We start from the raw sequence: 68,489 nt of genomic DNA, 5'->3' as shown, positions 1-68,489 counted from the left end.
CAGTATTTATGGGACTTCCCTGGTGCCGCAGTGGTTAAGAATCTGCCTGCCAATGCAGGAGACACGGGTTCGAGCCCTGGTCCAGGAAGATCCCACATGCCGTGGAGCAACTAAGCCCGTGCGCCACAACTACTGAGCCTGCGCTCTAGAGCCCATGAGCCACAACTGCTGAGCCCATGCACTGCAACTACTGAAGCCCACGTGCCTAGAGCCCAGGCTCCTCAACAAGAGAAGCCACCGCAATAAGAAGCCCGCGCACCGCTGCAACTAGAAAAAGTCCCCGCACGCAGCAACGAAGACCCAACGCATCCAAAAATGAATAAATAAATAAATTTTTTTTAAAAAAGTGTTTTGTGTTGTTTAAATAAGTAGAACATACTATAGAAGAATAACTTTATAACATCCAGGACCGAGGAGGAGTTTCCTAGATTCTTTTCCACATTTAGTTTCTCAATCCAGCTGGAGTTAATTTTTGCATATGGTGTAAATTAGGAATCTAATTGTTTTATTTTTCCAAATGGACAATTAATGCTCCCTTTTTTTTTTGCATCCAATCAATAGATCTTTATTGAGTACCTGCTCGATGTCAGACATTTGTTGAAGGAATAGCTAGGTTTCTCCTTGTGATTTATTTTGAAAATTGTACAATCAGGTACTTTTATTATTTTTAAATTTATTTTATTGAAGTAGAGTTGATTTATAATGTTGTGTTAATTTCTTCTGTACAACAAAGTGATTCAGTTATACACGTATATACATTCTTTTTCATATTCTTTTCCATTGTGGTTTATCCCAGGATATTGGGACAGTTAATGGTCTTAATTTCATTCATGAAAGTGCTTCTTTTCTCCACTGGTATGTGATGCTCTGATAATCAAAAATAAACACATAAGTAATTGCCACCTGTAAGGCGCTGAGGGCACAGGCTTAATGAGAACAGATAAGGTACCAAGATCCCTTCTAAGACTGGTGTCCATTCCCATCACCTTCCCAAACACAACCCCAAACCTTTCACTCAAGTAGGAGTTCCCTTTTTGTTCCTCCACAGCGCCCTCTGCTGCCTCCTGTCAGATCCCACGTCGCAGAATGCCTAGATAATGATGGACATTTCCCACATCTGTCCCCTACCCTAATTCACAAGCAGCTCCAGGGCTGCTTCTTCTCTGTCCCCAGAACGCAACATAGGCCCAGGAAAGTGATTGCTAAGTGTCTTAAGTGAATAAGTCAGCCAGCATTTGTGGTTTTCTATTTGGCCAAAAAAAAATTTCCAGAAAAACTCATGACTGTTGTGGAATATTCAAAAAATACAGAACAGCACACAGAACAAGCATTACCCGTCAGTTATACACCAGAGAGAACCACTGGACTTTGCCTCCTTTTATCCACTTTTTTTTTCAATTTTCTTATTGTGGTAAAATACACATAACATAAAAGGTACCATCATAACCGTTTATAAGTGGTTTAACTGGTATATACATAACTGGTTTAACTGGTATAACTGGTTTATACATAACCAGTTCAGTAGAATTAAGGACATTTACATTGTTGTACAACCATCACCACCATCCATCTCTAGAACTATTTTCATCCTGCAAAACTGAAACTCTGTACATTAAACAACCAACCCCCAACCCCCTCCCTCCATCCCCTGTCGATCACCGTTCTACCTTCTATTTCTATGAATTTGACTATTCTAGGAACCTCACCTAAGTGGAATCATCCAACACTCGTTATTTTCTGGTTTTCTTTTATAGTAGCCATCCTAATGAGTGTGAGGTGGTTTTTATCCAGCATTAAAGGCTGTTTTAAAATATCAAAATCCTGGGTAAGAGTCCTCCCCTCCTGAACTCATCCTGCAGCCTTTTGATGGGCTCCAAGTGGTGGGATGGTTGGGGGGTGGGCTAGGGGTTGGTCTCTGCCTCTCCTCCAGGTTACTCCTGTAGCGGGATCCCCACCAGGCACAGGGAGGTGGGCACATTGGGAGTTCGTGTCTCCCGTGTTTCAGAGAGTTGCTAGAATCCAGGAGATGGACCAGGTTCCTTTTGTGAACATCATTACTTCATGCCGCTCAGACCTTTCTCCGAGATCCCGTTTCAGTTCAGTTCAAGTGGGAAAGGGGGAGGGGAATTCCATGCAGACTCAGGCCGGCTGGGTCTTTCACTGCTCACATGGTTGAGGAGTGAAGGAAGCTGGGCCTCGAGGCTTTGGGCTGACGGATGCTGGGCAGGGGTGGGGGCGTTTGCAAGTAGGGTGATGGAAACGTAATCAAGTGTCCGATTTATATATTTAGCATGAATGATAACGAGGATAGTTAGCATTTGTTAAGCGATTTCCAGGTCTGCACTAGGTCCGTGACATGTTTTACTCCCATCAATTGCTCAGAATCGCCTGACACAACAGAAAGGATTATTGTCCAGGTCGGAGGAAGAAATGAGAGCCCAGATGGGAGATGTCACCTTCACAAGGTCACGCAGCAGCTGTTGCAGGTGATGGGACCTCTTACAGATTGTGGTACACGGAAAAATGCTCCCCCCACAAAAGATGTCCACTTCCAAAGTCCCAGAGCTTGTAAATATGTTCCACTACGTGCAAGAGGCTATTAAAGTTGCAGGTAGAATCAAGGTTGCTACTCAGCTGATCCTGAGGTGGGGAGGTGAGCCTAGATTAACCAAGGTGGGTTCCAGGTAATCACGAGGATACTTATTAAAAGAAGGAGGCAGGAGAGTCAGGGGGAGACTTGAAGATGAAGGACGGGGCCACGAGCCAAGGAATACAGGCGTCTCTAGAGGCTGGAAAAGGCACGGGAACAGATTCTCCGCAGGAGCCTCCAGAAGGAATGAAGGCCTGCCCAGTGAGACCCATGTTAGACTTCTTGCCTCAAGAGCTGTAAGTTAATACATTTGTGTTTTTCTGAGCCACAAAGGCTGTGGTCATTTGTTAAAACAACTGTAGGAAATTACTACAGCCCTGAGAGCTGAAAGCAGAGCTGGCATTTGCACTGATCTTTGATCTTTACGTCCTGTATTAGTCTGCTAGGACCGCTGCAGACTGGGTGGCTTAAACAAAAGAAATCTGTTGTCTTATAGTCCTGGAGCCTGAAATCAAGGTGTCGGCAAGATTGTTTTCTCCTGAGGCTTCTCTCCTTGGCTTGCAGACAGCCAGCTGTCTTCTACCTGTGTCTTCATGTGGTCTTCCCTCTGTGCCCGCACACGGAGAAAGATAGGTATCTGGTGTCTCTTCCTCCTCTTGTAAGGATACAAGTCCTGTTGGATCAGGGCCCCATCCTTATGACGTTGGTTAACTGTAGTCATCTCCTATTTCTGCTTTGATTTTTAGTGGAACTCATCCTGCTTTCATATTCACTGATATTCGGACACAATGACGTTGCTGCATGAAAACCTTTATGAGCGTGTTTTCTTCTCTAGGAACAAGGAAGTATATGGTCGGTAAGTTGTGTTTTTTTAATAAATTTATTTATTTTTTATTTTTGGCTGCGTTGGGTCTTTGCTGCACGCGGGCTTTCCCTAGTTGCGGCGAGGTGGGGCTACTCTTCGTTGCGGTGCATGGGCTTCTGATTGCGGTGGCTTCTCTTGTTGCAGAGCACGGGCTATAGGTGCTCAGGCTTCAATAGTTGCAGCACGCGGGCTCAGTAGCTGTGGCTCACGGGCGCTAGAGCGCAGGCTCAGTAGTTGTGGCGCACGGGCTTAGTTGCTCCGCGGCATGTGGGATCTTCCCGGACCAGGGCTTGAACCCGTGTCCCCTGCGTTGGCAGGCAGATTCTTAACCACTGCGGCACCAGGGAAGCCCGGTAAGTTTTTTCTAAAGCACGTTACTGCCTTGGGAGATGGCATTATTGTCGGTTCCTTTGATTATTCGTATTTTGTTGATTGTATTGGGATGTTCAAGTTTCTTGTGCTAGCCTCATCGATTTGCACTGCTGTTGATTTGCATTGTTGCTGTTGAGGCTAGGGCGGGCCACCCCAAAATATGCCACCATAGACATGTTGTTTATTTTGTGTTGAAGTTGCTTGAGGAGCAGCTGATGTGAGAAGGACACTCTGACCTGTGTCTCCCTGAAAGTGTCTCTTATACGAGAGGTACCCTTCCTGCATCTGGAGGTAGAAGGACACCCTTATCCTCAGAGACAGGGAATTTGGAGCCGAAAAGCCTGTAGAAACAAACCTTGCTGCTTTACTAATTTACTAGCCAAGCCCCAACTCTTTAGATTCTTCACCAACTAAGCATCCAAAGCCTAAGTTTCTTTGTACTGTCAATTCCTCACCAATTTATTCTTTGTCTAAAAAGTGTAAAAGCTGCTGGCTTTAGCCACTTTCTTAGGTCCTATTTCTACGAGTCCTCTGTGCGGACTAATTAAAATTTGTTTTTCTCCTGTTAATCTGCCTTGTGTCTACTTTATTATTAGTCCAGACACAATAAGTCAACAGGGGTACAGGGGAAATTTCCCCCTCCCCGACATAGTTCGGTGTAATTTTAAATTTTATTTCTTTATTAACAGATTTATTGAGGTGTAATTGATATATATTTTTAGAAACCTGCACATGTTTAATGTATATTATTTGATGAGTTTCGACCCAGGTAGTAATGGTTTTAAAGCTCCTTCAAGTTCATGCATTTTCTGTCCGTTCTGCTCTTCAAAATACCAGCTCATTCCAGGCATTTTCATCTCCCAGTACACATGGGGAGGTGGAGGCTCCCCAAGGAGAAAGGATGTGGGGAGGGGTTGGGGAGAGCTGGGGGTCGGGGAGGGCGGTCACCTGGCCCTGGTCCTGGAGGCTGAGGGGCAGAGACCGCCCACCCGGGGCTGCAAAGAATTAACTTGTATCTTGGGCTCCCTCTTGTGGCCGCAGTGGAGAAATCCCCCTCCAGGTTGAAGGAAAAATGTTTGTTTATTTAGGCTGCGTTGGGTCTTCGTTGCTGCGCGCGGGCTTTCTCTAGTTGCGGTGAGCGGGGGCTACTCTTCGTTGCGGTGTGGGGGCTTCTCCTTGCGGTGGCTTCTCTTGTTGCGGAGCACGGGCTCTAGGCGCGCGGGCTTCAGTAGTTGTGGCGCACGGGCTCAGTAGTTGTGGCACGTGGGCTCTAGAGCGGAGGCTTAGTAGTTGTGGCGCACGGGCTTAGCTGCTCCGTGGCATGTGGGATCTTCCCGTACCAGGGATCGAACCCGTGTCCCCTGCATTGGCAGGCGGATTCTCAACCACAGCGCCACCAGGGAAGCCCCTGGGGTGCATTTAAAAGTCAGTTGCAGGGACTTCCCTGGTGGCGCCGTGGTTAAGAATCTGTCTGCCAATGCAGGGCACACGGGTTCGATCCCTGGTACGGGAGGATCCCACATGCCACGGAGCAGCTAAGCCCATGCGCCACAACTACTGAACCTGCGCTCTAGAGCCCGCGAGCCACGACTACTGAGCCTGCACTCTAGAGCCCGTGCTCCGCAACAAGAGAAGCCACCGCAATGAGAAGCCCGTGCACCACAACGAAGAGTAGCCCCCGCTCGCCGCAACTAGAGAAAGCCCACACGCAGCAACGAAGACCCAACTCAGCCAAAAAAAAAATAAAATAAATAAAACAAATAAAATAAATAAATAAAGTCAATTGCAGACTTCAGTATGCTTCCCCCTGAATATTTCAGCAAGTGCATCATTACCTAGAGTTCAAACTTCATGTTCCTTCTTTTTTGTTGTGTGTTAAAATGTGCATTCAGTGGGAGCTAGGGAGATGCAAGAGGGAAGAGATATGGGGATATATGTATATGTATAGCTGATTCACTTTGTTATAAAGCAGAAACTAACACACCACTGTAAAGCAATTATACTTCAATAAAGATGTTTAAAAAAATGTGCATTCAGTGAAATGAAATGGACACATTTAAATGTACTAGGAGCTGTGTTTTGACAGTTAGATACCCAAACCACTATCAAGATATAAAATACAGTCATTGTTCCTGAAAAATGGTGGGTGCAGGGGCTGGGGGTGATGGGGAATTGGTGTTTAGTAGGAACAGAGTCTCAGTTTTAGAAGTTGAAAAAGTTCTGTGGAAGGTGGCGATGGTTGTACAACACTGTGAATGTGTTTGGTGCCACTGAACTGCACACTTACAAATGGCTAAAATGGAAATTTAATGTTATGTACATTTTACCACATTTTAAAAATGAAAAATTAAAATTGAATAAAAACAACCTTAAGTGGGGATCATTAACTTCATTTTGCAGCTGAGAAAACTGAGGCCAGATCAGGGGTGTGAGTTCCATGGGACTGCAGACCTACACAGTGAGGGATTTGGGATTTGAACCCACATGTGTGTCCCTCTGAGTTCATCCATTTTCCTTCTCCAGGCAGTTTTCCATCCTCTTGTGCAAACATTCCCAGCAGTTGTAATAAAAATAGCAGAAGTAGTGGCGGTTGTAACAGTAAAAGGAAAAATGATAACCAAGATGAGTTCCATCCACTCACCGGATTCTTACTCAGCCGTAAAGCGAAGAAGAGCCGATACATTCCACGCTGTGGATGAACCTCGAAATGTGACTCTGAGTGAAAGAGCCACACATAGAAGGTCACCCACTGTATGATTCCATTTCTAGGAAATGTCCAGAACAGGCAAATCCAAAGAGACAGAAAGCAGATGTTCTGGAACTAGATAGAGTGATGCTTGCACTGCTTTGTGAATGTGCTAAATGTCATTGAATTGCATGCTTTAAAATCATTACTTTTTAAATTACTTTTTATTTTTTTCAAAACTTTTTATTGACGTTTAGTTGACTTACAATGTTTTATTAGTTTCAGGTGTACAGCAAAGTGACATTATATATATATATCCATATATATACTTTTTCAGATTATTTTCCATTATGGTTTATTACAGGATATAAAATATAGTTTCCTGTGCTATACAGTAGGTCCTTGTTGATCTATTTGATATATAGTAGTGTATTTCTGTTCATCTCAAACTCCTAATTTATCCCTCCCCCTCCCCTTTCCCCTTTGGTAACCAGAAGTTTGTTTTCTATGCCTGTGAGTCTGTTTCTGTTTTGTAAATAAGTTCATTTGTACTATTTCTTAGATTCCACATATAAGTGATAAAATATTTGTCTTCCTCTGGCTTACTTCACTTAGTATGATAATCTCTAGGTCCATCCATGTTGCTGCCAATGGCATTATTTCGTTCTTTTCTATGGCCGAGGAGTATTCCATTGCGCGCGTGCGTGTGTGCGTGCGCGTGCGTGTGCGTGTGCGTGTACGTACCACGTCTTCTTTATCCATTCATCTGTCAAAGGATGCCTAGGTTGCTTCCATGTCTTGGCTATTATAAATAGTGCTGCAATGAACATTGGGATGCATGTTATCTTTTCAAATTCGAGTTTTCATCTTTTCTGGATATATGCCCAAGAGTGGGATTGCTGGATCATATGGTAATTCTATTTTTAGCTTTTTAAGGAATTCTCCATACTGTTCTCCATAGTGGCTGCACCAACTTACATTCCCACCAACAGCGTAGGAGGGTTCCCTTTTCTCCACACCCTCTCCAGCATTTTTAAATCGTTAATTTGATGTGAATTTCCTCTCGATTAAGAAAATAACAGCTATTGAGCATTTGCTGTGCGCCACACACCACGTAAGCCCTTGGACAGGTATTAATTTATGAATTGGCAGCACCATATGGGGTAAGGATGTCTTGCTCCATTTTTTTTGGAGAGGGATATTCCAAGCCACGGGGTCACAAAGCCGGCAAACGGCAGATCTGTGATATGTCCATCTGGCACCAGAGCACTTCCTTTTAAAAATCATCCTTCGGGGCAAAGAGAAGGACCATGTTGTGGGGATCGAGGTTCCTATCCCTTCCTCCACCAAGTCAGCTCTGCTTTCACTTCTCTCTGCTTCGGCTTCTGAGCACGGTTTCCTGTTAAGCATGAATTGAGTTGCACTCCCTGCCCCCCTATCCCCCCAAGAGACTGTGAGTGAAAAAGTGAGAGCAAAAGAAAGAAAAAAGAGGAAAGAGAGAAAAAAGAAGTTCGAAAATCCCTGAACGCTCCTTTTCCTGCCAGCATGGCTCAGAGGGGATTCCAGGAGCCTGTAGCTTACGCTGCCTTTTTCTTAGCTGGTGGCCAATCGCTGTGTGGCTGTCATGGCTATAAATAAAATGGTTTAATTTTTGTCACACCTGCTAGAGCTAAACACACGTCCAGCATCTGGGCCCACGTACCATTTCCTGCCAAACTCCATTCACAGCCACAATGCCATGCCCAGGTTTGCTTAAACCAGCACCCCCTCGCCCCCACCAGTGGCTTCTGCTGCCTGAAAATAAGCTCTAAAATCCCTCTTAGACTTCAGACCCTGCACAAGCTGGCCCTGCCCACCTCCCTGGCCTCATCCTCTAGAACACCCCCTCCCTTGCTCACACCAGCCCCCCCAACACACACACACACGAATTGGTTTTCTCTCTGTTCCTCCAATGCTAAGCTTGTCCCTGCCTCAGGGCCTTTGCACAGGCTGTTATTTCCGCCTGAAACTCTCTCCCCACAGCTTCTTCTCATCCTTCAGGTACCCTCTTCTATCACTACCTCCAGAATACCTCCCCATCATACCAAATAAAGTAGGTCTCTTGTTGTACCCACTCATAGCTGCTTGTCCTTTTCTGTCACATCTCTGTTCACAATGTGTCATCATATAGATTGTGCTGTACATTGGGGTCCCCAGAGCCACCACCAGAGACTGAAAGTGCATCCAAGGAAAACAGCCTGCATGACAAGAAGGGCACCTCACCTCTCTGGTATTCCTCCCCCCAAATCCACAATCTCAGTCCCATCCCCCCAAAAAAAATCAGACAAAATCAGACTTGGGGAGGTTGGACAAAATCCCTGACCAGGGCTCCTCAAAACTGTCAAGGTCATAAAAATCCAGGAAAGAGAGAAGAACTGTCACAGACAGGAGGAGACTCAATGTCATGTGGGATCCTGGATTGGAGAAACATCAGTGGAAAAACGGGAAATTAGAATACAGTGAGTAGTTTATTTAATTCTAACGTGTGAATGTGGATCTCTTAGTTTTGACCAATGTACCCTGCTTATATAAGATGTTAACATCAGGGAACTTAAGTGAAGGGTATAGGTACCATCTTTGTACCATCTTTACAACTCTTCTGTAAATCTAAAGTTATTTCAAAATAACAGTGTAGGGAGCCCTCTGGCGGTCCAGTGGTTAGGACTCCGCACTTTCACTGCCGAGGGTGCGGGTTCAATCCCTGATGGGGGAGCTAAGATCCTGCAAGCTGCTCAGTGCGGCCAAAAAAAAAAAAAAACAACCCAAAAAACCCCTGCAGTGTAAAATTAAAAAGTAGAAAATAGAAACAAAAACAGACAAGCATCAGCAACTCTACTTCTGAGTATATACCCTGTTAAAAACAAAACAGGCTCAAAATGAAGTTACTTAGGCTAAACCCCGTGTCACCCAATAAGACTTCATTACAGGGACTTCCCTGGGGGCGCAGTGGTTAAGAATCCGCCTGCCAATGCAGGGGACACGGGTTCGATCCCTGGTCGGGGAAGATCCCACATACCACGGAGCAAGTAATCCCGTGCGCCACAACTGCTGGAGCCCGCGCACCTAGACCCTGTGCTCTGCAACAGGAGAAGCCACCGCAATGAGAAGCCCGTGCACCGCAACGAAGACCCAATGCAGCCAAAAATAAATAAGTAAATACATTTATTTAAAAAAAAAAAAAGACTTCATTACAGTTTCTGCTCTCCCAGGAATGGAATCTTAAACCAGTCAATCAGGAATCACCTTATCAGCCCTGATTAGGTAACCTGCCTGATAGACCCTGCCATCCCCTAAAGGAAAGCAACCTGGTGGTAACCAACCCACTTTTTTGCCCAGTGTAACTTCCTCACTGCTGCTCCCTTCTGCCTATAAATGACTCGCATTTTGTACAGCTTCTCAGAGCTCCTTTCTCTCTGCTTACACTGGCTGCTGCCCGACTCATGAATTGTTGCATAAGCCAATAAGATCTTTAAATTTTACTCAGTTGAACTTTGTTTTTCAACAGCCCAAAAGAATTGAAGGCAGAGTCTCAAACAGAATTTGTCTACCCATGTTTATAGCAGCATTATTCACAATAGCCGAGAGGTGTAGGCAACATAAATGCCCATCAAAGGATGAATAGATAAGCAAAATGAGGTATATACATACAATGGAATACTACTCAGCCTGAAAAAGGAAGGAAATTGACACACGCTACAACATGGATGAACCTTTGAGGACACCATACTTAGTGAAATGAGCCAGACACAAAAAGACGAATACCGTATGATTTCACTTGTATTCAGTATCTAGAGTAACCAAATTCACAGACACAGGGAGTAGAATGGTGCTTACCAGGGGCTGGGGTTGGGGAATGGGGAGTTATTGAGTTATCATTTAATGGGTATAGAGTTTCAGTTCTAGAAGATGAAATAGTTCTGGAGATGGATGGTGGTGATGGTTGCACAACACTGCAAATGTACCTAACACTACTGAACTGTACACTTAATGAGAGCTGAGATGGTAAGTTGTATGTTGCGTCTTTTACCGTAATTTTACATTTTTTAACTAAAAATGTTTTTAAAAACAAGCAAAAACCCAACCTACTTGTAAAGTTACGGAGAGCTGGAGAGTTGTTTTTTGTGAAGGTGCACAAACCTTCTCGGGACTTCCCGGCGGTCCAGTGGTTAAGACTCTGCGCTTCCACTGCAGGGGGCCTGGGTTCGCTCCCTGGTCGGGGAACTAAGATCCCGCATGCCTCGCGGTTTGGCCAAAAATAAATAAATAATTTTAAAAATTAAAAAAAAAAAAAAGAACCTTCTCAAAGGAGAGCATAAAAGGATGTTAAAAGTGGGAATAAGAAAAGCCTGGGAGGTGTTGAAAACATCCGTTACCTTGATTGTGGTGATGGTATCACAGTGTTTGCATTTGTCCAAAGTCATCAAATAGTATACATTAAATATGTGCAGTTCTGTGTATATCACTTATACCTCAATAAAGCTGGGTTTTTTTTTTTAAAGGGAATTTCCCCCATCTCTGCCCTTTGATTGAGGTCCCAGTGGGAAAGTGCGTAGGTGATAAATGTCTGCCTGTTCTAAAGAGAAGCTTCAGACATGCAGAGGTCCAGAGTGGCACAATTACCCCATCACCCATCTTGAGGTAAGGGACTCATGAGAGGGTGGGGTCCTTGCAGACATACTTTGCAGAATAGAGTGGGCATTCCCTTCTTGTAGGGTGCTGTGGACTGAATATGCTCCCACCCCCCAACCCCCAAATCACATGTTGAAGCCCCAACTCCCAATATACCATTGTATTAGGAGGTGGGGACTTTGGGAGGTGATTAAGTCATGAGGGTGGGGCCCTCATGGTGGGGATTAGTGACCTGGCAGGAAGAGGAAAGCACACCAGAGTGCCCCCCACCCTGTGTCTGTGTCTCTGACTCTCTGTCTCCCTCGCTGTCTCCCATGTGAGGACACAGCCAAAAGGGCGGTCAACTGCAAGCCAGGAAGAGACAGTGCCCCCTGCCCTTGGAACCTGTGAGTATGGCAAACCATCTTGCTGAGACAGTAGCCTCCCGATCCTTTGGCCTCACCGTGCTTGAATAATAATGAAGTCTGTTATTTTAAGACATCTCAGAACCTCCATGGGACAGAGCTGGAGCATGGTGGAACAGGACAGGATCCCCTGAATTTGGGGCCACGGGGCTGGGGTGTGGGGAGGTGAAGCTGAGCAGCTGGGGGGAACCTCTGCCACTGGCACACCCAGCACTCACAGCAGAATCAGGTTTGCCTGGCACTGAGAACACCCCAGAGGACTGCCGGAGGGGGAGAAGGCCCCGGGGGGTGGGGCGCGTATCCTGAAGAAGAGCAGGGGCCAGGAGGGTCACGGTAGGACAAGGGCTGAGCGAGTGCAGCACAGAGGTGGGGGTGACTTCAGGTGGTACCGTGATAGGTAAACTCCCACTGCAGAGTCTGGCGTGATCCAAGCTACTTTCCCCTCATGTCAAGCTCTGCTGCAGGCGTTCCTGGACGGGCGGACCCTGCATCCCACGCAGGACCCTGCTGCGGTGGGGGGGGGGGGGGCGGTGGGAGAGACAGGCCACGCCTGGAAATAAGGGATGCCCGTCATCTCTGTAAATACTGCAACGGCCAGAAGCAATCATGCCCACCAGGGAGATAAGTGCCAGTACCTGGTGGGAAAGGACACGCAGAATGGATGTAATGCTCACCGCCACGTCAGGATGGTCCGCCGCAGGATGCAAACAATCTTACGTAACATCCGCTTCAGTCAATATCACTGCGCAACCGCAAAACACCCACTCTCGCCATAGATGATGACTTGTTTCTTTGCCTGGTACCCCTTTATCCTCGCTTTCATGCGCCCTCCTGTAGAAAAGATTTCTTTCTTTTTTTTTTTTTTTTTTTTTTTTTTAATCTGTAGAGAAGATTTGCATTCTTTTTTTTAAAAATTATTATTATTATTTTTAAAATTGTATTTATTTATTTATTTATGGCTGTGTTGGGTCTTCGTTTCTGTGCGAGGGCCTTCTCCAGTTGTGGCAAGTGGGGGCCACTCCTCATCGCGGTGCGCGGGCCTCTCACTGTCGCGGCCTCTCTCGTTGCGGAGCACAGGCTCCAGACGCGCAGGCTCAGTAACTGTGGCTCACGGGCCCAGTTTGCTCCGCGGCATGTGGGATCTTCCCAGACCAGGGCTCGAACCCGTGTCCCCTGCACTGGCAGGCAGATTCTCAACCACTGCGCCACCAGGGAAGCCCTTCTTTTTTTCTTAATGTCAATTTTTAAAAATTGAAGTATAGTTGATTTACAATATTGTGTTTCAGGTGTACAGCAAAGTGATTCAGTTATATATATTTATGGAGATTATTTTCCATTATAGGTTATTATAAGATAATGACTATAGTTCCCTGCGCTATACAGTAAATCCTTGTTGCTTATCTATTTTATGTATAGTAGTTTGTATCTGTTAATCCCGTAGTCCTAACTTAGCCCTCCCTGCCCCTCTCTTTCTACGTTGGTCACCATAAGTTTGTTTTCTATGTCTGTGAGTCTGTCTCTGTCTTGTATATAGATTCATTTGTATTATTTTTTAGATTCCACATATAAGCGATATCATGTAATATTTCTCTGTCCGACTACTTCACTTAGTATGATAATCTCTAGGTCCATCCATGTTGCTGCAAATGGCATTATTTCATTATTTGTTTATGGCTGAGTAATATTCTGTTATATGTATATACCACATCTTCTTAAACCAATCCTCTGTTGATGGGCACTTGGGTTGCATCCACATCTTGGCTATTGTAAATAGTGCTGCTATGAACACTGGAGTGCAGGTATATTTTCAACTTAGGGTTGTCATCTTTTCTGGATATATGCCCAGGAGTGGGATTGCCGGATCATATGGCAACTCTATTTTTAGTTTTTTAAGGAACCTCCATACTGTTCTCCATAGTGGCTGCACCAATTTACATTCCCACTAACAGTGCAGGAGGGTTCCCTTCTCTCCACACCCTCTCCAGCATTTATTGTTTGTAGACTTTTTGATGATGGCCGTTCTAACTGGTGTGAGGTGAAACCTCGTTGTAGTTTTGATTTGCATTCTCTAATAATTAGCGATGTTGAGCATCTTTTCATGCACCTGTTGGCCATTCGTATGTCTTCTTTGGAGAAATGTCTATTTAGTTCTTTTGCCCATTTTTTGATTGGTTTTTTTTTTATATTGAGTTGTATGAGCTGTTTGTAGGTAAGACTTCTTGAGACACCCAACCACAGAGTTGCCCCTACCCCCTGACAGCACCCAAATCCAGAGTAAGCTCTCTTCCTTTGACCCTGCTCAAAATGACCCAATGAACCTAAAGCCAATTATAGCATCTTTCTAACACCCTCTGTGTCACTTTCTCAGGCTGCCATGACAAAGCACCACAGACTGGGGGGTGTCAACAACAGTAATTTATTTTCTTGCAGTCCTGGAGGCTGGAAGTCCGAGATCAAGGTGTCGGCAGGTTTGGTTTCTTCTGAAACTTCTCTCCTTGGCCTGTAGATGATTGCTTTCTTGCTGTGTCCTCACGTGGTTGTCCTTCTGTCATGTCTGTCATGTCTGATCTCCTCTTCTTATGAGGGCAGCAGTCATATTTGATTGGGACTCCCCCTAATAACCTGATGTTAACTTAATAACCTTGTCAAAGGCCCCATCTCCAAACATAGTCACATCTGAGCCACGGGGGATGGGAATGTCAACATATGAATTTAGGGGGACCCAATGCAGCCCGTAGCACCCCGTTGCTTGGTCTGTGTTACCTCTCACCCCAGGATGTGTGTTCTCTTTCACTGTGATGAGTACTAAACCCAGCTTGTTCAACTGCAGGTATGTTCCTGGCGGTCTTGGGTATCACAGTAATTTGCTGCTGAAGAAGGGAAGCAGGAATTCTTGGTGGACTTGAGGGAAGGAGGAAGGGGGGGCGGCTTCCCAAGGATTCCCATGAGACAAAGAGCCATCAGACTGGCACAGCTTGGGAAGGAGAAGAAAGAAAGGAGTGTCTATCTCAGAGACTGGCCAAAGAGAGCAAGGTGAGCGGGCAAGCCAACCATGGGTCACCCCCTCCCTTGGTCTGTGGGGTCTTAGGTCAAGCCTCCGCCTGGAAACGGGGAGTGACTGCGCTGGATGCCAGATGGATGTTTTGATATTAAGTTAGGCTGGACTGTTGACCCCCTGAAATTGGGACAGTTGGAAAACCCCCAGATGGCAAGGAAATCTAGAAGATCTGTTCCTGATATAGCCACGGAGGAGGGAAAGGGGGCTCAGACAGATGGAGTGTGAAGGCAGGGTGAGAAAGAATGAAGCTGTCTCCTGTTCGCACCCGTGAGCCTAGACTTTTTTTTTTTTTTTTACTCTTTATCATTTAAAAAAAATGGATTGCTTTTTTCTAAATAAAATTTTTATTTTAGAATAGTTTCACATTTACAGAAAAGTTGCAAGGATGGTACAGAGAGTTCCTGTACACCCTTGGCCCCATTTCCCCTGCTGCTAACATCTTAGATTGCTCTGGTGCCTTCGTCACAACTAATGAACCTAGATTGATGCCCTGTTGTTAACTACAGCCCATATTTTATTTGGAGCTCCTTGGTTTTTACCTGTGTCCTTCTTCTGTTCCAGGACCCCATCCGGGAGACCACAGGACATTTAAGCTCCTGAGGCTAGCCTTGGCTCTGACGGTTTCTCAGCCTTTCCTTGTTTTGGATGAACCTGGCAGCGTTGAAGAGGACTGGTCAGGTATTTTGTAGAATGTGCCTACCTTGGGGTTTGACTGATATTTTTCTCATGATTAGACTGAGGTCCTGGGTTTAGGGGAAGCAAACCACAGAAGTAAAATATCATTTTCCTCACATCACATCAAGGGTACAGACTAGCAACATGACTTTGATGCTGACCTTGAACTCCTGGCTGAGGCAGGGCTTGTCGGGTTTCTTGACTACAAAGTTACTCTTTTTCCCTCGTTTTTGTGCTGTTCCCTTTAGAAGGATGTCATTGTGCTCAGCCCACACTTAGGGAGTAGGGAGTTATGCTCTACCCTTGAGGGTAGAGTAGCTACATAAATTATCTGGAATCCTTCTGCATGGGAAATTTGTCTCTTCTCTTCCATCTCTTACTTTATTCACTCAATTATTCATATCATTCTGGACTCATGGTCATTTCTTTTTTTTTTAACATCTTTATTGGAGTATAATTGCTTTACAATGTTGTATTAGTTTCTGCTGTATAACAAAGTGAATCAGCTATACGTATACATATAACCCCATATCCCCTCCCTCTTGCGTCTCCCTCCCACCCTCCCTATCCCACCCCCTAGGTGGTCACAAAGCACCGAGCTGATCTCCCTGTGCTATGCAGCTGCTTCCCACTAGCTATCTATTTTACATTTGGTGGTGTATATATGTCCAGGCCACTCTCTCACTTTGTCCCAGCTTACCCTTCCCACTCCCTGTGTCCTCAAGTCCATTCTCTACGTCTGTGTCTTTACTCCTGTCCTGCCCCTAGGTTCTTCAGAACCATTTTTTTTTTTTTTAGATTCCATATATATGTGTTAGCATGCGGTATTTGTTTTTCTCTTTCTGACTGACTTCACTCTGTATGACAGACTCTAGGTCCATCCACCTCACTACAAATAACTCAATTTCATTCCTTTTTATGGCTGAGTAATATTCCATTGTATATATGTGCCACATCTCTTTATCCATTCATCTGTCAGTGGACACTTACGTTGCTTCCATGTCCTGGCTATTGTAAATAGTGCTGCAATGAACATTGTGGTACAGGTCTCTTTTTGAATTATGGTTTTCTCAGGGTATATGCCCAGTAGTGGTATTGCTGGGTCATATGGTAGTTCTATTTTTAGTTTTTTAAGGAACTTCCGTACTGTTCTCCGTAGTGGCTGTATCAATTTACATTCCCACCCATTTATTTCTTATTTGGGTTATAATCCAATACTACTTTATCGTGTTGCTCTAATTATAGGCCTGTCTCTTTTTTTTCTCAACATTTTAGTATGAAAAGTTTCAAACAGACAAAAAAGTTGATAGAATGTTACAGTGAAAAAAAACAAATAATTTAATTATAAAATGGTCAAAGGACCTGAACAGACAAGTTTCCAAAGAAGATTTCAGATGGCAAACAGGTACATGAAAAGGTATATATGTATGTTGTGTGTGTATAGATATAGATATATAGATATAGCTATATATATATATACACACATATACATATATAATCATTAGTGTACACCTTAAACCTACACAGTGTTATATATCAATTATATCTCAATAAAGATGGAAAAAATAAAGAATATTACAGTGAATACCTAGACACCCACCACCTAGATGCTACCATTAATATTTTGCTTTATTACATATCTATCCCCCTGTCAACCCACCTTATTTCTTTTTTGATCCATTTCAAAGAAAACTGCAGACACCACTGAATTCCCCCCCCCATACTTAAGCATGCATATCATTAAATAGAGTTCTTTTTTCCCCCGAGGCAAAATTTGCAGTGAAATGCAAAATTTGCACAAATCTTAAGTGTACCACAAGTGCCACCCAAAACCTTATCAAGATACAGAACAATGCCATCACTCCTGAAAGTCCCCTTGGCCCCCTTCCCAGTCAGCCCTGTCCCCACCCTCCCAGAGGCAACCACTGTTTTGATTACTGTTGCCACCATAGATTAGTTTTGTCTGTTCTTGAACATCACCTAAGTGGACTCATACCATATATACTCACAATCACCTCGTGAACCTGATGAGTCTCCCAGAATTTATGTCATGGGGAGCACATGTGAGTTCTTTAGCTGGGACCTGCCCTTGTCTTTTGTCAAGAGGGGCTGGTCAGGAGGCCTTCCTGGAAGAGGCGGCATTGCTGCCTCTCTCTGGCTTCCTTCCTGCCTCTCTGGGCTGCTCCTTCTCAGCTTCTTTGTGGGCCCATTTCCCTCCGCTTGCCCCTTCCACGGCAGTGCTGCTCAGCGTCTGGCTAGACCAGAGCTTACAAAACAGCCAGCACCAACCCACGGACAGGTTTTATTTGGCCCACACAGTATTTTTTTTGTATTTGAATTAGCTTTAACATTTAAAAGCTGAGGGATTTTGCTTTTAAAAATATCCAGATTTCTGTCGTCTCTTGGAAATTTGGAACATCTGGCGATGCTGTGTCCCTCTCCCCACATGGCAAGAATTGGCTGAAACGAAATATCAATAGCAACAACCTGTGCTCTGAGCCCTCCCCCACGCTGGGGGTGGGGGTCCTAACGCACCCAAGCCCTGAATTAACACCTATAGAGTTTGGGATGGTATTGGAACGGTAGTCAGCCAAGAACCCTGGAAATGCTCAGGGACCACCCTGGAATAGCCATTCGTCTTCCCCAGGAGAAGCAGACCCAGGAAACAATGGCAGGAGGTCAAGGAGAACAAATCTCTAACAGACAGCATCTCAGATCTCCCATTCATCAACATAATCCCTGTCGTCACCATCATCACCTTCATCCTCCTCCTCCTCATCCACACCGTCGACATAATCACTCTCATCACCACCCTCATCATCACCTTCATCATACCATTGTCACCATCCACAGCACCATAATCTTCATCATTGTCATGACCATCATTATCCCTAGGACCATCACTACCACCATTATTTTTCTCCCTAGTAATGAGATGGGCAACTACCCCCAGCCCTTTCTCACCAATCGGGAGCAAAATATTGGGATGAGATGGGCAGAGCACTGTCTCCCCTTTCTCCCCGCTGCCCATCAGATCCCCCCCCAAGGGAGGCCATGTGTGGGGACGCCAGGTGGCGAAGTCTAGCCCAGCTCCACAGGGGTGGGGGAACCCCTGGGGCAGATTCCTGGGGACCTTAGTTTGAACTTCAGCAGTGACTGGCCGGGTGGTGACGCTGGAACAGCCAGGTCCCCTCTACTTCCTCCACTACCAGTGCGGTATCAGTGGGTTCCTGTGAGACTCAGCAGAGGTAGCGGCTGGAAAAACACTTTGTAAACCGTAAAGTGAATGACAAGGGCAGGTGGATCCTTGTATACATTGAAGTCTTTCTTAATCAGTTTAGGGAGGTTCTTTAACGCATGGGAGGCATCCTTATAAAGATGGGAGGGGGTCCCCCAAATAGATGAGCAAGTTCTTCTTGGAGTGGGAAGAACCCTTCTGCACGTGCCAGGGGTCCTTACTGCAGACATGCGGGTGTACATTCTGGAGTGGTCTATACACATAGGGAGGTTTGTGTCTAGAAGCTGTGTCCTTATACAGATTTTTTTTTTTTTAAGTGGGAGAAGGCTTTTAACCCACATGGAGGCGTCCTTTACAGGTGAGCGTACGCTTACAGAAGTGAGGGGTTTTTATTGATGCAACTGACCATGATTTGTAACTGATCATTATTTGTAAAATGCTGCGCAAACACTAGCGACCTCTGCACAGACACGAAGGTTCTTCCTAAAGATAAAGGGATCGTTATGCTGTGGGGTGATATAACACTATGAGCGGCCTTCTACTGGATGTCGCTGTTCAGCCGAGCTCTGTTGGGCCGCCTATGCGAGCAGCGTGGTACCTGCGCGGGGGCCGCAGGTGGGAGCCGCCACCGAGGGGGCGCGGGGAGCCCGACTCGCGGTGCGGCAGTCCCCCCCTCGGCCGCCAGGGGCAGCACCATCCCTGCCCTGCCCGCGCCGCCCCCCTCCTCCCCCAATCTCCGCCCCCCACCCCCTCCCTCCCCCCCTCGCTCCCCTGAGCCCCGCCAGACCCCGCTCAGCCCGCGCCCCGCTCCGCTGCCGAGGCTTTCGCAGGCCCAGCGTACGCCCCGCTGAGCCCTCCCCCGGGGGCCATGGGGGCGCCCCCGGGCTACCGACCTTCGGCTTGGGTGCATCTGCTGCACCAGCTGCCCCGCGCCGACTTCCAGCTCCGCCCGGTGCCCAGCGGTTTCGCGCCCCAAGAACAAGAATACCAGCAGGTGGGCGCGGGCACGGGGTCCTGGGGGCGGGGGCTGGGAGCTGGGTGACAGATTCCTGTGTTCTCTGGGGGTGGGAGCCGGGCCGGGACTTTGGGGTACCTGAGGGAGCAGGAGCCTGGCGTTCCCGTACCTGGAGGTTCCCCTGGGACAGGCGCTGGGGAACCAGACCCCTTGCTCCTTAAATAAGGGAGGGCTGGGGCCTGGACCCCTGGATCTCAGAGGAGGGAGGGGACTGGGGGCCCTTGGATTCCCGGGTCTCTGAGAGCTGCGCGGGAAGCTAGGGTCATCAGGGGGATAGGTCCATCGTGTCCTAAAAGACGACCCCTTCCCTCATGGGATCAGGGCAATCCAGTTAAATACGTCCCAGTTCAGGTGGGACCCAGGAGATAGAGGAGCTGACATGGAGAGGAAAAAAGCTGGGGGATGCCCTGATTCTGGGACGGGATTGAGACCTGAAATGGGGAGCGGGGTGAGGGGTTTTAGGGCTGGAGCTGGGAAAACAGGGGAGGCGCTGGGAGAGACTTCCAGCCTGTCCCAGGACGGAAGGGGCAGGCAGGCAGGTCGATGGAGGGGGGTGAGGATGAGGTAAGGTGTGGGGACTGGAGAATGACAGAAACGGGGCCAGAGGGTGGGGCTGGGTGGGAACCTTAAGGAAGCCGGGGTCCCTGGGGAAGGGGGCCCAGCCTGGGTCAGCTCCAATAGGGGCGAAAGAACTGTCCCCTGACCCAGTTTAATTCAAGTCCTTGACTTTGAGATTAATGAGCAAGGCTTGGCTGAGCTGGGGATGGGGTAGGGGGTGGGGAGGATGGTGGAGCCCTGGGATGGGTCCTGGGCCCTGCCTGTAAGGTCTGAGCCCCTCGGATCTGTCCTGGGGGGCTCCCGGGACAGGGGGCTGGGGATTGGCAAGCTGAGAAGGAGGGGTTCCCAGGAAGGCAGAGAGGGGGACGTGTGCTGTATTCTGAGCTATTTGGGTCATGGCTGGGCTGAGCCAGCCGTAAGAAGCTCCTCCCTGCCTACTCCACGCAGCTCTGTCCCCACCAAGCGGGGACTGCCAGCCCCTCTACCACAGCCTGCGGGTTACACAGTGGCAGCCTCCAGAGCCAGTACTCGGCCACCTGCTCTCGGCCAAGGAGACCTCCCCACACGGATGCCACGCGCGGGGCCCCCACCCCAGCCGCCGCCAGAGGCACCCAGGGAGGCTCGCTCTGCCCCCGTCGACAACAGTCAGGGTGACAGTGCTGGGACACACACCCAGGAGGGGACAGCTGGGAAAATAATCAGGGACTGGGTGCCTCCGTGCTGGGGGGACACGCTCACACACAATTAGACACACACTCTCACACGTGCATTCACACTCACGCACATATACACGCTCACATATGCACACATACACACCCACATACAGATAACACGTGTACACACCCATATACTCACACTCACATGTATACGCCCACACCTTCACATTTACACACACATTCTTGCACTCAAACGCTCACACACATGCATCAAGTATACACACATTCACACACTCATATGTTCACATACACACATTCACACATACATTCACACACTACCTCTTTCCCTCTCTCTCTCTCTCTCTCTCTCTTTCCCCCCCCCCATCCTCCTCTCGCCCCTGCTCAGTCTTCACTCTCCCAGCCTCCCGGTCCCCATCTCTGAGTTGCGCGCGCACGCACACACTGTCACGGAGGCTGTCACGCCCCCTCCCCCTGAGTCCCTGGGTGACAGACTCACACTGCGGTGGGTGTGCAGAGCTCAGCATCAGGGGAGGGGAAGCAAACAGTGAGTGGGGAGGACCAGCGCGGGGGAGGGGGGAGGGAGTAGGAAGCCTGCCACCCCCAACCTGGCACACATCGCCAGGAACAGGTGCCCCCTCCCGACCCCTGATCCCACAAGGGTCTGGGGTCCGGGTCTTGCCATGTCCTTGGATGGTGCTTCATTCCAACTACCTGGTTTTGGTGAGGAGAAAACCGAGGCTCAGAGAGGGGAGGGCCCCTGCCAAAGGTCACACAGCCTTTGGAGGGCAGAGCAGAAGTTGAACCCAAGACTTGGGCCTCCTAGTTGGAAGCTCCCTCCAGCCCCAAGTCCCAGAGCCCTGGCTGCCAGCCTGGGAGGGTCTGGGAATGCCGTCTTTGCTCACAAACCTGAAAACCATGGCTTGGGCTCGGCCCCCCAGCTAGCCAGGGACGCCTTCCACCCAGAGATCCCAAACCCAGAACCTCCAGCCACACAGGGAGGGAGCCCGGAACCCCTGTGATGCCTGATGTCACCCCCTTTCCCAGGCCCTGTTGCTGGTGGTGGCCTTGGCAGGCCTGGGCTTGGGCCTGAGCCTCATTTTCATTGCTGTCTACCTCATCCGCTTCTGCTGCTGCCGGCCCCCAGAGCCGCCCGGGGCCAAGAGCCCTCCGCCTGGGGGAGGCTGTGTCACTTGGAGCTGCATTGCTGCCCTTCTCGTCGGCTGGTAATGGGGCCCCAGGGTGGGTGGACACTGGGGATGGGGCTCCCCAAGCTCTCTATCAATCGTTCTTCCTGGTGGTGTCCCAGCAGGGGAGAATTGCTCCCATTTGATGGATGGAGAAACGAAGGTCAAGAGGAGAAGTGACTTCCGAAGGGCAGCCAGCCTGGCAGGATGGCCTAGGGGTTAAAGGCTGGGCAGTCAGACTGCCTGGGTTTGGTTGCTCTGCTGTGGAACAGCTGTGTGACCTAGGCGAGTGGTATAGTTTCTCCAGGCCTCGGTTTCCACATCTCTAAAATGGGCACTGTAGTCACACCCACCTCCTAGTTGTGTGATTAAATGAAATGTACAGTGCCTGGTTCACAGCTGGACTCCATAAATGTGAACTAGGGATGTCATTCATTAACTCATTCATTCATTCAGCAGCTATTTCCTGAGTACCTACTATGTGCCAGGAAATACCAAGCCAGACGAGGTCCCTGCCCTCATGAAGCTGATGTCCCGGTCAGGGACAGTAAAGGGATATTTACAATCCAGGAGCAGCCCTGAGCTGGTCTAACTCCTTCCCACGGTAACCCTGCTGGATTCAGAGTTGTCACAACCAGTTTTCAAGAGGGAGGCTCAGGGAGAGGCAACTTTTCAAGGCCAGGTGGGCCAAGTGGAGATTCAGACCCCAAAACCCCTAGGAGCCCAGGGACCACCACCTGGGACACCCTCAGGGGTGGGAGGAGCAGGGCACGTGAGGGCGCACCATTTACCAAGAGCCAGCTCTGAGCGCTGCCCCTCCCCGGCAGGGCAGCACCCACCCCTCAGGGCAGATCTGGGCACTCAGGACCTGGGGCTTGGGGGCGGGAAGGGCGGGCAGCAGCCGGAAAGCCGCTAGCGCTCCCCCCACCCCCGCCAGACCGGGCTCCGCCACTGCGGGAGAGCAGCAGTGTGGGGGGGTGTGGGGGTGGAGGTGGGGGAGGGGGACCGGGAGTCCCAGGATGCTTCCTCTTCGGGCTCTCCTGAGCGGAGGGGGGCGGGGAGGCGGACAGAGGCCCTGTGCGGGAGAGACACGGCCAGCCCCCGTGGCCGGGGAACAAGAGCAGCTTTGTAGCCCTGTGAACAATGGGTACGGGCGCTGGAGCCGGCGCCGTCGGATCCCAGGGCAGGGGGTGGGGGCCTGCGGAGCGCGGGGCTGGGAACTGCGAGGGCGTCCGGGCGTCCGCCGCCCCGCTCCAGGCCTGGCCCCCCTCCGCGGAGGGACCCAGTGTGTTGCGGAGGGAGAGGGAGGGGGCCCGTATTCAGGCCCCACAATGGAGCTCTGTGTGCCGGCAACCGAGGGGCGGGGGCGCCCGGCTTCTGGCCCGTCGGGCCCACATTCCCTTGCTTCCCTCCCAGCCGTCCAGAAGCTTGGGTCCTGTGGGTGGGGGGAGGCTGGGAGCTCCAGGCTTGGGGTCCCCCAGGAGTTGGTGGCTCCGTGGAACCCCCCAGGAGGCGGGGGAGGGGACGGCTGCATCCTGAAGGGACAGGTGCTGAGGACCCCGGATGCTTGGGGAAAGGATGGAGGGCCTGGGTGTGGGGTGGCAGTCACTAGGCGGGAGGACTTTCCGTCCTGGGGCTGGGCATGGCAGGGTTTCACTCCGGGGAGGTGCGAGTTAAATCTGGGGGCCCGTTCCCCTCCACCTCTCCACCCACCATTAGCATCACAATGACGTCCCTGGGCCGGGGGAGTGAGACCTTCCCGTTACCTTGGCAACTGGTGGGGGCCAGGCTAGAGACGTTCCTTTCCCACGATGGGCTGGACCAATGGGATGGGGTGGGAGATGGGATTGGGTGTGTGAGGAGGTGGGGGGAGCGTGGCGGCCCCCAGGGTCCCAGGACCGGTTGTGATTTCCCTTCCCTCCTCCTCTTAGCGCTGGCATTGGCATCGGTTTCTATGGCAACAGCGAGACCAGTGATGGGGTGTCCCAGCTCAGCTCTGCACTGCTGCATGCCAACCACACACTCACTGCCATTGACCACCTGGTGAGGGGCCAGGCACTGGCCAGACCCCAGACCCACACCCAGACTGGTTCCCCACACCTGGGCAAAGGGCCCCCTCCCAGGGAAGCAGGGTCTAAACTCAGAGCCAAGACCCCAGACCCAGAATGTCAGGTTCCAACATGCAGATCTCAGACTGTATGCCCAACCCCCAACCCTGACTGCAGATTAGGGCCTCACACATGGCACCATCAGAACCTTAGCCCAGATCTGGGATTCGAGCCTAAATCACACGCAGCCCCAGCCTTGGACTTCAGCTCACAGCCCAAACCATTCAAAGACCAAACACCAAAACCCAGCCCCTGCCCTCAGGTCAGATCCAGGACGGAGACCTGATCCTTGGCCCGGGTGCAAGGTTAGAGACCTCAGCGCTCAGACCCAGGACTCAGACGAGAAGCCTCACTCTGATCCGCAGCCCCAGGGTTCCAGACCCGGGGCTGAGACCCAGCCTGACCTCAGACCTTAGATTTCATGTCCAGTTGCAACCCTGGAACCCAGACGTGAGACCCCAGACTCAGGAAGGCAGATGCCAGCGTCAGACCTAGGATTCCAGACTTAATCTCAGTCCTGGGGCTCCAGCCACGGACCTCTCCGAGCTCCTGACAGAAGCCACAGGACTGCATGAGCTGGACCTCAGAGCCCCTTCCTTCCCTTCCTCAATCGTCAGATGCCCTAGCGCTCAGATCTCAGATACCCGCCCCTGCTCGCTCCTACTTCGCCCCCCCCCAGCCCTGTCGCCCAACCCCTGGCCACCCCAGAGAACGCCCTCCCCCGACTCCAGGCCCACCCCTGTGCGCAGGTGTTGGAGATGGTGGAGAGGTTGGATGAGGCCGTGAGGACAGAGCTGACCACTCTGGAGGAGGTGCTGACGCAGCGCACGGAGCTGGTGGCGGCCACCCGGGGGGCTCGGCGGCAGGCAGAAGCCGTGGCCCAGCAGCTCCAGGGGCTGGCCTTCTGGCGGGGAGTGCCCCTGAGCCCCCTGCAAGTAGCCGAAGATGTGTCCTTTGTGGAGGAGTACAGGTAGGTGACCGCTCTTCTGCTCCGTGTGGCAGGGAACCCCTGCCTGGGTGATTGTGCCCCCAGGGGACCTTGGGAGACATATCTGGGTGTCACAGCTGGGGGAGGGTATGTTACTGGCACCAGGTGGGCAGAGACCAGAGATGCTACTGAATATCCTACAATGCACAGGACAGCCCCCGACGGTAAAGGATTATCTGTGCTAAGTGCCAGTAAGTGACAGCAACCCTGGCGTAGAGAGAAGGACCCAGTGATCCCGTGCCCACTCAAGTATTCATCCATTTACTCCCTCCCTCAATGTACTCACTCCTTCATTCATCCATCCTTGACTCAGCCATTCATCAAGTCACTCTTGCACTTCACTCATTGAATCTCAGACTAACTAGTTCACTCCCTCGGTTGTCCATCTGACGCGTGTATCCATCCAACAGATATTTATTTACACCTTCTGGTGAGAGAGGTGTACCCAAATGGTCAGGACCATGAGCTCAGACGGCCACTCCCTAACCACGTGATCTTAAACAAGTTACATGCCAGCTCTGTGCCTCAGTGTTCCCATCTGGTACCCGTGGCAATAATGGGTAGCAGTACCCTCATTGGATTGTGGAGGATCTGTTGAGTCATTATCTGTCAAGTGCTTACAGGGGCGACCAGCACACGTTATATAGGTGTCTGTAAAATATGGGTTTTTTTAAGATAGAGCGGTGAACAAAACAGAGGGATTCCTGCCTGCCTCACAGTGGGCGGACCAATAAGAAACAAATGCATGAATGAGATATTGTCTGTAAGGTGGTGAGTGTTGAGAACTCTGGAGAAAATTAGGTGGGAGACGGGAACGGGATGGTCTGGGGACAGAGGATGGCAGTTTTGGGGGGTCATCCGAAAGGCCACACTGAGAAGGTGACATTTGAAGGACATCTGGGGCGGCCATCTTTCCCAGCAGCCAACATGACGGAGTCCTCATTGCTTCGTCCGCGAGGAATTATTTCTTTTGTTCATCTGACAACTGAGGGTCCCAACCAGACATGGGAGCAGAGACAGGGAAGACTTGGTCCTGGATTCTGTGCTCCAGGGGGAAGGCAGACCTGGGCTGAAGCAGTCCGCAATGAGGATGCCCCCTGCAGGGCGTCAGACAGGCCTGGGTCCCAGTGAGTTCAAGTTCTGGGTTCTGGCCAAGCTCAGGGGTGCAGGCCCTGGGCCTCAGCCCTGTTTCAGGGGGGCTGGGGGGTGACTACACCCGAGGGAGGCAGACCCATCGTTAACAGGAAGTAGCTTCTGGAATGCACCAAGACGAGAGTGCCTGGCACTTGGGAGTCCTTCAAGGAACACGGCCGGTTTCCTGGAAGGAAATCGGGGCCCCCAGCGGGAGAGCTTTGCTGGGGGAGTTCTTGGTGGCTTAGGGCAGAAGTGCCACCTGCCCCTGACGGAAGTGAAGTGAAGCTGGGGCACGAGAGCTGGCGGTGGGGACATGGGGAGCAAAGGCCTGGAGGTCAGCTGGAGCCAGTGGGCCCAGCTTCTCCTTCCCGGGGAGAGCCTGACCCTCCAGCCGTCCGGGAAAGAAGGGCACAGTGAGTCCCCACAAGGGTCTGCGCAGAGGCTACCACGGAGGGGGGCGGCGGTTCCCTTGCCGCTCTGGCGACGTGGGGATCGCTGAGAGCGATGCTGTTTATTGAGCATCTCCAAAGTGCCAGGCACTGTGCTGTGGTCTCATGTACGTCTTCCTCTCCAACCAGAGTGAACTGATCGTTAACTAATACCGAATTCTTAAATGACATTAAAAGTTTCCTGACGCGTGTTCAAGCTAATATTTAAGTGCGTCCATGTTGGCACTCTTCTCGGTGCTTTATGGTTTAGCCTCACGACAACCTTTGGAAGTAGGTGCTGCTGTTCTCCCCGAGTCACTGGCGGGGAAGCCGAGACACAGGAGGCGAGGTTACTGAGACCAAGTTGCAGGCAGGCAGGAAGTGGAGGGGCTGGCATTGCGACCCAGGCCGTCTGCCTGCAGACACTGAGCCCTTGGGTCGTGCCCTGTGTTGCTGAGTACGTGCCTGGGAATGAGTCCCTCTGTTCTCCAGGCTGGGGTGGAGGGGCTGGGGCCCTGGGACCGTGCCACTCGCAGGGCTCATGCGTGGTTCGGTCAGGGTACAGTCCTGGGACCTGTGCTCTGAATGGCTACAGTGGCCGGCCTCCCAATGCACCCATTTCACAGATGAGCCTGGCTGTGGCCTGGAGACTGGGCATCAGGGAGATCACATGTCCAGGCAGAGCCGGGAGAACGTGCAGGTGCTGTCACCCTCTGCCGAGTCCCGGTCTGGGAGCCTGGGCACGTGAAAGGCTGGAGTTGCTGCTTCAGCCTCACCCCTGTCACCCCCTCCCCAGGTGGCTGGCCTACGTTCTCCTGCTGCTCCTGGAGCTACTGGTCTGCCTCTTCACCCTCCTGGGCCTGGCGAAGCAGAGCAAGTGGCTAGTGATTGTGTAAGTCTGGGTGGCTTCCTGGCAGCGGCACATGTCACTGAGATCCCACAGCGCTCTTCCGAGAGGGGCCACGGTCCTTCCCAGGCCCACACTGGTTTCATTCCCTTGTCCCACGAACCTCCATGGAGTTCCTGGGCTGGGCTGGCACATAGAAATCAGGCTCAGAGCTGCCCAGGAAGGGGGCGGGCAGGAAACAGGCTGTCCTCACAGCAAGAAGTGCACCAAAATCCTAGAAAAGCAACGATAAGCAACGATTGTGCTGAGGATTGGGGTGATCACCGACCCTCTCGGTTGCCATGACAACCCTGTGAAGGAGGTGCCTGTCAGATGCCTATCTGGAAGACGAGGGCCCTGAGGCAGAAAGCTATCACGTGGTGTGGCGGAATTAAGGACCACACTCTTACTTAAAGGTTCATTCTGTATGCCCGATGCTCTTCTGGAACCCTTGCACTAACCCTATGAGGAGGTCCTTTCCTTCTCCCCATATAACAGAAAGGGAGACGTGCTCAGAGAGGTTAGGCCACTTGCCCAAGGCTGCACAGCCAGAAAGTGCTGGAGCTGGGATTCCACCTAGGCCAGCCTATCCCACTTGGAGGAGCCTTTGTATCCTCCCTGGCCCTGAGGGGGGCCACGCTTGTGCCCGCCACCATTCCCACACTCCCCCCGGGGTGAGAGGTCCTGCCATCCCATCCAGGCCCCCCTGAAGCTTGAAGATGGTAAAGCACAGTGGGCAGGGCAGGTCTGGGGCTTGGGGCCAGGCCTTCAGTTTGGCCCCCTCCAGGTGCCCTTCTTTCTTGCTGACCACCCTCCAATGCGGACCCCCCCCCCCCCAAACCCCATCCCCAGAGAAAACCTGGAAGGTGATTTCAGCCCTGGAGCTGTCTCCACTCCTGGGAGGAGGAGTCTGGGCTGAGAGGGAGGCTGACCAAGCAATGGGTGAACCTGGGAGCAAGCTCCTGCGGAATTCAGAGCAGGGAAATGGGGCCCAGGGGTGGGCGGTCCGGAGCAAGGCGGGGACAGACGCGGGCTGGATCCGGCCAGCCCCTCACCCCGTATCCTCCCCCAGCAGGGCCAGATGTTCAGTTTGACGTCAGCAGCCTCGGGTCCACACCTCTCCCCCCACAGCTTCTCTGCCCCTAGTTGTTACCCTCTTGGCTCCAGAGGTGGGTGGAGGGTAGGGCTGGGGCTGTGATGGGATTAGGGGTGGGGGGAGGCAAGAGGCGAGGTGGGAGATGAAGAACCCCAGAACCCCCAAGTCCAATCCCTCCTCCCCACCGTAGGATGACGGTGATGAGTCTCTTGGTTCTTGTCCTGAGCTGGGGCTCCATGGGCCTGGAGGCAGCTACAGCCGTGGTGAGTGGTGCGGGACAGGCCCTTGGGCTCCGAGACCTAAGGGTGCCAAAGGCCCCTAACTCCTGGATCCTGGGGCAGGTTGGGAATAAATGCCTTAGGTCCTGAGAGGAAAGACTTGGGGGCCAGGAACGCAGGTTCTGAAGTTTCCAGACAGTTTCCTAGGTCCTGAGGGACTGGACTTCTGGACTCCTGGGTCTGAGGGAGGAGGGACTGGGGGTCTGGACTCCTGGGTCTGAGGGAGGGGGGCTAGAGAGCACTCAGTTCTGTGGGAGTGTGGAATGGGGGCCGTTTCTGTTCTGAGCCCCCTTTCCTGCTGCCCCTCTCAGGGCCTCAGTGACTTCTGCTCCAGTCCGGACACCTACATCCTGAACCTGACCCGGGAGGAGACTGGCCTTGGCTCAGGTGATCGCATCTCCAGGCGCACGCCCTGGGTCCTCGGGCCTCTCTGCGCGGTCCTCCTGGGATGGGGTGAGGGTGCGCAGCCGGCAGCCAGGCCCTGCCCAGTTCCGCAGAAGCTCTCGGCACCTCCCCTGGTGCGTTGGAACAGAGGGAGGGATAAAGATGATGGAGTCAGGAGAAAGGGGTCCTCAGGCTGGAGCTGAGGGATGGGAGGATTTGGCCACTTGGAGCAAATGGGGGGAGCACAGTTGAGTCAAGGGGAGGGTGGCAGAAGCAGGGGCTCCCCGGGAGTGTGTAGATCAGCATGTTTCTGGCTGTGGCTAGAGCAGAAGGGATTAGGGGCTGGGAGGGGTGCCAGTCTCAGAATGCGAGGTCATTGGGACCGCAGGAGGGTCCTGAGCTGGGAGGGGTGGAAAGTGTGGCCTTGCCCCCTCCCGCCTTTCCCCAGGGAGGCCCCGGGGCTCAGGCTCACAGCCTCCCCCCCTCTTCCCCTCTTCCCTTGCCGCTTCAGACATCCTGAGCTATTATTTCCTCTGCAACCAGGCCGTCTCCAACCCCTTTCAACAGGTTAGGGCTGCGGGCAAGGGAACCGGGTGGAGGAGGGCGCGGCTGGGGCCTAGACTTAGGGATCCCGGGGGAGGATGAAGGCGCCAAGTGGGCTGGGGGTGTCAACCGCTGGCTCCTCCTCCCTCCCTCTGGCTTCCCGCAGAGGCTGACTCTGTCCCAGCGAGCTCTGGCCAACATCCACTCCCAGCTGCAGGGGCTGGAGCGAGAAGCTGTCCCCCAGTTCCCTTCTGCGCAGGTCGGCGGGCCGGGTGCTCCTTCTGCACCCCGACTCCCAGGGGAAGGAGGGGCGGGAACCTGGGTCTGTGGGAGGAGCCTTCGAAAAGGGGGTGGGGTGGTGGCTGTGGGTGGGGCCCTGGCTTGTGAGCCCGCAGAAAGGGGCGGGGCGGTGGCTGTGGGTGGGGCCCTGGCTTGTGAGCCCGCCGAAAGGGGCGGGGCCTGAAGAGATGGGCGGAGCCTGAAGAGTTCCTGGGATGACAACCCCCTGCCACCGCAGAAGCCTCTGCTGTCCTTGGAGGAGACGCTGAATGTGACAGAAGGAAACTTCCACCAGTTGGTGGCACTGCTGCACTGTCGTGGCCTGCACAAGGTGACCCCTGTCGCCCTCCCCGAATTCTTCTCGCAGGGGAGCCTCTGCTTAGACCCAGAAACCTAGGAATATCCTTTCTGCTTCCTGTTCATTCGTCCAGCAAGTTCTGCTGGCTCTTCTGCAGCCCCTCTGGACTGAGCACAGCTCACACTGTCACCGCAAGGCCTCTTCCCTGTTGCCTGCTTGCCTGCCCCCTGCTTGCCTGCCCCTGTCTGTCCTCCGCACAGCAGCCAACAGCCCAGTGAGCCTTTTAAGCACAATCTGATCTTCTTCCCGCGCTTAAAACCCGCAATTACCCCTGCAGGCGGATTAAGGTCTCCGGGGCCTGTGTGGTTGGCCCTGGCCGGTTTCGGCCTCAGCCCTTTGCTTCCCCCTAGCCCGCACCCTTTCCCCCAGCAGCCTGGCGGGTCTCCCAGACGACAGTCCCCCACCTCCCATCGGCCGGGTTCCCTCCTGCTGGTGCCATCTTGCTGTCGGGACCCCAGTACTGCTTTCCAAACCCCCCCTCTCTCATTAGCTCATTGTGTTCTGAAGCGACCTTCTGGGGCCTGGTTGCTGAAGTTTCCCCGGTACTTGGAGCAATGCCTGGCACAGAGCAGGCCCTCGGCCAGCCCCTGCTGAATGACTTATGGCTGGCCATTCAGGAAGTGGTGCTTCTGCCGGTTTCCGGGGATGACAGTAATGTCAGCCAGTGTTTACTGAGTGTGCGTTCTGTGCAGGCGGCAGTCCTACACCAGTTGTTCTTCTAAGCCTTGTTCTCAGTGTTGTTCTAAGCCAGCGATTTTGCCCCAGGGGACGGTGGCAACGTGTGGAGACATGTTTGGGTGTCCCGGCTTGGGGAGGGGGTGCTACTGGCATCTAGTGGCTGGAGGCCAGGGCTGCTGCTCAAGGACCTGCAGTGCAGGTGCCACCCCGTTCAGCACACACACAGTGATCTGCCCCAGTGTCAGAAGTGTCCAGGCTGAGACGCCCGGCACTCAACCAAGGCGGAGCTGCTGCGGCGTCTGGTCGTGGGGTGGGGGGGGGAGGGCTCTCGGTGATGGAGAGGAGGCCGCAACTGGGGTTCCCGCTTGCAGGTGTGATAATGACAGTGACCACAGCGCCTACCGTGTGCTGAGCGCCTTCTGCGTGCCAGGCCCTGTGCTGCGCACAGGCGACGGGAGGAAACTGAGGGACGCGTTCAGCGTTGCACAGCCAGGTGGACGGTCTGAGCCGTGTGCATTGCCCGCTGACGCCCTCTCCCCCCGCCCCAGGATTATGGTGCAGCCCTGCGAGGTCTGTGTGAGGACGCCCTGGAAGGCCTGCTCTTCCTGCTGCTGTTCTCCCTCCTGTCCGCGGGGGCCCTGGCCACCGCCCTCTGCAGCCTGCCCCGCGCCTGGGCCCTCTTCCCACCCAGGTCAGGAGGGGAGGGGGGCAGGGTCTTGGCGGAGGGGGTGGGGGAGAACCACTGAGCCACTGTTAGGGGGCAGCCTCCTGATGGACCCCCATCCTGTTTCTCTGCCACTGCCCCCCTTGCACCCCAGTGACGACTATGATGACACAGACGATGACGACCCTTTCAACCCTCAGGTATTGGACGCCTGGGTCTGAGGGGGGAGGGGCGGGGGGCCCGGACCCCTGGGTCTGAGGGGGGAGGGGCGGGGGGCCCGGACCCCTGGGTCTGAGGGGGGAGGGGCGGGGGGCCCGGACCCCTGGGTCTGAGGGGGGAGGGGCGGGGGGCCCGGACCCCTGGGTCTGAGGGCCCACACTACAAAGCCAGATTCCCTAGTCGTGCCCTCCTCGCCCCACATCTCCCTGGCAGGAATCCAAGCGCTTCGTGCAGTGGCAGTCATCTATCTGAGCCCTTCCTCCATGCCAGACTGGAGCCTGTTCCCCATCTCCGGTGAGCATCTAGAGTGACACCCCAGCTCCCAAAGCCAGCCTCTGCCCTCCCTCCTTCCCTCCCTATGGGCTCCGGGGCGGCCCTTCTGCCTGCATCTGGTCCGATCTTTGCCTCTCTCTGCAGTTCCTTCCCCAGCTGCCGGAGAAGACCCCACTAACCTAGCCTCACTGGGCTCCCACCACTAACAATGCCCTGGCTGCGGACACCTTAAACAGGACTGCCTTCCTGCCCGCCCTGCCCCCTCTATGTGTCCTTAGCCCTGGCAGTAAGTCGAGGGGGTAGGCCAGGGCCCGGAGCTGGCCAGGCAGCGGGCAGCCAGCCAGACCCACAGCCTCTCAGCCCCGAAGGGATGTGAGTGCCCCCGCCCTGCCACACCCCAGTGGGCTTAGGGCCCCTGATCTCCACTTGCAGCACCAACTTGGGAAAGGGTTGATTTGAAATAAAAGGGACGACTTTATTTTACAAGCAGCTGGGTCCTTTTTTCTCCCCTCCCCCAATCTGGCCTTGTGGTTGGGGGGATGGAGATTCTCTTCACCTCTGCTCTCGCCCTGCCTCTTGGCCGCCAGGTGTTTCCCTCCTGTCCAGGCTCTGCAGCAGTTCCAAAGGGATTGTTCTTTAAAAAAAAAAAAAAAAAATCCCCCCCACCCCTGATCTAAAAGCAGCACACGTCCTGACGCAGGAAGAGACGCATATCCCTGGAACAGAAGACACAGCCTAGAAATAGATCTCAGTGTGTGTGTACATATGACAGAAAACAGATTTCAAGTCAGGGTGAAAAGGACTGGTTTCGAAGGAATGCTGACACGATTAGCTCTCCAGCTGGAAGAAAACAGTCTACATACAATATGGGTGGAAAACCTAAATGTAGACAAGTAAAGGGACAGAAGTATTTCAAGGGAAAAGAGGAGACTTTTGTATATTGTATATCTCGGTTGGAGGGGGAGGATTTTCAGCAAGGTATCCTAAAGACTGAAAGGAAAAGATAACTTATTTGACAACTTGTGGAGTGAAAAAAATACCGTAAAGTCAAGAGGCAAAATGACAGTCTGGGGAAAATAGTTTGTTTTTCTAAAAACACACATGGCAAAGAAATAGATAATTCTTAATACATACGTATAATCTGCAAAGCTTCCACAAACCAAGAAAAAGATGACCCAACTTGAAAATAAGCATCTAAGATGAACATTCAGTGAAGTGAAAATCCCAACGCCAGTGAACAGACTAAAGGGCATTCAAATTCTAATAATTAGGAAGCGCACCGTGAAACAAGCAGAAACTTTGTTTTCACCACCCAGTGAAAAAGAATTATTATAAAATTAAAATTGTAAGATTATCATATAAGGAAAGGAGGGCTCATGTCCCGTGCTGGCCAGGATGTGGCGGAACGGCTCGTGCACCACTCCTGAGGCTATGAGCTGCAGTCCAATGAAAAAAATAGTCTGCTCACATGTGACAGACCCTTTGACCCGACCGTCCTACTTGTGGGAATCAATTTATGGAAATAAAGCAGAGACACGTGAGGATGTATCTTAGGCACTGTTTGCTGCAACGATACTTCGATCAGCTAAACTCTGGAAACTAAAGTCCATAGAAAGAGGACGAGCCCAGTGAACCGCTGTACAGCAGGGCTCTCGGAACGTGACAGCTCTTGGCTGGGCTTGGAATCTTGGGAGAAAGCCTGAGAGAGGAGAAATTTGAGGTGGGAGTGACAGACAATGGCTGCGGAGTGGGCAAATGCAGAGCAGGATCCCTGTGGTTAAGAGCCCAGGGCCGCTCCTGACCACCAGGTGGGTGTGGGTCGTTGCTCGACTAGCTGGACCTCAGCTGTGTCATCCATCAGAGAGTGTCAAAGACAGCTCCCCAGTCCCTCCTCAGCAATTCCAAAATCCAAAGAGCTCCGTTAGACCAAAAGTCTTCCCTGAACTCACTGGGCAGCAAAGCCCAACCTGGCACGAGGTTACTTACCGACTATTTCCCTGCCTGGTGTGAATGTCCATCTATTTCTCTACAGAAACACTGATGGGGTTACTTCCAAGTGCTGGGCAGGGTACTGAGGGTACCGTGTCCTCTGTGGAATATACACCGTGTTCTCTCTTGAAAGTCTGAAAGATCCTGAATCCCCAAACACGTAAACAGCCCCAAGGGTTTCAGGTCAGGGCTTGTTGGCCCAGAGTGCCAGATGTCGGGTGTCCAGTGGGGGCCTGCCGTAGGGGACAGCTCCATGCTTGCTAATCATTTCCATCTTGTACACCGAAAGGAATGTTCCAGGAAGCCTTCGATGTGTGGGCCTGAAGCTGGGAGAGAGAAATGGATCAGTTACCAGAGAGGGACACCGGGGGCCACCCTCATGGACTCACTAATTCTCATGACTGGGTGAGCTGTCTGGCCCTGGGGTTGGCCCATCTGCGCTTCTAGCCGCTTTGCTCTCAAATACTGCCCTCTAGTGACTCTGAGTCTGTGTCTGGAAGCTGGTGCTCCCTGAAGTGTAGGATGCTCACAAAATACCCTGAGATTCAGGCTGCCTGATTTCCTGCCAAGGGGCCTGGGAGTGATCTTTAATCACGAAGCCCTAACCAAGAAAAAAAAAAAAGACCATTTTGGCCTAACCTTTACAAAAGGGAGATCTATTTTCATTTTTAAGTGACACATATGAGGACTTCCACTTCTGAACAAGATGGAGTAACACGGACTGGATTTGCTGTCCTTCCTGAAACGACCAAAATGCCAGACAGAATATGTGAAATGACGGTGCTCAAGACCTGACATCAGGCAAAGAGGGAGGAGGGAGGGTGATCGCTGAGAATTGGAAAACACCTAGGTGACCCCTGAAATCGCCACAGCCTATGAGTTTCTGACCACAGGGCAGGGGACCTCCCTAAGGCCCCACCTAAAAGTGCCCTAAAAAATAAAGTCTATTTTTAAAAAATGCTCAAGCCGAAAGAAGGCAGAAAAAGAGGAAAAGGGGAATAAAGAAAGATGGGACAAACGGAAACCAAATAGCAAGACGATAGATTTAAACGTAACCTTACCAGTGATCACATTACAATAGTTATAAACACCTCTTTTAAAAGGCAGAGATTGTACGCTTGGGTAAAAAAGATCGAACTATCCGCTATGTATAATAAACCCACCTTAAATATAAGGGCTAAAAGTAAAGGGATGCTAAACGCAATGGGGTACCCTGGATTGGGCTCTGGCACAGGAAGGAGAAAGGCACATAAAGGGGAAAGTGGTGAAATTCAAATAAGGTCTGCAGTTAACAGTAGTGTGCCAGTATTGGTGTCTTAGTTTTAACAAACATACTACAGCATTGGGGGAAACTGGGTGTAAGGTAGGAAGGACTTTGAATTATCTTTACAACATTTTTGTAAGCCTAAAATTACTCTAAAACAAAAAGTTTAATTAAAAAACAAGTAAAAGGATGGAAAAAAAAGATCAACTGTGGTAACAGTAACAAAGTGACACGCAGTTATCAACAGAAAAGTTTTTAATAACAGAAAATGGGAAGGAAATCGCTGCATCTTAAATACCACCTGCTATAACTACAGTGACCGGCGCGTGAACTGGACTGGATAATTCTAAATCAGAGCCCTGGGTGGAAACAGCTGGCATACTCAAAAGATTAGTTGCAAGGAGTTTAAAGAAGGGCCTTTTTAACTTGGGATGGTCCCAATTCCTCAGCCGGACATCGATGGCCTTTCAGGATCTGCTACCTGCCCAGCTCCACAGATCTATCTCTTGACGCCAGGACCCCGCACACTTCTGTTCTGCCACAGCCACCTGACCCCCGCCGTCTCCCCAAGGTACGCTCGTTTCCCGCCTCTTGTGTGTTAGCACACGCCATTCCCTCTGCTAGGTACGCCATTCCAGTTTTATTTACTAGGGAAGCTCCCCTTTCCGGCTGGAGGCTATTCTCATGTTCTCTTGCCTTCTTTGGGTCCATCATTCTCTTCCCTCGTCTTCCACATCACTACACGATGGGTAGTCTTAAAACTCTCATCACACTAATTTGTGTCTAGGAATAGTAATGGCTACCACCAACTGAACCAAAACAAGGATGCATGGAAGGGCGCGGAACTTGCGAACTATGCCGCGCGTGTCCCCTCGGAGCCACCGTCCCCACCCCGGCTTCCGGCTTGCATTAAGAACGCCCGCCGCGTGGTAGCGTAGGCGGAAGGGGGGGGGCTCAAATCGAGCTCGTGGCGTCTATTGGCTGCCTGGGGACGAGGGAGGCGGGGCGAGGCCTTCGCGTGACGTCAAGACGCCACGGTCCGGGCGTCGAAGCCCAAGGAAGACAAGAGCCAGCCGGGTGGGGAGCAGTCCTGCGGCCGTGCTGCTATCATTTGAAGCCGCCGCTGATGAGTCCCGGGGGCTTACGGACGAGGTGGGTGTACTGAGCGGCGGCGGGCGGGCGGGCGGAGGCGGCGTTTCCTTTTGGCCTTACGCCCCGCGGGCCCCGAGGCCTCGGCGACGGTCGCACCAACGGACGCCGCGCGCGAGCGACGACAGGGTGTGGCGGAGCCCGCGCCACTGGGCCTGCGCACCAGTGGTGGGGAGTGCGGCTGCGCACCCTCGCGCCTGCGCCGTCGGCCTTTGCTCCCCACCAGCGCGCTCGGAATTCTTGGGCTCAGAGCACCCCTTTCTTCAACCCCCATTGACTCGTCACTTTCTTCGGGAGGACCACGTTGCCCCTGGCGACGGGCAGCCCTTGCGCTGTCTTCTCTCCGCTCCCCGCCCCCCGGGGACGTGGTGCGCACGCGCGGCTTGGGCCGGGGCGGTGGCTCCGGGGCCGGTGGCGAGGATCCGGGCGAGCTCTTCCTCCACCGGGAGCCCTCCTGTGCCTTCCCCGGGCCTGCGGGACGGCCAGGTGCCCCCCTGCCTCCGGTCCTCGCCCCCGCCCAGAAACCTCCCTCCAGGCTCCCCCAGACCTTACCCCCACATTTCTTCCTGTCTCGGGGCTCCCCCCACTATCCCCGCTCGTGACCCCACCCCCCACCTCCCTGCCCCCCACCCTTCCGCCCAGTTTCGTTCGGGCTCTTCTTTATGGCTCGTCTTCTCTAGGCTTTTTCCCAGTTCCAGACTTTTGGTCTTATTTCTCCACTTCTTGTAGGATTTTCGGGTTCTCCAGCGGGACTCGCCTTTGAGCACCCCCATACTTCTCAGTTCCTTTCTCAAGTCTAGGTCCCCCAGTTCTTGCCCCCAGGACATTCCTTCATGTTCTTGCCGTCCTCTTCTCTTCACCCCACTCCAAGTCCCTAAAGATGTTTTGGATCTCTTGGGGGCGTCCCCAAAGTTTTCCCTCCAGACCCCCAACCAAGGGGCTCGCTTCTTCTCTCTCCCAGGTTTACTGCTGCTTCTAGGAATCTCCCATGTACGGTGTTCTCTATCCTTAGGGACCTTCCTGAAATTAGTCGTCTGAGAGCTTTCTAAGAAGTCATTTCTTCACTCCCGGGGTTCCTCTCTGGCACCCTCAACTTTTTCCTGCTCCAGGAGTAACTTCCAGAAATCCGCTTTTCCTCCCAGACTTCTCCATTCTCCAGTGTTCTCTTTTCTCAAGGCTTCCTCAAACGCTTCCCTCTTTACAGACTCTCTCTCAGGGGTCTTTCCAGGTCTCCCAGCCTGGAGGTTCATTTAGCCCTTGTTTATTAGAGCTTCTTCTCAGAAGCCGTCTTCTTCCTTGCTCCTTGCCTGAGGTCCCCCACCCTGCCCTCTGACCCTGTCCCTGTTTCGGGGTTTCCCTCGAACCCTTCCCTTTTTTCACATGGGCTTCCGATCCTTCTCTTTCTCTTTGGTAAACTCATTTGGACTTCCCTGTTTTCAAATCCTTTGTTTTCCACCTAGAGCATTGCAGAGGGGCCAGGGTCTTTCCCTCAGGCTGTAGCCCTTTAATTCCACACCCAGAATTCTCTTCAGATTGTTTACCCCTTGGCTCCTTCTTTTTCAGATTCCCTTTTCTGTCTGGCTTCTCGTGAGCCCATTTGCTTCTCTTCCGTATTTGTTGACATGTTTCTTGCTCCTTCCGGAGTCTCCCTAATTCGTTCTTTTTCTTGCAGGCAGTGAAAAAGCAGTCTGGCTCCCGAGGTCCACCCCGTACACCCCAGGGTCCAGATGGCGGCCAACGTGGGTGATCAGCGTAGCACGGATTGGTTAGTGAGGCTAGAGGGACGGGGGCCAGAGGGGAGGGCGAGAGGAAGCAAGACCCAGTGTTGTCTTCTGGATGGGCCGTCACACAGCAAGGGGGGACATGATACCAGAGCCCCTGGGGTAGGGGTGCGGATGAGGCACTCCTTTGAGCTTTCATCTTTCGCAGTACAGTGCGTGTTTCACAGAAGTGCGATGATTCGTTCCATGGGCTGCGATTAAGGGGCAGCCTCCGACGCTTAATACTCGGTTATTGATTTTTTTAATTCCTCGTTTTTTCCAAAACAGTGTGATGATTTTCTGACTGAGGTGGTATCAGATAGAATTTGTGGTTTCATGAGGCATTTGGATCTGCTAGGTATCAGGTCTTGTTTTAAGTCCTGTGGTTACTGGTAATCCTTTTGTTTGATTTTTAACGTCTGTATGTAGCAGGCATCTGGAAAAGTACCTTAGGTAGGTAATCGCATCTATCGCTCACTGAAAACTGTGAAGCAGAAACTGGCTGTCAGTGTGTCACAGATTAGAAAATTGAGGCTCTGGGATTCAAGCCCTGGTGTTTGCCTGCTTCCATCCTGCCCACCGTGTGCAGTGGGAGAATGGGCTGACTCGATGTCCTCTGTCTGCAGGTCCTCTCAGTACAGCATGGTGGCCGGGGCAGGCAGAGAGAGTGGCATGGAGACCCCCATGCACGAGAACCCCGAGTGGGAGAAGGCCCGCCAGGCCCTGGCCAGCATCAGCAAAGCGGGAGCTGCCGGCAGCTCTGCCAAGGCCAGCAGCAGCGGGCCCGTGTCCAGTGCACAGGTGAGCAGCGTCCCCGGGGGACCCGCGTCCCCTGAGCGGGCGCAGGGCACACGCACACGCTGGGTGTCCTCTCGCATCACCAGGGCAGGGTGCTCTGAAGATGTCCTAGGAGCTCTTGCGTAGGGGAAGCAAGTCTGTCTGCTTGAGTCTAGGGCACCACGTGGTTGTGTTCCCTGGGCATCCAGCCTGAGGAGGGAGGGGTGCTCGTGTCGGTGGTAGAGGCGGTGGCTCTCTGTGGAGAGACGTGGACCCAGTTCTGTCCCTTGGCAGTTAACCACCAGTGAACAGACCTGCCCTGGCGGGGCCCTGGGCTCCTGCTTCCAGCACTGATGGCACGTGGTTCTCTCCCCGCACAGTATGTGTCACAGGCAGAAGCCTCAGCTCTGCAGCAGCAGCAGTACTACCAGTGGTACCAGCAGTACAACTACACCTATCCGTACAGCTACTATTACCCTGTGGTGAGTGCCCGCCCCGCCCGGCAGGGGCAGGCGGCGGAGGGGCGGAGGTGGGATCAGCCGGGCAGGGTCCAGGGGCAGTGGGTGGGTTGACCACAGCCGTGACAACTGCTGGAAAACCCTCCCTTAGCTCGTGGTCCACAAGGTAAATGCCCAGGTCCTTCCGTGGCCACCCACCCTGCCCTCCCCGTGCTCACGTTGCCACAGACTCCTCCACCTCAGCACACACCAAGTCCACCCTTGCTCCCGCCTCAGCCCTTTTCTGGTGTCCCGACACTCACTGTGTCCTTGCCCAGCAGAGGGCTGCCCGGAGAGCGCCTGCAGAGTGCCCTTCCTGGGACAGGCTTTACTTAGAGTGGCATTCCCTCCGCTCACCCTGCCACTTGGCTTCTCTGCTTGGCTTTTTTTCTTTGCTTACTGTTGGCTGTGTTGCGTGTCTACTGTGGCACGTACTTTGAGTGCAAAGTTCGTTTTGTCTTTACTTTCCGTTGTATTGTAGTGTTTAGATGGGTTGGTACTCAGTAAATAGTTGTTGAAGAGAGTGGAATGTGGGACAGATGGAGGTGATCATTTTATTTGGTAACTTTTCAGCATGAGGGAGTTGGGCGCTTTTAGGCGGTGGAGAGAGGGAGGGTGAGAGATCGGTAAAGGATCGCAAACTGAGCAGCTGGGAGAGAGGGGCAGGTCTCGGCCTCCGGGGAAGGAATCGGGCCCGCCGCTAAGCCCTCCTTGCTGTGCCCTCGCCAGAGCATGTACCAGAGCTATGGCTCCCCCTCCCAGTACGGGATGGCCAGCTCCTACGGCTCAGCCGCACCGCAGCAGCCGTCCGCACCGCAGCACCAGGGGACTCTGAGCCAGGTAACGCCCTAGCCCTGCCCCGGCTCCTGTCCCGCGCACGGGGGGTGGTGGGCCAGCGGTGCGGACAGCTGCGTTACTTAAGCTGCTCCTGCCGAGCAGTTCCTGATCTGAGAACGAGGAAGGCAAAGCATCATGTTTGAAACCAGGGTGGGTTCAGGGCTTGGGCACGGCCAGGGGGCTGAGGTGTCGGGGTGACGGTGGGAGCACTTGTGGCGTGGCAGCCTTTTCCTGTGCTTCCCCTCAGCACGTGGCCACACGCGGACAGTCTCGCTCCCACACTCCAGCCTTGCACTTCACGTGCGGCTGGGAGGCGCGGTGGAGCTCGCGCCGGGGAGGTGGGCAGACCTGGGTGTGAACCCCAGCGGCCCCGGTGGCGAAACTACAAGTCACGCTCTCTCTGGGCCTCACGCGGTGCCATCCGGGGGGAAGGATGGCGGCTTTATCGCGGGGCTCCCGCGAGCGTGTGCCACGCGTGTGTCTTGATGGGCACGTGACACGTGCTCGGACAGTGACCGCCGGGCGGGGGTGCCGTCGGGGGCGGACGCCGCCGCCCAGCAGCGGGAGCCGTTGGGGAGTAGCGCGGTGCCTGAGCCGCTGGGCCGTGGGCGGGGCGGGGCGGCTGTCGTCGCCGAAGCCCCCCCCCCTCGAGAGGCGCTCTGCGGGTGCGGGTGGCGAGGTGGGGAGCGTCCGGCCGTGGAGCTGAGCGCCGAGGTGGGCGAGGGCCAACCCGGGGTGCCTGCTCCCGCCTCAGCGGCCGCTCCGCCCGCAGCCCCCAGTCCCGGGCATGGACGAAGGCCTGTCCTACCAGGCGCCCCCTCAGCAGCTGCCAGCGGCCCAGCCCCCTCAGCCCTCCAACCCCCCGCGCGGGGCTCACCCTCTGAGCAGCGGCCCGCAGCCCGGGACGGCCCCTGCCACGCAGCACGGCCAGGCAGGGTCCGCCTCGGGCCAGGCCTACGGGCAGCACAGCTACAGCGAGCCCGCCAAGCCCAAGAAGGGCCAGCAGCTGTGGAACCGCATGAAGCGTGAGTGGCCTTGGGCCGTGGAGGGCAAGGGGCCCCCCGGGACTCCCGGCGTCGGAACGGGCGCCCTTCTCTGGAGCTCACGGCTCCTGCCCCGGGGGTGGGGCCGGGGCCACCCATGTGGGCCTGGGGGGGCCTCACCCCAGCTTTCGCTGCCCTCACAGCGGCCCCTGGGACTGGTGGGCTCAAGTTCAACATTCAGAAACGGCCTTTCGCTGTCACAAGCCAGAGCTTCGGCTCCACCACGGAGGGCCAGCACGGCAGCTTCGGCCCCCAGCCCAACGCCGAGAAGGCCCAGAACCACAGGTGAGGGCCACCCCCTTGCTCTGCCCCAGCCCCGGGGCACCGTGCTCAGCATCTGCGTGCGGCCGCCGGCACGGCCTGCTGCTTAGAAAGCAGAGAGCCCCCCCCCCGCCGCCCCCCGCGGGCTCCCCCGTGCGCCCGCCCGTGAGGGGCGGCGATGGCGGGCCCGGCTGGGTCGTGGGGTGCCGCTCCCCAGCCGAGCGTCCGCAGCTGCCCTCCCTCCGCCAGGGGGAGCTTGTCCGGGAAGCCCGACGACTGGCCGCAGGACATGAAGGAGTACGTGGAGCGCTGCTTCACCGCCTGCGAGTCGGAGGAGGACAAGGACCGCACGGAGAAGCTGCTCAAGGAGGTGCTGCAGGCGAGGCTCCAGGACGGCTCGGCCTACACCATCGACTGGAGCCGGGAGCCCCTGCCGGGGTGCGTGGGGCCGGGGCGCGCTCGGGAGGGGGCCCCGAGGAGGGGGAGCGAGGAGATCGGGCCCCGGGGGCGGGAGGCTGCCAGGGGTCGGGGTCCCAGGGGCGAGAGCGCGGAGGCGGGAGGTGTGCTACTCGGCGGCTGCGAGCAGCCTCTAGACACGCAAAACCCTGGGATTGTCTCCCACCTGAGCGTCGTGTTAGCCGAGGGGCCTGGGTACGTGCCCTTCCTCCCGAGCTCGCGTGTGCAGGGGCGGGTGGCAGGCGCCGGGGACGTCGGGGCGCCGGGTGGTGATGCCCTGCCCTGCTATATCCCCAGGCTGACTCGGGAGCCTGTGGCTGAGAGCCCCAAGAAGAAGCGGTGGGAGGCCCCTAGCAGCCTCCACCCTCCCCGGGGGGCAGGCTCAGCGACCAGGGGCGGGGGTGCCCAGTCCCAGCGAGGGACGCCCGGGGCTGGGGGTGCTGGCCGAGCCCGGGGCAGCAGCTTCGCCAAGTTCGGCAACCGCAATGTCTTCATGAAGGACCGCAGCTCCTCCTCCAGCACGGACTCACGCTCCCGCTCCTCCTCCCGCTCCCCGACCCGCCACTTCCGCCGCAGGTGCGCAGCCTGCGCGGTGGGGGGGCGGGGGGCGGGGCCGCTTCAGGCCTCACCGGTGTGCTCCTCCGCGCAGTGACTCGCACTCGGACTCCGACAGTTCCTACTCAGGGAATGAGTGTCACCCTGTGGGCCGCAGGAACCCGCCCCCCAAGGGCCGGGGAGGCCGGGGGGCCCACGTGGACCGGGGCCGAGGCAGGGCGCAGCGTGGGAAGAGGTGAGGCTGTGGGGGGACGGGGAGGGGGAGGGCCGTGTCTGGGCAGTGGGGGAGAGGCGGGGGGTGGTGCCACGCCCGCCCCCTCAGGGCCCCCTCCTCCCTCCCCCCCCCCGCCCCCAGGCACGACCTGGCCCCCACCAAGCGCAGCCGCAAGAAGATGGCGGCCCTGGAGTGTGAGGATCCCGAGCGCGAGCTGAAGAAGCAGAAGCGGGCGGCGCGCTTCCAGCACGGACATTCCCGCCGCCTGCGCCTGGAGCCCCTGGTGCTGCAGATGGGCAGCCTGGAGAGCGGTGGGGCCGACCCCGACTGGCACGAGCTGCAGATCGTGGGCACCTGCCCCGACATCACCAAGCACTACTTGCGTCTCACCTGCGCCCCCGACCCGTCCACCGTGCGCCCCGTGGCGGTAAGTGCCCCCTGGCAGCGAGGGCAGGTCCTCCCTGTGAGGCCAGCGTCGGCACCAGGCCTCCGAGGCCAACGCTGCGAGGATGGCAGAGGCAACGTGGGAGGAGGTGGTGGGGCGGGCAGGGGTCTGGCTCGGGCAAGACCCTGACCTGCCTGTGCACAGGGGGCCTGTGGCTGACCGGGCCCCGGAGGCCGGAGGCACCGAGAGGTGAACTGAACCCAGAGCTTGTGCTTCAGAGCCGAGTTCAGGGCCTGTGGCCTCGTCGGAAGGCTGGGCCGGCCTCTGAGCCTCCGTCTCCTGCTTAGGAGACGAGGAGAAGGAAGCCGGTGTCCCCGGCCAGTGCCTGTGAGACACTGGGACATCCATGTCCCGACATCCCCTGAGGCCCGAGCTGGGAGCAGGGCTGATGTGTCCCCCCGGGGCACACGCGCGGCCTGTGCTGCCACAGAGACTGTGTGCGCGCTCTTAACGCTTTAGGTTCTACTCTCTTTAATGTCAGGATCGAGCCACTGGGTGGGTTTAATGTTGCAGCCCCCGCTCTAGGACCCCGAGTTTGTGGAACCGTGGCAGGTTTTAGCACATCCTTGCTCTCCCTACTCAGGTCACGCTGAGCCACGATTCACCTCTTTCCCAGGTTTTGAAGAAGTCGCTGTGCATGGTCAAGTCCCACTGGAAGGAGAAGCAGGACTACGCCTTTGCCTGCGAGCAGATGAAGTCCATCCGGCAGGACCTGACGGTGAGGCGGGTGCCGGGGAGGGGGCCGCACTGTTGGGTCCCGCCCTGCGCCGGTGTGACACCTGCTCTCCCGCCGCCCAGGTGCAAGGTGTGCGCACCGAGTTCACGGTGGAGGTGTACGAGACCCACGCCCGCATCGCCTTGGAGAAGGTGAGGGGCTGACGGGATTCCCTCGGCTTCCCCCACCCCGCCGTCCTGGCCTCACTCTGCTCCTCCCTCCACGCCCCCCAGGGTGACCACGAAGAGTTCAACCAGTGCCAGACGCAGCTCAAGTCATTGTATGCTGAGAACCTGCCAGGCAACGTGGGCGAGTTCACTGCCTACCGGATCCTCTACTACATCTTCACCAAGAACTCAGGAGGTGAGGCGCAGCCCCGCAGAGCGGGGCGGCCACGGGCCCCCAGGTCCCGCCCTGCTCACCTCCTTGTCTCCGGCCGCAGACATCACCACGGAGCTGGCGTACCTGACGCGGGAGCTGAAGGCGGACCCTTGTGTGGCCCATGCCTTGGCGCTCAGGGCAGCCTGGGCTCTGGGCAACTACCACCGCTTCTTCCGGCTCTACTCGCACGCGCCCTGTATGTCTGGCTACCTCGTGGACAAGTTTGCAGACCGGGAGCGCAAGGCCGCCCTCAAGGCGATGATCAAAACGTATGTGACATGTGACGCTGAGCTCTCCCCCTGGCCCTCTGCTCTGCGGCCTCACCGCCGCCCGCCGCCTCCCCTCCGTTCCCCGCTCCCCTCTGCACCCCCACCTCCGGCTGCCCTGGCCTCCCTGCATCAGGTCCTGGTCTTCTCTCCCCTTCTCTCTTTTCCGCACTCGGCCCTCCCCTCTGGTCCCTCCACTTTCCAGCGCACGGCGGGCCCTCCTCCGTCGTCCTCTCTCACTGCTCCGGGGTCCCCTGCCCCTTTGCCTCTCTTTGCCTTTTGCTCTTATCACTCTGGACCCCACTTTGTCTTCTCCGTGCTCCGGGCTCCCCTTCCTCCAAGGCCTCTGCCCACCTTCGGCGTTCCTGTGGCTGGGCTCCCGCTCTGTGGGGACGCTCAGCAGAGGCGGCCCCGCCCTTGGCAGCCGTGGTCTCAGAGATGAGGCCCCGCTCCCACCCGAGCTGTTTCGAGAGCCCGGGCGCGTTCAGGGAGCAGGTGTGAGGCAGGGCAAGCTAGGCCGGGACGGGACCCTGTGCCCACGTTCCCAGTCAGGCGGGAGACGCCCCCCAGGCCACGGCAGGACACCTCTCCCGTTGTCACAGCCGGGGCTCCTCCTGGCCTCTGCTGGTGGAGGCCGGGGGAGCTGCGCCGCGTCCTGCAGTGCATGGGGCGCCCCCCCCGCTGGCTCCCCTGGCCGCAGTGTCGGTCTTGCTGAGGCTGGGAAGCCCTGCTCAGAGGACGCGGGGCCTCGAGTGCCACGTCCGTTCGGTGGGATGCTCGGGGATGGCTTGCAGCTGGGGAGGGACACTTACCGTGCTGGTTAGGAGACTCCTAGGATCCAGTTTGGGTCAAGCCCATTTAAGGGCGAGGTGTGGGCAGGGGCCCTGGGGAGAGAGAGGAGGGAGTGGGGCAGACACAGAGGAGGCAGGGCCGCGGGACCCGCTTTCTAAGCCAGGAGGGAGGAGGAGGCCGGTTACCTGCAGGACCCTGGGCTGCCCCGGTGTGTCCTCCGTGCGCTTCGGTGCTGCCCCCGGGCCGTGGCCGGGCAGGCCTCTGGCTGCCCCTCAGCACTCCCGTTGCTGCCTCAGCTTGCGTGGGCTTGGCCTGTCGTTGGCCTCCCGGTCTTGTGTCCCCCTGCTCCGGAGGGTGGCGCGGCTTCTCTCCGGCTCGCTGGCCCGGGCCAGTCCCGTGTTGGGGGGGGCAGCAGGCTCCTGAGCCCCGCCCCCCACGGACTTGCAGGGCTGTGAGGAAGTGGGGGCTTCAGGCAGGACGGGTTTGAGCGTTTTCTGCCACTTACTTCCTAGGTGACAGCGGCCAGGTGGCTCTGCCGCTGCGCTGTCCTCGGTGTGTGTCTGTACAGGGTAGGGTGACAGTCCTGGGAGGGAGCTCAGCGAGCTCACGGGGCGGTACTTAGAAGAGCCGTTTCCTGGCACAGGCCAAGCCTCCTCTTAGCACTCGGACCCAGGTCAGGGCAAGCGGGGGGGGCGGGTCCCCGAGTAGCCGCGCCCGGCCCCTGCCCCGGGCCACATGGGCCCTCTCCTGAGGGGCTGCCCAGGCCCCTGCCAGCAGAGGAGCCAGCCGGGCCCTTCCCTCCCGTCCCCTCTCCTCCCGCCCCCCCCCGCACAGGTAAGTGAGGGGGAGGGGGGGCGCAGCCGGGGTTGGGGCCCCCCACCCCGGGCCCCCCCGAGCCCCTGAGGGGGGGAGGCCGGGGCTGGGGAGGGGCCGGCAGGTGACGCGCTGAGGAAACCTGCGGGTGCCCGACAGGGGGGCGCCCACTCCCTGCTCATGGGGCCCTCCCGCGCCCGCCTCATCGCGCTCTCCTCTTGTCTCCGTAGCTTCCGCCCTGCGCTGCCAGTCTCCTACCTGCAGGCCGAGCTGGCCTTCGAGGGCGAGGCCGCCTGCCGGGCCTTCCTGGAGCCCCTGGGCCTGGCCTACACGGGCCCGGACAACTCCAGCGTCGACTGCCGCCTGAGCCTGGCGCAGCTGCCGGCCTTCTGAGCACCAGCGCCGCCGGGGGGCGGGGGGGCGGGGGGGAGGGGGGCAGGGCTGCAGCCCCCCAGCGCCGCCTCGGCGGGTTTTGTTTTTGAGCCGTGGACTTGGGGTGTAAATTAATTTGCGGGGAGTGGGCTCCAGGAAGAGCCACCAGCCCGGCCCCCATTTTCCCACCAGGGAGTCTGTACAGAGATTTTTCTACATTTTTATTTTTTGCCTCCGAGGGATGGGATTGGGCGGGGGGGACAGCAGAGGGTTGGGGGCATGGTCTGTAGGGTCGTCTGTGTCCACCTTGCACCTCTACTAATGCTGTCTCAGTGTTTTTTCTCTCTCTCTCTCGAGCTTGTACTCCGGTAGCGACCCGGCACCCTGGCCCATCCCATGCCGGGGGGGGGGCCAGTGGAAGAAGACAGGCCGCTCCGCCCGTGCCCGCCTGCGGCGGGGGCACCACCACACCAGCCCGCCGCCCGCCGCCTCATCTGCCTCACCACAGACTCTTGTTGCCCAGCCCTCCGGGGCCTCAGTGTTTGGGGCGAGGGGAGCCGTGTAGAGACTGTGCCCTGCCCGCGGCCCCCGACCCCAGAAACGCCAACGCCTCGCCACCGCCAGATCCGCACTGCCACCCTGCACTGAGGACTCCGGAGGCCATCGCGGGACCTCGACAGCCGGGCCGCCTCGTCTGCAGTTGTATTAAGTTGTCTCCGTGTCCCTTCCTCCCTCCACCCCCAGTGTTTCTTCTGGTTTTTTTTCCCTTCCCTCCCTCCCCCTCCCGCTCCCGCTCCCGCTCCCCCCTTGGTTCAGCACAGGTAAACGGTTACCCTCCCTCCCCGCCTCATGGATCACCAGCTCACGTCATGTTTCCTTCTCTTTTCTTTTTGTGTGTGTTTATTTAAGTTATTTTTTCTTCCTCCCCTTTTCTTTTCCGTCCTCCCTCCCTCTTCTGCCATGTAACTGGAGGATGTGCAATGAGTTTGCAAACAGCTGGACTGTCGGGCTGCTTTTTTTCCAGATGTTCCTCCTTTGCCTCCCCTACCCCTCCTCTCCCCTTCCCCTTTCCTTCCTTCATTCTTTCCTTGGAGCACTGAGCACCATTTGGAAGCTTGAGAGAAATCAAAATTAAAGAGAGAGAGAAAACACGCGTGCACGCTTTGTCCTAGATTTCCTCTGGGTGTCTGGGTCCTGGCCTTTATTTCTTTTGGGGTTGAGATACCACGGGGATCTCAGCCACGGCCTGGTAGGTGCCCCCTGACCTCCCCACGCGGCACAGCCAGAGTTTCCCCAGAGGCTGGCTCCCCAGCTCCTGCCTTGGGCTGAACCCAGGCTTGGGGAGGCCGACTTGGGAACCCTGGGGCACCTTGGCCAGGGTGAGGTGGGGGTGTAGCCCCCTGCAGGGCTGCAGCACTCTCAGCCCCCGGGCCTCCAGCCTCTGGCTGAGCACTCGGGCCATGTTCTCCAAAGGGGGGTCGGGGGGCGCACAGAGCACATGAGAGCCCAGGAATACCAGGCGCCTGAACCTCAGCCTCGGAGGGACCTGAAGCCCGGGGTCCGAGAGCACGCCTCTGAGTGCGTCGACCGCAGCCGCCAGCTCCCCGGGGCCCGCCAGCCTCAGCAGGGCCACTGTCAGGTGCAGGGCCTGAGCAGGCACTGTGAACGCCGCGCAAGCTGGTGCATTTCGTACCAGTTCTTCTTGGACCTTGGCCACCCCGGCCTGCAGCTCAGCCTCTGTCACCATGAGGGCCACGAAGTGCGTGGGGCGGGGCTGGCGAGGGCCCACAGCCCCGGCTGCTCCACCGTCCACGGGCCAGACCCCGGGACCCCACTCCACTTCCGTCTCAGAGAGGCCTTCCGAGGGCCTTCCCGGGGCTACCACAGCCGGCAGCTCCCCACCCAGGGGCTCCAGGTCCCCGGTAGCGGCGGCGGCTGGCTTCAGCGCCCTTCTTGGCTGCATCCACGGGGAACTTTGGCCTCCAGGGCCGCCCAACCCCCGCTCCTGGATCCTCGATAATGTCCCCGCCAACCCCAGGCGCCCAGCTTCGGGGCCTCCGCCATCCGGGGCCAAGGCGGCCCGGAGTCCCGTCCAAGTGGGCTGTACGCGCCCTCCCGCACCGGTGCCAAGGCAGGTCGCAGCTACGCCGTCCAGTGCGCCTCCGGCCCCGGCCGTGTCCCCACCGCTGAGCGCACCTCCGGCCCCGTACGCGTCCTCGCCGTCACTCTCGTCCCCGGTCCCGGTTCCGTGCACGTCCCCGCCCCTGTCTCCGCCGTCGTGCGCGCCCCCGGTCCCGCGCGCGTCCACGCCGTCGCTCTCACCTCCGGCTGCGTGCACGTGCTCGCCGTCGCTCGCCTGCCCGGTCTGGTGCGCGTCCTCGCCGTCGCCCGCCTCTCCGACCCCGTGCGCGTCCCCACCGTCGAGCGCGTCCAGGATGGTGGACCCGCGGCCCGCAGCCAAGCCCGAGCCGAAGACGAGGTCCGTACGCGAGGCGCGGTCCCACACCAGACGGCCGCGGAAGCGGAAGTAGCGCACCCGGTGCTGCGGCACGGCCAGGACGCCCGGCCCGAGCGCCGCCAGAGGCTCGTCCCAGCAGAAGGAAAGGAAGGGCTCCTCGCGCGAGCCCAGGAAGCGGTCAACGTAGCCCACGGAGAAGTCGGCCGGGTCGAGGCGCGGGTCCCAGCGGATGCGCTGGATGACGGCCGCAGCCGTGCGCAGCGGCGGCTTCTTGGTTTTGGCCTCGGCTTCGGGCTCGCCTCTAGGCTGCGGCGGCGCCGGCGCCCCGGGGTGGGGCTGGCGGCAGCGGGCACCGAAGCGGCAGCGGCCCTCCAGGAAGAAGCGGCAGGCCGGCGGCGGCGCGGGCTCCGCGACGGGGGCCCCCACGGGCGACTCCGGCCCCCCGGCAGCCGCCATGGGAGTGGGGTGCGTTGGCGCGCTCGCCCCGCTCAGGCCGTTCCGCACCTGGGTCAGTCCTGCCGGCACGGGCGCCAGGCGCCGCTGTGACGTCACAGGCGAGGCTCAGGCCCCGCCCCGACCTGGAAAGCACCTCGCGCGTGGGACGGCCCCCCCCCGCGGTGCCCTGGGGGCGCCTGACCCTTGCAGCCAAGCGGTTTTTATCTGTGGCCCCGACCCCGGCCCCAATAATTTACATATGCGGCCCCGCCCCCAATCCAAATACCTTACAGGTGCGGCCCCGCCTCTTCTGGCCCCTTAGCGAGCTTGGCCCCGCTCCCTAATGATTTACAAGTGCGGCCCCGCCACTCTTGCTCCTTAGAGAACCCGGCCCCGTCCCTAGTCCACAGTGCTCTAAAGGTGCTGCCCCTCCACTCTTGCTCCTTAGAGAACCCGGCCCCGTCCCTAGTCCACAGTGCTCTAAAGGTGCTGCCCCTCCACTCTTGCTCCTTAGAGAACCTGCCCCCGTCCCTAGTCCAGTGCTTTAACGATGCGGCCCCGCGCTCTCTTGGCCCCTGAAGAGCCTGGCTCGCACCGCCCCGACACGCCTAATGATTTGCATGTGCTGCCACGCCCCTCCGGGCCCTCGTTGGGCCGCGCCCTCCGCGGGACAACCGGACGCCTGTACGCTCAGAACGAACTTCGTAGCCCGGATTTGGGACGCAACTGTCGCCCTCGGGATAACACATCTTTGGGGAGTCCCTTTTCTACGGGGACCACGCCTCTTCCCGGCCATTTTTCCTGTGCGGCCGCTCCCGGGGTAAAGGACAGCTCGCCTGGGCTGGGTCCACTGGAGACACGGAGCTCACGGGGTCACAGCCGTAGGCCGGCCCGATGGAGCGAGTCAGGCCGGGCCCGGGGCCGCGTCCGGCAGGCGGCGGCTGCGCGCAGCCAACACTGCTGAAAAAACCAGGCTGTGGGAGCGGCCACGTCGGGACCCCGCCCCTGGGAGGGGCACCGCCCAACCGCGCCCCTAGCTCTCTTAAAGGGGCCGCATCCCATTACACCAGGCTAATGCTGAGACCTCCACCCACCTGGCTGGGACCGGAACCCCACGTGACACACCTAGCTCTTAAAGGCACCAGGACCCCATCACCCCTCCCCGTACCCCCTTCCCACATGCAAAGTGAACAGACAAAACCCTGGGGCACAGACCTTGTCGGTTTATGTATAAAGAAGTGGGGCGCTGGACGGTAAGGGCGCAGGGAATGCGGGTGCCTACAGGCCGATGACGTCGTCCAGCTCGAGGTCCGCGTTGGGGAGGCAGCGGGCGCTAGGGTGCTGCGCCCCGGGGCCGGGGTCCACGTCGGGCTTGGCGGCGGCGGCGGCGCCCGGACGTTCCGCGTCCATGACGCCCAGCACTGCGTCCAGCATGGAGGGGCCCAAATCCAGGTGGAAGGACAGCAGAGGGTCGGCGGGCGCTGGCGCGCGGAGGGCGGGCGGCGGGGGCTGCGGCACGGCGGGCGGCGGCGCGGAGCGCGGGGCCCCCGCGGGCGGCGGCCGGGGCTCAGGTGGCGGCCCGCCGCCGTGGCGGCTCAGGAACGAAGTGTCTCCGAAGGCGTCGCCGCCGCGCCCCACGTGCAGAGTGTGCCGGAAGTCGCCGAGCGGCGCGGAGATGGACAGAGCGCCGCGCTCCGGCCGCTTCTTGGGCTGCGCGGGGCCCAGCTGCTTCAGGACCGGCATCTGCGGGATAGGGACGGGTTAGCACGGCCTCCCCCGGGGAGGACGCTACCGAGGCCTTCCGTGTTCCCAGCCCTGGGCCTAGCACGCCGATCAGAGGATGCTCTCCATAAATACAGGATGATGGTGGTGGGATTGCTCCCATTTTACAAGTGGGGAAACTGAGGCTCCCAGAGGTCCGAGGTCACAACTGCTTGATTCAAATCTCAGACTCAAATTTAGGTCTGCCCATATGTTAATTCCACCAAGAACTAACGTTTGAGCTTTTTATAGGTCAGAGAACAAGCAACATGCTTCACCAAACCTTCTGGACTGCTTCCCAAACTTGACAGAAACTCCAGCTTGAACACAGGGCCATCCACCCTGAGGACAGGGCAGACTCTGTCCTTTAGGTGCAGCAGACACAGTGCCCAGGGCCCGCCACACTTCTAGAGGCCCGCACACATGTTTAAACATTTTAATTTATTATTATTTTTTTGAACCTCTTGTCCTTTATTGAGGCCACCGGTCCGCAGCTCCCGCAGGGCAGGGACACAGGCCCAGGTCTTCCTCTCCAGCCTCGCCTTTGGGGCCTGCAGAGCCCACAAAACCCCGGGGAGCGCAGATGAGACCCTCCCCCTCAACACATGGTGTACAGAAGCCCCTTCCCAGACGGGGCTGCCGTGTTTTATTTTAAAGCGTCTGGATTATGTTTGTCTTTATACCAACGCAGTCGTAAGATATAATTATGATATATATACATATATAATTATCTCCATGAAAGCTTTGCCTAGAACACACAAAAGTCATCATGTAGGCTGGCCTGAGGATTGTAATTTGGGAGGTTTAGGGTGGGCCTGGGAAATCTATATACTTGCACAGTATTTTATAATTTGAATTATCTGGTTTTGAAAGAAACATGTAAGTCTTCTTGGAAAACAAGAGTAACAATAATAATCATGCAAATTTTGCTATTTTAAAACATGGCAAGAATGGCATAAATTCCAAACTGGCAGCTCATGAACTGTAAACTAGGTGCCCTATAGCCACATGACTGCATCAGACTCGATGGTAAATAGATATGCCTGCCAACCTTTGCCCATATCCTGGAACTTGGCTGTTTCTATGGAACTTCTGGGAGGGACTTTGATGACCTTGTACTTTTGTTTTAACAGTCACTGTTATTATAATAATAACAATTTAAAAAAAAAACAAAAAACCTTTCCATTTGAATTGAAGCCCCACCCTTTGCCAACTGTATGAATTGGGATAAATTATGTGATCGCTCTCTGTTTGTTTTCCATCTGGAAAATGGATAAAATAACACTACCTTCCTTGCAGGACACACAGAAATACTCAATCAAAGAAAACTATATTTTTAACAGTTCCAGCCAATTGATAGTGATAGAGTTGGGGAGGGGCATGTGTTCCCAAACAAAACTGGGGAACAAAATTTAGATCAAATCCTACGAAGCAGGCAAAGCAGCCAGCCTTGTGCTTTTAGTGACCAGCACCCTGGGAAAGATCAGTGATAACGTGGAGAAAAATTAAAGCCAAAAGGATTTGAAATAATCATAGATGGATATGTTCTGAGAGCTGCCCTCTCCCCTACCCAAACACACACACACACACTTTACAGTTACTTCTCTGGAAAAACCAGTCTTGATTTACCACCTCTGTTGTGTTTCTCAAACTTCCCTGACCTCAAGCTAGATGAATAAATATATTTTATTGCAATCTGGCACACAGTCACCATTCCTTCCCCACCCCCCACCCACACCCCCTACATAAGGGAAACAAACATTTTATGAATTGAGACCTACTCTTATCACGTGCTAGGCACTCAGTTTCAATTCTATTTTATAAATGAATGAATGAATGACGCATTTATCCTGCACCATGCAGGATCTTAGTTCCCGGACCAGGGATCGAACCCACACTCCCACACCGCCCCCTGCAATGGAAGCACGGAGTCTTAACCACTGGACTGCCAGAGAACTCCCTATTATTCTTTTTGAATGCTGACCTCTGCTCATTAATGAATCGCAATCCTCAGTTTAAAAAAAAAAAAAAAAATCCTGTCTCAGAGCTAGCGGCACCCCTTATCCCTGGGCAGTGAGTCACAGTTCAAAACAGCAGAACTCAGAAAGCCAACTGCCCAGACTTGGATCTGACTGTGCCCACTGCTGTGTAACTTTGGGCAAATTACTTAACCTTTCTGACCTCACTTCCTCATCTCAAAAATGGAATGACGCTCATATAATAATTCAGTCTCTTTGCAAGAACTGGGGAGATGTTGCCCATGGAAAGTCTTAGCACAGTAGCCAGCGCACAGCAAATGCTCAGTAAATGCTCAGTGGAGTCCTACTTTGGATCATTCTCCCCTGTCCCAGAGAAGGAAATAGATGCTCAGAGATGGTACATGACTTGCCCAAGGTCACAAAGCCAGCTCTGTGGGACTCCAGAGCCCAGAGTTACTGCTTCCACTGCCTGCTGCCCCCTTGAACTGGCCCCTCCCTGGATGGCTCTCAGCTACTGCCTCTTCTCCCTGCCCACCCCCTACCTTGCCCCTCATCCCATCCTCCTATCACCCTACAAGGTGACATCACTGCCATTTTCCAGCACTTAGCAGCATATCAAGATCTTGGTTTCTGACACCAAACACAACAGGTTTGCCATTGCCTTTCTGTGGGACCCGGCACTAACTTCCTCAGCCTTAAGCCTTAGTTTACTCCTCTGAAAAATGGGAAATCAGAATACCTGTTTGCAAGCGGTTGTCGTAGAGTATACTCATCATGCTGACATTTTATTTCCCGAGCACTTATTCTGGACCAGGCAGGGGTCTAAGTGCTTCACACGAATGAACTCATTTAATCCTCCGAACAACCCAGTGAGGGGAGACCGTTGTTATTTTGTCCGTTTTACAGATGTGGGTGGCACCTGAGGCACAGAGAGGTGAAGTAACTTGCCCTGGATCACACAGTAGCAAATGTTGGGGGCTGGATTTGGAACCCAGGCAGACGAACTCCGGAGTCAAAGGATGATGTGCGATTGCTCACAGCCCCCAAAGGAGAGGGTGTGCAGACCCATGGAAAAAATAACGTTTTGATATCAAAGCCAGGGATTTCCTACACCCTTGACTGTGTTTGTTTGTTTGCTCTGCTTTTTTCTTTTTCCCATTCTAGATAAGAACAATGAGTTCAAAATTGTTTTTGAAAGCTACCACTTCTCCTCGCTAGCTCTGAGACCTCGGGGGCCAGCCACTCCGCTTCTCCGAGCCTCGGTGTCCCCTTGAACAGAAGGCTCTATCTCCCTTGTTGTGTGCTTGATGCAATGAGGTCATACTCGGAAAAAGGCCGTCACAGGGCCAAGCTCCATACAGAGGGGCTGTTGTGACAGTCTTAAAGCAGGCAGAGAGCAGGAGCCAGGATGGGAGCCTGGGACGCGGGGAGCGCGCGCACTCGGCTAGGCCGCCTTCCTCCCGCCTCCACCCGCCCCCTCTCTTTCCGGGCCGAGGCTCCAGCTGCAGGGGTGGGGGTCACAGCTGGCTCACCTCTGTCCTCTCCGGGCCCCAGCCCCGCCAAGAGGAAATAACAACCCGCTCCAGATCCAGCCCGACTGGTTCTCAGCCCTTTAGGAGAGGCAACAAGGAGGGTGGGACCCAGACGGGACAGGGGGACCCGCGACTGGGAGCCCCCGACCCCCTCGGGGCTCCAGTGCGCGCTTCCTGAGGCCACGTGGCTGCGGCCCAGGATTTCAGAGGCCGCCGTCCCTTTGGCCGGCTGGCCGGCTCCCCTCCAGACCTGACCGGGGACCCTGGGCCACCACTGCCCCTTACCTCGTGGTCCTCGCTGAACCGGGCAGGCCAACTCTCAGGCTCCGGCTCAAGCTGGGAGCCCCCTCTTCTTGGTTCGGAGCCCGCCTCCGCCTCCTAGTCCCAGGCCCGCGCCTCCTTCCTTCTTCCTCCGGGCGGGATCTCACCTGGCAAAGGAAGCGTCATGCGGAAACTGGAGGGGCATCCAGGACCCAGGCGGCCGGGCCCAGAGTGCCACCTCCTTCTCTCTTAGGTTCCAGGAGTCCTGGCTCCTAGCTCTCTTGATCCTTAGCCTCAGGAGTCCAGACCCCCAGCCCCTCCTCCCTCGGACCCAGGGGTCCAGGGCCCCAGTCCCCTCCCCCCTCGGACCCAGGAGTCCGGGCCCCCAGCCCCTCCCCCCTCGGACCCAGGAGTCTGAGCCCCAACCCGGGCAGACCCTGGCATGGAGCCCCTTCTTTACCTGCACCGGGATCTGAAGTGTCAGCCCCTCTCGGGGGCCATGGTAGGAGCCCAAGGGGGCGCAGAGTCACCGCGCAGTCCAGCTCAGTCTGTCTGGGGCGGAGAGGGTTAAGGCGTAGGCCCCTCGCAGCCTTCCTTATCCCCCAAAAGTTTGCCTCTAGGATTTAAAGGACTAGGAAGTAGCAGTGGAAAAGCTGAGGCCCCTCCGGGCTGAGTGGGGGCGGGGGGGGGCGGGGAGGAGGCTGGCACTGGGGGTGCGCCCGCCCGAGAACACGGCAGACGGGGCGGCCCCCAGCTCGGCCCCTCCCCCTGCCAGCCTGGAATTTCCTGAAACTGGGGAAGTCTGGCTGTGTAGAAGAATAATTTCTTCCAGATTGCAGCTGTTGAGGGAGTACGTGTGGGATTGAAAGAGAGAGAGAGCGAGAAACAGACCAGGTCGGGCAGTGAGACCAGCAGAAGGATGGATGTGAGCTCGGAGGCGCAGCTCTCACCCCGCTTTGGGGAGTTGCCCGGATGAATATCCCTGCCTGGAGCTCCTCGTCCGCAGAAGGGTCATTACATCACCGAGGGCCAGTGCCCAGCGGCGCCAAGAAGGGTCAGATTTGGGTGTGAGGAAGATCCCTCAGCGGCCAGCGTGCCAGACGGCCCGACCTGGGGGAGGCAGAGGCCCCGGGGAGGCGGCTGGCTCAGCTGTGCGCTGGGGCTGGGGTGCTGGGGCTGGGGAGGGAGGGAGTGAGCTTCACAGATAACAGGGAGGTGTGGCTTGACCTGAATCTTGAAGGAGGAGCGGGAGTTCACAGGGCTGGAGACAGGAGGGAGGATATTCAGAGCGGGGCCGGGCCGCCGGGTGGAGCGGAGAGCACTAGAGCGCCGGCTGGAGTTCGCTTTGCCCGGAGAGATCGGCTCGAAAGCCATGGGGAGCCCACGCCTTGTCCTTTGTCCTGGGCAGGGTGCTGAGCAGGAAGAACAGGGTCGGATCCAGGTGATAAAGGGTGCCCTCCACGATCCAGGAGGGGGAAGGAATGGAAGCAGGCTGGGACTCACACCCGAGGCAAAACTGAAGGTGGGGGTGGGGAAGTGGTCACCTGAACCTCGGTAACCACGACAAATGTTTAAATGACAGAGACAAAAAGTGACAACAACCCAGGGACTTCCCTGGCGGTCCAGTGGTTAAGACTCTATGCTTCCACTGCAGGGGGCACAGGTTCGATCCCTGGTCTGGGAACTAAGATCCTGCATGCCACGTGGCATGGCCACAAAATAAATAAATAAACAAATAAAAGTTCTAATTATTTTCTATTGATGTTAGCTTCACATAACATAGAATGACTCATTTTAAAGTGGTATTTAGGGGACTTCCCTGGTGGCGCAGTGGTTAAGAATCCCCCTGCCAATGCAGGGGACACGGGTTCGAGCCCTGGTCCGGGAAGATTCCCACATGCCGCGGAGCATCTAAGCCCGTGCGCCACAACTACTGAGCCTGCGCTCTAGAGCCCGCGAGCCACAACTACTGAGCCCGCATGCCACAACTCCTGAAGCCCACGCGCCTAGAGCCCGTGCTCCGCAACGAGAGAAGCCACCGCAACGAGAAGCCCTCGCACCGCAACAAAGAGTGGCCCCTGCTCGCCGCAACTAGAGAAAGCCCACGCGCAGCAACAAAGACCCAACGCAGCCAAAAATGAATAAATTAATTAATAAAAATAAACAAATAAAGTGGCATTTAGTACATTCACAATGTTGTGCAACCATCACCCCTATCTAGTTCCAAAACGCTTTCATCACCTCAAAAACAAAAACAAACAAAAACAAAACAAAAAACTCTTGTACCTGTTAAGCTGTCAGCTGGGGGCTGGTCTGCTCCAAGAGGCTGCCTGCATCCTCCTGGTGTTTTCCCTGTGTCTGTCCTCTGGCAACGGTAAGTTGAGCCCCTCTTATGCTTCAGGTCTCCCTGATTTGCAGGCCTGCCCCATCTCCCTCTTCCCTCCAGCCAGAGAAGGTCCTCTGCTTTTAGGGCTCATGTGATTCGGCTGGGCCCACCTGGAAAATACAGGCGTTATACATACATCACCATCGGTAATGGATATGTATTAATATATTACTTGGTAATCAATCAGTACAAGTTAATACAGAAGTATACATAATTTATGTCAAGGAATTGGACTTTGCAATGCTAAGGACTGGCAAGCCTGAATTCCATAAGGCAGACTGGAAACTCTCCGTCAGGCTAGGAGCTGATGCCTCGGTCTTTGTTTCTGGTTTGGTTTGGTTGTTGTTTTGAGCCCCGCCGTGTGGCATGCAGGATCTTAGTTCCCCAACCAGGGATCAAACCCATGCCCCCTGCACTGGAAAGGCAGAGTCTTAACCACTGGACTGCCAGGGAAGTCCCTGATGCTGTGGTCTTTAAGGCAGAATTTCTTCCCCATTTTGCAGTGAAGGCCTTTCAACTGATTGGGTGAGGCCCACCCACATTCTCGAGGGCCACCTCCTTTACCTAGAGTCAGCTGGTTATAGACGTTAGTCACACCTACATAGCGTCTCCCCAGCCATACCTGGGTTAGTGTTTGGTTGGACAACCAGGTACTAGCCTGGCCAAGCGGGCAAGTAAAATGAACCATCATGCCAGGATAATCTCCCCGTCTTAAGGGTCCTAACTTTAATCTTGTGTGCCAAGTCCCTTTGCTACATGATACAACACATTCATAGGTTTCAGGGATTCATGTCTGGATATCTTTAGAGGTGCATTCTGTCTACGCCAAGGACCCTCAGCGGGCAGATCCCGGGGGATGGTGGGGTGGCCACCAAGCTGGAGAGGCTGGGAGGAGAAGCAGGCATACAAGAGATGCTAGAGACCACGCCCAGAGGAGAAGGAAGCAGGATCACCTTCATGGGCAAGCGACCTGTGCAGTCACTGGGGTCGCCATGCCCAGAAGGGCCCTCTGCACTTGGTTTAATGGTTTCCTGTATCTTCACAGTATTAATCATGTTGAACAAGGGACCCCACATTTTCATTTGCAATGCACCCCGCAAATTAGGTAGCTGGTTCTGGACTGAAGTGCGGGAAGAGCAGGGTTCTGGGATGAAGCAGCTGAGAAGGGTGACACTGAGAGATAAGAAAAGGGGAAGGAACTTGGACCGGGGCCGGGCAGCAGCCAGAGAAAGAGAAGGAGGAGGAGAGAGAGATGGGTTGCAGAAGCCCTGGGAGGACGCACAGGTCCCCTCTCTGCAGTCTCAGTCTGATTAAAAAAAAAGATCCACTGGATTTAATAGCAAGCCAGAGGTCACCGGTGGCCAGAGTGAGAACTGCCCATGGGGGCTGGGCGGGCGTAAGCCAGATTGTAGCTGGGGAGGCGAGGGAGGGAAGAGATGAAAAAGTGCAGAGGACTTGGGAGTCCGCGAGCCCGCTGCGAAAGAAAGGAGAGCAAGACAGGATGGATATCTGGAGGGAGAGGTAGGGGTCAGAGAAGGAGTTTTGTTTCTTTGCTTGGTTTGGATACATTCGCTGCTATTTTGTTTCTTTTTTGAAAAAGTAATTTTTAGTTACATAAAGGATATCCTCCTTGTGAAGAGAGAGAGGAAAATAACCCTAACTAATAAGGTTTTTTGTTGTTTTTTTTTTACATAGACTTTTTCTTAACATCTTTATTGGAGTATAATTGGTTACAATGGTGTGTTAGTTTCTGCTTTATAACAAAGTGAATCAGTTATACATATACATATGTTCCCATATCTCTTCCTTCTTGCATCTCCCTCCCTCCCACTCTCCTTACCCCACCCCTCTAGGTGGTCACAAAGCACCGAGCTGATCTCCCTGTGCTATGCGGCTGCTTCCCACTAGCTATCTATTTTAGGTTTGGTAGTGTATATATGTCCATGCCACTCTCTCACTTTGTCTCAGCTTACCCTTCCCCCTCCCCGTGTCCTCAAGTCCATTCTCTAGTAGGTCTGTGTCTTTATTCCCGTCCTGCCCCTAGGTTCTTCATGAACATTTTTTTTTTTTAGATTCCATATAAATATGTTTTAGCATACGGTATTTGTTTTTCCCTTTCTGACATACTTTTGATGACCTTGTCCAATCCAAGCCCCATGAAACTAGTTTGCGGTATACACCTTCCAACTGGGCTGGGCTCTTATAAACACACAGACCAGTGCTTCTGCACCTCGGAGCTACTGGCATTTGGGGCTGGATCATTCTTTGTGGTGGGAGCATCCTGTGCACTGTGGGATGTTCAGCGGCGTCCCAAGGCTCCACCCACTAGATGCCAGTAGCTTTGCCCTCCCCACGATTTAGGCGACCAGCATTTTTTCCAAGTGGCCCCTGGAGGGGGGATATTGCCCCTGGTTGAGAACAACTGATCAACGTGGTGCTCTAAGAAAACACATATTAAACACACATTTTAAACACACAAAGGAACTTTTACTGGATGGTTTTGGGCTACCACTTTTTTCCCACTTATCAGTTTCTGTTGGGACTCATTCATTGCTACTACATACCGATTTAAAAAGGGGGCTTGAGCTTATTTCAGCATTTTGAAGAAAGTACATAACAATAATAGCAGCGAACATTTATCAAGGGCTTAGAATTTTTTAGGAGCTGTTCTAAGCTCTTTCCATATGTAACCTTAATCTTTGCAATAACTCTATGGGCGAGAGGAGGTTGGTATTATTATTCCCATTTTACAGATGGAGAAACTGAGGCACAGAGAGGGTTTTTTGGTTTGTTTGTCTCTTAATTTTTAGGTAACTTAGCTAATGCAGCCCTAAAGTTGCGCAGGCAGGATTTGAACTCAGGCAGGCTGACCCTGACTCAGAAGGAGAGATGGAAGATACAGGAGAGGTAGGTTCTATAAAGGACAGGACCCCCAGGAGCAGGGAAGAAAAGGATCTGTCCAACAGAACTTTCTGGAATGATGGGACTGTCCAGTACAGTAGTCACATGTGGCTGTTGGGCACTTGAGATGTAGCTAGTGGGGCTGAGAAAGTGAAATTTTAACTGGATTTAATTTTCATTGATTCTACATGGAAATAGCCACTGGGGGCCAGTGGTCCAGGTATTGGGTAGCCCACGTCTAGAGCACTTGAGGAGGGTTTAGCCCAGGGCAGCGGGGGCTGCCTCTTGAAGGAGCAGGAGGCAGGATAGAGGGGTGACTGCAGCCTGGGTCAGTGTACAGGTGGGGCGGTGCTTCTGGGGCTCTACCCCACTGGCCTGGATCTGGGTGAGGCAGAGGCAGGGGTGGAGGAGGTGAGGCGTTCAGCTGTGCTGGGAAGGGAGGGGAAGCTGGTTCAGATCTGAGCCCCAGACGAACTGCAGGGCAAGTCTACTGAACACTTGCTGTGTGCGGGCTCTGTTCGAAGCACTCTTTCTTATTATCTCATTTAGTCCTCATATGAGGCAGGTGCTGTTATTATGTCCATTGAGCAGATGAGGAAACTGAGTCAGCATGGCAGGGCCTCTACCAAAGGCCACGGAGAGCAGAGACCATAAGCAGGGTGACCTATGCGTGGAGTTGTGGGAAGTTCCCCAGCTGCTCAGGAGTGTGGTCAGAGAATGCTGAGCGGGGAGTGACCCAGGGTTCGGGTTTTCCCATCAGGAAGTATTTCCAACAACCCAAAGGACTTTGAAAGAGCCTCATCTAGATGCAGCGGGAGAGGAGAGGAAGTCAGAGAGGGTAGGGACAGACAGGGTGAGAGAGAGAGCGAGGGAGGGAGGGAGACAGAGAGACAGAGACCGCGACAGATGACTTCCCTGGCGGTTCAGTGGTTAAGACTCCACGCTTCCACTCCAGGGGGCGAGGGTTCGATCCCTGGTCGGGGAACTGAGATCCTGCAAGTCATGCGGTGCGGCCAAAAAAAAAAAAAAGAAGAAGAAGAAGAAGAGCCGGAGACGGGATCTGTGCCAACAGAGGGAGCCCTGGGACTGCAGCCAGTCTGGTCTGAGCTCTGTCTCTGGAGCTCCCTCCTTCTTCCAGCTGAGCTGGCTCCCAATGCATTCCCCCCCACACACACCCCCTAACACACACACAGCTTGGAAGGAGTTTTATTTCTTTCCTTGGTTTGGATACATTCGCTGCTATTTTTGTTTCTTCTTTTGTAAAGTAATTTTTAGTTACATGAATGATACCTGGATACATCCTTCTTGTAAAGAGAGAAAGGAAGGATTTTTTCTTTTTTCTTTTTTTTCTTTTTTTTGGCCACACCTCACGGCTTGTGGGATCTTCGTCTCCGACCAGTGAGAGCACGGAGTCCTAACCACTGGACCTCCAGGGAATTCCCCCCCCCCACCCCTTGTAAAGAGAGAAAGGAAAATAACCCTAACTAATAAGGTTTTAATGACCTCATCCCATCCAAGCCCCATGAAATTAGTTTGCAGTATACACCTTCCAACTGGGCTGGGCTCTTACAAACACAGAGACCAGCGTTTCTGCACCTCGGAGCTGTTGGCGTTTGGGGCTGGATCATTCCTTGTGGTGGGAGGGTTGGGGGCCATCCTGTGTGCTGAGGGATGTTCAGCAGCGTCCCAAGGCCCCACCCACTAGATGCCAGTAGCTCCCCCTCCCCAAGGTCTGGACAACCAACAATGTTTCCAAATGACCATCTGCAGTTCCCTCCCCCTCTGGTTACAACCCCAGCAGGAAAAGTTCCTGGGATCCTTTGCAGGTTCTGTGACGGAAAGGAGTAGCCGGGCACAACTGGCAAAGTTGAGGAAATTGGGAAGGGCCAAGAGATAACTGCTGCAAACTCCTGGCCAAAGTACCACGAGCCTCGGTCTTCCACCTGAGGGTGGGTCGGGGATTCCTAAGGTCCTTCCTGCCCTGCTGCTAAACGTGGGCAGGCGGGAATGCGGCCAAAGCCCGTGCACTGGTGTCAGACAGCCTTGGCTTGGAGCTCTTGACTGTGTGACCCAGGCAAGTCACTTTTCAACTTGTAGCTTTAGTTTCTTCATCTGTGTCGGAGTTCCAAGGACCCTCACAGAAATCCTAACGATAATTCATAAAAGCAGCTATCGTTACCAAACCCAAGCGGTTTGCCAGGCTGTGTCTAGGCACATGATGGTGACGGTAATAGTTATAACAGCTCACATCCTTGAATGAGTGCTAAATGCCAGGCACTCTGCTCCACACATCTCGTGTATGAACTATTTAGTTTCTCACCAAAACCCCACAAAAGCAGGTCCTGGCATTATCCTCATTTGATAGATGACAAAGTAGAGGCAATCGGGTGACTTTCCCTAAGTCACAAAGTTAAAAAAAGGCAGAGCTATGATCAGATCTCAGGATGCCTGGCTCAAGATCCTGCGCTCTTAGCCAAACTGCTTGCTTCCTGTGAGAAGCAGAATAGAATAATCTCTGATCACCTGCTTCCTTTGAAGCAGACACCATTATCATTGCCATTTTCCAGAAAAGCAAAGTGAGCCTCAGAGAGGCAGAATGACATTCCCAGGGACACAGCGCTAGCAAGAGGCGGATCTAGGTTTTGAAACCGGTTTGGTGTGAGCCCAGGTCCATCATCTTTTGGTCATACCAAGTACCTGGTATCCTGAACCCGGTCTGGTAAAAGATAGTTCTGAGGTGGATGGGGGAAAACGAACATTATATGACACGCTGGTCTGCTCCAGCGCCTGTGATGCTGAGTGCGGGACCAACATCCTGGGCTTCTGAGCTTTATCCCTATTCTGGATGCACAGATTGTGAAGGGAGTTTGAATCATTGCCAACTACAGCCATCCCCCGTAGTTTTCCAATTTACCCTCATGCTCTGACTGAATATGTCTTATCTGAATCCTGCACGGAGTCTACACAAGAGGACCAAAGATGGGGCTCAGCTGATGCCTACTTGACAACCGAGATATCGGGAAACGGGGGAGGCTGTGTTGCCTTCACAGACGCTGGCCATGGTGCTGAAACTAGACTCGACAGTCAAATCCCCATCAGCACTGTGGACAGCAGCCGCAGAACCTACCTTCCTGGGGTTGGGTCCTGATGGTGAAATAGGGAGGGTGTCCAGATACAGGTCCGGCGGTGCTGGGGCCACGCAGAGAAGGAGCCAGAATTGTTCAGGAGGCAGGGAAGCTCAATATGCAGAGATCAGACTGACCACAGAACGCTGTCATCAGGAGAAGACAGCTTCTTTCCTACTCTACACTGGGGGAGGTAGAGAGGCAGCAAAATGGACGCACCCTAGACTTGGCTTGGTCATAAGGTTGTCTTTTATGGATATGCTATGGGTGTATAGTATGAGTGCAGTAAGAATGCACTCATGAAATGTCAGGGCTGTGCTGCCTGCTTTACAAACATCATTACTGTTTTTCCTATTGCAGTAAGGTTCACATAACATAAAAGCGACGGTTAACCATTTGAAAGTGTACAATTCAGTGACATTTGGTGCGTTCACAGTCTTGTGCGACCATCACTGTTAACTGGCTCCAAGACATTTTCATCACCCCAATAGGAAACCCTGTACCTATCAGCCAGGGTTTGTCATAGAAACAAGACCAGTAGGATGCATGTGAATATATATATATATCATACTCCACACACAAATACACAGACACACACACACACAGATTGTATGGAATATCCTCACACGATTATGGAGGCTGGCAAGTCCAAAAGCTGAAGGGTGGGCTGCAGGCTGGAGACCTAGGAGAGCTGATGCTGAGGTTCAAGTCCAAAGGCAGTCTGCTGGCAGAATCCCTTCGCGCTCAGGAGAGGTCATTCTTTTGTTCAATTCAGGCCATCAGCTGATTGCATGAGGCCCACCCACATTATGGAGGACAATTTGCTTTACTCAAAATCCAATGATTTAGGGGCTTCCCTGGTGGCGCAGTGGTTAAGAATCTGCCTGCCAATGCAGGGGACGCGGGTTCAAGCCCTGGTCCAGGAAGATCCCACTTGCCGCGGAGCCACTAAGCCCGTGTGCCACAACTACTGAGCCTGCGCTCTAGCGCCCGTGAGCCACACCTACTGAGCCCACGAGCCACAACTACTGAAGCCCACTCACCTAGAGCCCATGCTCCGCAACAAGAGAAGCCACTGCAATGAGAAGCCACTGCAATGAGAAGCCCGTGCACCGCAACGAAGAGTAGCCCCTGCTGGCTGCAACAAGAGAAAGCCGGCACGAAGCAACGAAGACCCAGCGCGGTCAAAAATAAATAAATAAAATAAATTAATTTTTAAAAATTATTTTAAATCCAGTGATTTAAATGTCAATATCATCCAAAAACACCCTTGCAGAAACATCCAGAATGTCTGACCACATAACTGATCATGGCCCAGCCGAGGTGACACACAAAATTAAACCTCACAAATCCACCCCTTGTCAACTTGACATCTATATGCATCTCCTTAAACAACACTTAACCTCCAGATAAAGACAATAACAACAATGAATGAGTGAGTGACCTCTGCCAGCCCCCTGCCTCTAAGGGGGATTTTGCTGAATGTGAGGCCAACTTCCTGTTTCAGGGCTACAAACCTGCTCTGCCCCCTGCCCCCAGCCTAGTTGAGACAGATGGGGTTTCCAGAGCCTCAGTAACAGGGAAATGGAAATACACTGAGATGAAGGTAGAAAATACAGAGAAAACCCAGGCATGATTTCTGCACAGGGAACTTACACTGGACACAGGGATCCTCACCTGCCGGGGAATGTGGGACCAGAGCTGTGCTCCAGCTCCTACACACACACACACACACACACACACACACACACACACACTTCCGCTGCCCCTCTGCAGACTGCGTCCCTCACCCCACACAATCCCACCTGGAACTGACAGACCCAGCCCAGATCATTCCTACCGACTCCAGACCCCTGCTTTCCTCGTCCCAGGGATGACCCAGTCATTCCCATCCTGTGCCACCCTCACAGCTCTCTCTGTCCCTCTAGAGTGGCCGTGGGCAAGGAGGGAGCCGCCCCCTGCAGCAGACATGCCCGGGGGCCCAGCCTGCTCTGACACCTCCCACGCCATCCTGAGCAAGATGTGACCAAGTCTCAGGGTCCTTAAGTCAAGTGGGGAAAATAACTCTGCAGTGATGGGAATTTACATGCTCATAGAATGGATGTGGGGAGGTCTTTTGGGAAGGATGATGAAAATGGTCTAAAATTTGATTGTGGTGACTTGCACAACTAAGTTTGTCAAAAAAAGAAAAATTGAACTGAGTCACTAAAAGGAGTGAATTGCATTGTGTGGTGGTTTCCTCATAACAGACCCTGAGGTCCTGCCCTCACCCCTCCTAGGGACCCTGCCCAGACCCTCTATCTGGGGGCAGGGTTCTGTGATCTCCTGAGGGCAGCTGACCTTCGTGTGCCGGGGCCCTGATAGGGTTAAGAGATTCCACTTGGAGAACAAGGACAACAGAAATGACTTCAAGAATGAGGATAACACGTCTCAACTTGGTCCACACCAGACGGAGGCCAGATTCGGCATCACTGCTGTGCGTGGCGACACTGCCCAGCATTATCAGTGCCTCTACCGGACAGGTAGTCACTGGTCTGAGCCCAGGGATGCCCTGGAGCTGGTGGTGACAGGTGAGGAGCTCTCTGCCCTGCCCTCAGGTTTGCCCCAGGTCCCTGGGCCCTGTCCCCAGCCGTGTCCTCCGTGCACAGGCTCCCCTGCCCCCTCCTGACCCCCAAGCCCTCTGGCTCCCTCTTCCCTCTGCACACACATCTCTCTGCCTTCACACCTGGCTCAGGTCCCTGGAGCCTGGTCTCACCTGGACACCACGATGACCTGGGCACTCAGCCTCAGCATCAGGGTGGGCACAGAGCTGCCCTGCTGGGCTGGCGGGGAGTGGGCTTCCAGAGGTGGGGTGGGGACAGACCCCTTCAAGGGAACCTGTGTCTTTTTCCCTCAGGATGGTGTTGACTGTCCTTTCCACTGGGTGAGAATCTGTGGGGCCTCAGGTCATGTTTCCCCTGTGCTGTGATCCACTCCTCACTGGGCAAGTCACATGGTCCAGGGGGGCCCCTGACCAGGGCTGGATGGTGCTTTGGGGCACCTTTGCGATGAGGCCATCCCTGTCCCTGTGGGTGGTCAGCCCTGAGATGTCCTGGAGTCAGTGCCCATCCAGGACACTCTGACCCCCTCCACACCCTCCTGGGGCCTCAGAGCGGACATTCCACATGGATTCTGGGCAGTAAAGCAGGGCGCAGCTGTAGGAGGTGCAGAGGGCGGGACGCCCCAGCAGAACGGAGCAAGGGCACTCTCCCTGGTCTCCTGGCCCCGGCCCCACTTTCTCAGGAGTCTCAGGGTGTTGTCTGGGATTGAGTGACGGCCAGATGTGGCCTGCTGTCGGATGCTCAGGGTGGGGAGGGGCCGGGGGACAGACCCTCGGCAGCCCCCACACAGCATCAGTCCCCCTCCTGCCCTGATCACAGGACCCATGGAGACTTCAGCTCCGCCCACACTCAGCCCTACTCCTCAGCTGGTGAGTAGCAGACCTCAGCCTGGAGGGGTTTCTGGGGGGGGTCTGTGCTGGGGATCAGGGCCTGGCCCTCTCCTGGGTTTGGATCAGGGAGTGGCGAGACCACAGGAAGGGGCTGGCCCGCACAGGGCACTGGGGTGTCTCTGATGTTCATAAGGTCCCTGATAACAACACCCACGGGACTGAGAGAACCCTACCCCAGGCACCTGATGGCAGTAATGCCACGACAGGCCAACGTGGGAGGCACTTCCCAGACCTTCTGAGAGCCGCCACCCCTTTTATTAATAATATGCAGAAACGAAGTTAAAGTTTCTCGTCCAAAGGCACAGGGCTCTGAAGGGGAGGAACCAGCCCAGGGCAGCCAGACCCCAGACCGCGGGGTTTGGCCGCAGCTCCGCACCGCCGCCTTGTGGGCAGCGCCCGCTGCCGGCCCCGCTCAGCGCTGAGAGGGACGGAGGGACTGAGAGCTCATCCTCCACACCTGGACACTAGGAGCGAGAAGGGACCCCTGATGGTTATGTCTGAACAGCCTAGAAGGGAGGGCACTCTTGCAAAAGCCTGCAGTGGACATTTGGAGGGTTTCCCTGTGGAATCGTCCCTTCCTGAAGTCATCCAGTCAATTCTCCTGCAGGCAAGAGCTGGAGTCCTGAGACCCCCCCAATCAACTTCTAGGAGATTCATTCACCATGTGGCCCCTCCCACAATCAACTAGCTCCTTGGAGAGAACGTGTAGCACTTGTTTCCAGAGACCCAGCTGTGGTCCCTTGGCTGTTTCCAGAGAACCAGCTATAGTGCTTGGCTGTTTCCAGAGACCCAGCTGCAGTCTCCTGGCTGTTTCTAGAGACCCAGCTATGGTCCTACAGTCGCCCAGCTGATTCCAGATATGTCCTGTGAATCTTCCACTGCCCCCAGAGATCCGTTTTCTCAGCTGACTGTACAAACCTTCCTAGAGTTCAGTTGTTGATCTTGAATCTGGGCTATACTTATGCAGCTTATTGCTGATACCCTGTTTTCTGGATCATGCTTCACCTTGTTCATCAATAAATGTCCTCACGGGCCCAACTGCGTCAGCCCTGCGTGTGGCGCTGGGGTACACATGATCTAGGTCCCAGTCTCTGCCTCCACAGTCACTCAAGACTTAGTGAGAGAAACAAGACAAGATGAAAGGGTATCAGTGTTCTCTGATCCAAGTGTGTGTCTCAGGGGTGAGTGAGGGGGATGTCTGAGGGGACTTGTGTCTGGGTGAAGGCACAGAGCTGCCCCGCCTGCATACAGCACCAATCCCCCCAAACG

General features: G+C 54.9%; 4 protein-coding genes across 15 annotated transcripts; 2 read left to right on the top strand and 2 right to left on the bottom strand.

Annotated features, from left to right (window-relative positions):
- The first annotated feature begins 19,424 nt into the window (after positions 1 to 19,424).
- Positions 19,425 to 32,792, top strand: TTYH1 (tweety family member 1). Of its 2 annotated transcripts, XM_068527983.1 has the most exons (14): positions 19,425 to 19,550; positions 21,851 to 22,029; positions 23,922 to 24,033; positions 24,848 to 25,068; positions 27,445 to 27,540; positions 28,821 to 28,893; positions 29,220 to 29,295; positions 29,804 to 29,859; positions 30,002 to 30,094; positions 30,353 to 30,445; positions 31,699 to 31,841; positions 31,969 to 32,014; positions 32,247 to 32,327; positions 32,451 to 32,792. In XM_068527983.1, exons 1-13 carry the CDS (start codon positions 19,425 to 19,427, stop codon positions 32,283 to 32,285), a joined length of 1,353 nt encoding a protein of 450 aa, XP_068384084.1. In that variant the 3' UTR covers positions 32,286 to 32,327; positions 32,451 to 32,792. The 2 variants fall into 2 exon arrangements, with proteins under 2 accessions (XP_068384084.1, XP_068384083.1); XM_068527982.1 differs by lacking the exon at positions 31,969 to 32,014.
- Positions 32,793 to 36,586: 3,794 nt separating this feature from the next.
- Positions 36,587 to 47,749, top strand: LENG8 (leukocyte receptor cluster member 8). 10 transcript variants are annotated; one of them, XM_068527880.1, is made up of 16 exons: positions 36,588 to 36,711; positions 38,381 to 38,473; positions 39,095 to 39,269; positions 39,626 to 39,727; positions 40,472 to 40,582; positions 41,334 to 41,604; positions 41,766 to 41,907; positions 42,133 to 42,321; positions 42,637 to 42,915; positions 42,989 to 43,129; positions 43,250 to 43,535; positions 44,137 to 44,271; positions 44,352 to 44,420; positions 44,502 to 44,631; positions 44,711 to 44,918; positions 47,226 to 47,749. In XM_068527880.1, the coding sequence occupies exons 2-16, from the start codon at positions 38,436 to 38,438 to the stop codon at positions 47,455 to 47,457; spliced, it is 2,508 nt and encodes an 835-aa protein (XP_068383981.1). In that variant the 5' UTR covers positions 36,588 to 36,711; positions 38,381 to 38,435; the 3' UTR covers positions 47,458 to 47,749. The 10 variants fall into 10 exon arrangements, with proteins under 10 accessions (XP_068383980.1, XP_068383975.1, XP_068383981.1 ...); XM_068527882.1 differs by having other exon boundaries at positions 44,170 to 44,271; positions 46,751 to 47,289; XM_068527881.1 differs by having other exon boundaries at positions 46,751 to 47,289.
- On the bottom strand, positions 47,749 to 51,079 carry LENG9 (leukocyte receptor cluster member 9). Of its 2 annotated transcripts, none has more exons than XM_068527946.1 (2): positions 51,001 to 51,079; positions 47,749 to 50,745 (listed from the first exon to the last, which is right to left on the bottom strand). In XM_068527946.1, exon 2 carries the CDS (start codon positions 49,804 to 49,806, stop codon positions 48,094 to 48,096), a length of 1,713 nt encoding a protein of 570 aa, XP_068384047.1. In that variant the 5' UTR covers positions 49,807 to 50,745; positions 51,001 to 51,079; the 3' UTR covers positions 47,749 to 48,093. The 2 variants fall into 2 exon arrangements, with proteins under 2 accessions (XP_068384047.1, XP_068384048.1); XM_068527947.1 differs by having other exon boundaries at positions 47,749 to 50,742; positions 51,001 to 51,076.
- CDC42EP5 (CDC42 effector protein 5) lies at positions 50,994 to 55,519 on the bottom strand. Its single transcript, XM_068528018.1, is given in 2 exon segments — positions 50,994 to 51,528; positions 55,343 to 55,519. Coding segments are annotated over 2 exon segments (627 nt in total). The 5' UTR covers positions 55,505 to 55,519; the 3' UTR covers positions 50,994 to 51,063.
- Positions 55,520 to 68,489: the final 12,970 nt, after the last annotated feature.

The sequence above is a fragment of the Eschrichtius robustus genome, chromosome 19 (assembly GCF_028021215.1).
Source record: "Eschrichtius robustus isolate mEscRob2 chromosome 19, mEscRob2.pri, whole genome shotgun sequence".
Lineage (NCBI taxonomy): Eukaryota > Metazoa > Chordata > Mammalia > Artiodactyla > Eschrichtiidae > Eschrichtius > Eschrichtius robustus.
The sequence above is the reverse complement of the archived record's forward strand: the minus strand, read 5'-3'. Positions and strand labels throughout refer to the sequence as shown.

Bases quoted from the DNA above. Each gene is read 5' to 3' on its own strand.
- TTYH1 (XM_068527982.1), top strand. From the start codon at position 19,425: ATGGGGGCGCCCCCGGGCTACCGACCTTCGGCTTGGGTGCATCTGCTG. The intron at 22,030-23,921 runs GTAATGGGGCCC...TCCTCCTCTTAG, and splicing joins GCTGCCCTTCTCGTCGGCTG to CGCTGGCATTGGCATCGGTT. The intron at 30,095-30,352 runs GTCGGCGGGCCG...CTGCCACCGCAG, and splicing joins CCCAGTTCCCTTCTGCGCAG to AAGCCTCTGCTGTCCTTGGA.
- LENG9 (XM_068527946.1), bottom strand. From the start codon at position 49,806: ATGGCGGCTGCCGGGGGGCCGGAGTCGCCCGTGGGGGCCCCCGTCGCG.
- LENG8 (XM_068527874.1), top strand. From the start codon at position 38,436: ATGGCGGCCAACGTGGGTGATCAGCGTAGCACGGATTG. The intron at 44,421-44,501 runs GTGAGGGGCTGA...CACGCCCCCCAG, and splicing joins CCCGCATCGCCTTGGAGAAG to GGTGACCACGAAGAGTTCAA. The intron at 44,632-44,710 runs GTGAGGCGCAGC...CTCCGGCCGCAG, and splicing joins CTTCACCAAGAACTCAGGAG to ACATCACCACGGAGCTGGCG.